This window comes from Scyliorhinus torazame, chromosome 5 (assembly GCF_047496885.1).
Source record: "Scyliorhinus torazame isolate Kashiwa2021f chromosome 5, sScyTor2.1, whole genome shotgun sequence".
NCBI classification, from domain to species: domain Eukaryota; kingdom Metazoa; phylum Chordata; class Chondrichthyes; order Carcharhiniformes; family Scyliorhinidae; genus Scyliorhinus; species Scyliorhinus torazame.
Genome location: NC_092711.1, coordinates 62,277,447 through 62,349,535, shown reverse-complemented (window position 1 = coordinate 62,349,535; position 72,089 = coordinate 62,277,447).

The window sequence follows — 72,089 nt, the reverse complement described above, 5'->3', positions numbered from 1 at the left end:
GCACTGTCAGTGCTCCCACCACACAGCCAGCACTGTCAGTGCTCCCACAACACAGCCAGCATTGTCAGTGCTTCACACACAGACAGCAATGTCAGTGCTCCCCTCACACAGCCAGCACTGTCAGTGCTCCCACCACACAGCCAGCACTGTCAGTGCTCCCCCACGCAGACCGCACTGTCAGTGCTCCCCCACACAGCCAGCACTGTCAGTGCTCCACCACACAGCCAGCACTGTCAGTTCTCCCACCACACAGACAGCACTGTCAGTGCTCCCACCACACAGCCAGCACTGTCAGTGCTCCCAACACAGCCAGCACTGTCAGTTCTCCCACCACACAGCCAGCACTGTCAGTGCTCCCAACACAGCCAGCACTGTCAGTGCTCCCCCACACAGCCAGCACTGGCAGTGCTCCCCCCCACATTCAGCACAGTCAGTGCTCCCCCCACACAGCCAGCTCTGTCAGTGCTCCCCCCAGACAGCCAGCACTGTCAGTGCTCCCCACACACATCCAGCACTGTCAGTGCTCCCACCACACAGCCAGCACATTCAGTGCTCCCACAACACAGCCAGCATTGTCAATGCTTCACACACAGACAGCAATGTCAGTGCTCCCCCCACACAGCCAGCACTGTAAGTGCTCCCACCACACAGCCAGCACTGTCAGTGCTCCCGCCACACAGCCAGCACTCTCAGTGCTCCCACCACACAGCCAGCACTATCAGTGCTCCCCCACAAAGCCAGCACTGTCAGTGCTCCCCCACACAGCCATCACTGTCAGTGCTTCCCCCCACACAGCCAGCACTGTCAGTGCTCTCACCACACAGCCAGCACTGTCAGTGCTCCCCCCACGCAGACAGCACTGTCAGTTCTCCCCCACACAGACAGCACTGTCAGTGCTCCCCCACACAGCCAGCACTGTCTGTGCTCCCCCCACACAGCCAGCACTGTCAGGGCTCCCACCACACAGCCAGCACTGTCAGTCTTCCCCCCATACAGCCAGCACTTTCAGTGCTCCCCCACAAAGCCAGCACTGTCAGTGCTTCCCCCCCACACAGGCAGCACTGTCAGTACTCCCACCACACAGCCAGCACTGTCAGTGCTCCCCCACAAAGCCAGCACTGTCAGTGCTTCCCCCCACAAAGCCAGCACTGTCAGTGCTCCCCCCACACAGCCAGCACTGTCTGTGCTCCCACCACACAGCCAGCACTGTCAGTGCTCCCCCACAGAGCCAACACTGTCAGTACTCCCCCACAGAGCCAGCACTGTCAGTGCTCTCACAACACAGACAGCACTGCCAGTGGTCCCCCACACAATCAGCACTGTCTGTGCTCCCCCCACACAGCCAGCAGTGTCAGTGCTTCCCCCACACAGCCAGCACTGTCAGTGCTCCCACCGCACAGCCAGCACTGTCAGTGCTCCCCCCACACAGACAGCACTGTAAGTGCTTCCCCACACAGACAGCACTGTCATTGCTCCCCCCACACAGCCAGCACTGTCAGTGCTCACACCATACAGCCCACACTGTCAGTGCTCCCCACAGAGCCAGCACTGTCTGTGCTCCTCCCACACAGCCAGCACTGTCAGTGCTCCCCCACACAGCCAGCACTGTCAGTGCTCCCCCCACACAGCCAGCACTGTCAGTGCTCCCACACCACAGCCAGCACGGTCACTGCTCCCCCACACAGCCAGCACTGTCAGTGCTCCCACCACACAGCAGCACAGCCAGTGCTCACACCACACAGCCAGCACTGTCAGTGCACGCCCACACAGACAGCACTGTCAGTGCTCCCACCACCCAGCCAGCATTGTCAGTGCTCCCACCACACAGCCATCACTATCAATGCTCCCACAGCACAGCCAGCACTGTCAGTGCTCCCAACACAGCCAGCACTGTCAGTGCTCCCCCACACACACAACACAGTCAGTGCTCCCCCCACACAGCCAGCACTGTCAGTGCTCCCCCAGACAGCCAGCACTGTCAGTGCTCCCCACACACATCCAGCACTGTCAGTGCTCCCACCACACAGCCAGCACATTCAGTGCTCCCACAACACAGCCAGCATTGTCAATGCTTCACACACAGACAGCAATGTCATTGCTCACCCCACGCAGCCAGCACTGTAAGTTCTCCCACCACACAGCCAGCACTGTCAGTGCTCCCGCCACACAGCCAGCACTCTCAGTGCTCCCACCACACAGCCAGCACTGTCAGTGCTCCCCCCACACAGCCAGCACTGTCAGTGCTCCCCCACACAGTCAGCACTGTCAGTGCTCCCCACAAAGCCAGCACTGTCAGTGCTCCCCCACACAGCCATCACTGTCAGTGCTTCCCCCCACACAGCCAGCACTGTCAGTGCTCTCACCACACAGCCAGCACTGTCAGTGCTCCCCCCACGCAGACAGCACTGTCAGTTCTCCCCCACACAGACAGCACTGTCTGTGCTCCCCCACACAGCCAGCACTGTCTGTGCTCCCCCCACACAGCCAGCACTGTCAGGGCTCCCACCACACAGCCAGCACTGTCAGTCCTCCCCCATACAGCCAGCACTGTCAGTGCTCCCCACAAAGCAGGCACTGTCAGTGCTTCCCCCCACAAAGCCAGCACTGTCTGTGCTTCCCCCACACAGGCAGCACTGTCAGTGCTCCCCCCACACAGCCAGCACTGTCTGTGCTCCCACCACACAGCCAGCACTGTCAGTGCTCCCCCACAGAGCCAACACTGTCAGTACTTCCCCACAGAGCCAGCACTGTCAGTGCTCTCACAACACAGACAGCACTGCCAGTGATCCCCCACACAGTCAGCACTGTCAGTGCTCCCCCCCCCACAGCCAGCAGTGTCAGTGCTTCTCCCACACAGCCAGCACTGTCAGTGCTCCCACACCACAGCCAGCACGGTCACTGCTCCCCTACACAGCCAGCACTGTCAGTGCTCCCACCACACAGCCAGCACAGCCAGTGCTCACACCACACAGCCAGCACTGTCAGTGCACGCCCACACAGACAGCACTGTCAGTGCTCCCACCACCCAGCCAGCATTGTCAGTGCTCCCACCACACAGCCAGCAATGTCAGTGCTCCCACCACACAACCATCACTGCCAGTGCTCACACCACACAGCCAGCACTGTCAGTGCTCCCCCCACACAGCCAGCACTGTCAGTGCTCCCACCACACTGCCAGCATTGTCAGTGCTCCCCACACAGCCAGCACTGTCAGTGCTTCCCACCCAGCCAGCACTGTCAGTGCTCCCCCACACAGCCAGCACTGTCAGTGCTCCCACAACACAGCCAACACTGTCAGTGCTCCCCACACAGCCAACACTGTCAGTGCTTCCCACACAGCCAGCACTGTCAGAGCTCCCCCCCACACAGCCAGCATTGTCAGTGCTCCCCACACAGCCAGCACTGTCAGTGCTCCCACCACACAGCCAGCACTGTCAGTGATCCCCCCACACAGACAGCACTGTCACTGCTCTCACCATACAGCCAGCACTGTCAGTGCTCCACCCTCACAGCCAGCACTGTCAGTGCTCCCCACACACAGCCAGCACTGTCAGTGCTCCCCACACAGCCAGCACTGTCAGTGCTCCCATTCACAGCCAGCACTGTCAATGCTCCCCCACACAGCCAGCACTGTCAGTGCTCCCTCTCCACACAGCCAGCACTGTCAGTGCTCCCCCCACACAGCCAGCACTGCCAGTGCTCCCACCACACAACCTGCACTGTCAGTGCTCCCACCACACAGCCAGCACTGTCAGTGCTCACCCACAGAGCCAACACTGTCAGTGCTCCCACCACACAGCCAGCACTGTCAGTGCTCCCCCACGCAGACAGCACTGTCAGTGCTTCCCCCACACAGCCAGCACTGTCAGGGCTCCCCCACAAAGCCATCACTGTCAGTGCTCCCCCACACAGCCAGCACTGTCAGTGCTCCCCAAACACAGCCAGCACTGTCAGTGCTCCCACACCTACAACCAGCACTGTCAGTGCTCCCACCACACAGCCAGCACTGTCAGTGCTCCCCCCACACAGACAGCACTGTCAGTGATACCCCCACTCAGCCAGCACTGTCAGTGCTCCCCACAGAGCCAGCACTGTCAGTGCTCCCACCACACAGACAGCACTGTCAGTGGTCCCCCACACAGCCATCACTGTCAGTGCTTCCCCCCACACAGCCAGCACTGTCAGTTCTCTCACCACACAGCCAGCACTGTCAGTTCTCCCACCACACAGACAGCACTGTCAGTGCTCCCACCACAGAGCCATCACTGTCAGTGCTCCCACCACACAGCCAGCATTGTCAGTGCTCCCCACACAGCCAGCACTGTCAGTGCTCCCACCACACAGCCAGCACTGTCAGTGATCCCCCCACACAGACAGCACTGTCAGTGCTCTCACCATACAGCCAGCACTGTCAGTGCTCCACCCTCACAGCCAGCACTGTCAGTGCTCCCCCCACACAGCCAGCACTGTCAGTGCTCCCCACACAGCCAGCACTGTCAGTGCTCCCCCACACAGCCAGCACTTTCAATGCTCCCCCACACAGCCAGCACTGTCAGTGCTCCCTCCCCACACAGCCAGCACTGTCAGTGCTCCCCCCACACAGCCAGCACTGCCAGTGCTCCCACCACACAGCCAGCACTGTCAGTGCTCCCACCACAGAGCCAGCACTGTCAGTGCTACCCCACACAGCCACCACTGTCAGTGCTTCCCCAGTCACAGCCAGCACTGTCAGTGCTCCCCCCACACAGCCATCACTGTCAGTGCTCCCCCACACAGCCAGCACTGTCGGTGCTCCCCAAACACAGCCAGCACTGGCAGTGCTCCCCCACACAGCCAGCACAGTCAGTGCTCCCCCCACACAGCCAGCACTGTCAGTTCTCCCCACACACATACAGCACTGTCAGTGCTCCCACCACACAGCCAGCACTGGCAGTGCTCCCCCACACAGCCAGCTCTGTCAGTGCTCCCCTCAGACAGCCAGCACTGTCAGTGCTCCCCACACACATCCAGCACTGTCAGTGCTCCCCACACACAGCCAGCACTGTCTGTGCTCCCACCACACAGCCAGCACTGTCAGTGCTCCCCCACAGAGCCAACACTGTCAGTACTCCCCCACAGAGCCAGCACTGTCAGTGCTCTCACAACACAGACAGCACTGCCAGTGATCCCCCACACAGTCAGCACTGTCAGTGCTCCCCCCCACACAGCCAGCAGTGTCAGTGCTTCCCCCACACAGCCAGCACTGTCAGTGCTCCCACACCACAGCCAGCACGGTCACTGCATCCCCACACAGCCAGCACTGTCAGTGCTCCCACCACACAGCCAGCACAGCCAGTGCTCACACCACACAGCCAGCACTGTCAGTGCACGCCCACACAGACAGCACTGTCAGTGCTCCCACCACCCAGCCAGCATTGTCAGTGCTCCCACCACACAGCCAGCAATGTCAGTGCTCCCACCACACAGCATTCACTGCCAGTGCTCACACCACACAGCCAGCACTGTCAGTGCTCCCCCCACACAGCCAGCAGTGTCAGTGCTCCCACCACACAGCCAGCATTGTCAGTGCTCCCCACACAGCCAGCACTGTCAGTGCTCCCCACCCAGCCAGCACTGTCAGTGCTCCCCCCACACAGCCAGCACTGTCAGTGCTCCCACAACACAGCCAACACTGTCAGTGCTCCCCACACAGCCAACACTGTCAGTGCTTCCCACACAGCCAGCACTGTCAGAGCTCCCCCCACACAGCCAGCATTGTCAGTGCTCCACACACAGCCAGCACTGTCAGTGCTCCCACCACACAGCCAGCACTGTCAGTGATCCCCCCACACAGACAGCACTGTCAGTGCTCTCACCATACAGCCAGCACTGTCAGTGCTCCACCCTCACAGCCAGCACTGTCAGTGCTCCCCACACACAGCCAGCACTGTCAGTGCTCCCCACACAGACAGCACTGTCAGTGCTCCCCATACAGCCAGCACTGTCAATGCTCCCCCACACAGCCAGCACTGTCAGTGCTCCCTCCCCACACAGCCAGCACTGTCAGTGCTCCCCCCACACAGCCAGCACTGTCAGTGCTCCCACCACAGAGCCAGCACTGTCAGTGCTCCCACCACACAGCCAGCACTGTCAGTGCTCACCCACAGAGCCAACACTGTCAGTGCTCCCACCACACAGCCAGCACTGTCAGTGCTCCCCCACGCAGACAGCACTGTCAGTGCTTCCCCCACACAGCCAGCACTGTCAGGGCTCCCCCACACAGCCATCACTGTCAGTGCTCCCCCACACAGCCAGCACTGTCAGTGCTCCCCAAACACAGCCAGCACTGTCAGTGCTCCCACACCTACAACCAGCACTGTCAGTGCTCCCACCACACAGCCAGCACTGTCAGTGCTCCCCCCACACAGACAGCACTGTCAGTGATACCCCCACTCACTCAGCACTGTCAGTGCTCCCCACAGAGCCAGCACTGTCAGTGCTCCCACTACACAGACAGGACTGTCAGTGCTCCCCCACACAGCCATCACTGTCAGTGCTTCCCCCCACACAGCCAGCACTGTCAGTTCTCTCACCACACAGCCAGCACTGTCAGTTCTCCCACCACACAGACAGCACTGTCAGTGCTCCCACCACACAGCCATCACTGTCAGTGCTCCCACCACACAGCCAGCATTGTCAGTGCTCCCCACACAGCCAGCACTGTCAGTGCTCCCACCACACAGCCAGCACTGTCAGTGATCCCCCCACACAGACAGCACTGTCAGTGCTCTCACCATACAGCCAGCACTGTCAGTGCTCCACCCTCACAGCCAGCACTGTCAGAGCTCCCCCCACACAGCCAGCACTGTCAGTGCTCCCCACACAGCCAGCACTGTCAGTGCTCCCCCACACAGCCAGCACTGTCAGTGCTCCCCACACAGCCAGCACTGGCAGTGCTCCCCCACACAGCCAGCACAGTCAGTGCTCCCCCCACACAGCCAGCACTGTCAGTTCTCCCCACACACATACAGCACTGTCAGTGCTCCCACCACACAGCCAGCACTGGCAGTGCGCCCCCACACAGCCAGCTCTGTCAGTGCTCCCCACAGACAGCCAGCACTGTCAGTGCTCCCCACACACATCCAGCACTGTCAGTGCTCCCCCCACACAGCCAGCACTGTCAGTGCTCCCACAACACAGCCAGCATTGTCAGTGCATCACACACAGACAGCAATGTCAGTGCTCCCCTCACACAGCCAGCCCTGTCAGTGCTCCCACCACACAGCCAGTAGTCAGTGCTCCCCCCAGACAGCCAGCACTGTCAGTGCTCCCCACACACATCCAGCACTGTCAGTGCTTCCACCACGCAGCCAGCACTGTCAGTGCTCCCACAACACAGCCAGCATTGTCAGTGCTTCACACACAGACAGCAATGTCAGTGCTCCCCTCACACAGCCAGCACTGTCTGTGCTCCCACCACACAGCCAGCACTGTCAGTGCTCCCCCCACGCAGACAGCACTGTCAGTGCTCCCCCACACAGACAGCACTGTCTGTGCTCCACCCACACAGCCAGCACTGTCAGTGCTTCCCCCCACACAGGCTGCACTGTCAGTGCTCCCACCACACAGCCAGCACTGTCAGTGCTCCCCCCACGCAGACAGCACTGTCAGTGCTCCCCACACAGGCAGCACTGTCTGTGCTCCACCCACACAGCCAGCACTGTCAGTGCTTCCCCCCACACAGGCAGCACTGTCAGTGCTCCCACCACACAGCCAGCACTGTCAGTTCTCTCACCCCACAGCCAGCACTGTCAGTGCTCCCCCACAAAGCCAGCACTGTCAGTGCTTCCCCCCACAAAGCCAGCACTGTCAGTGCTTCCCCCCACACAGGCAGCACTGTCAGTGCTCCCCCCACACAGCCAGCACTGTCTGTGCTCCTCCCACACAGCCAGCACTGTCAGTGCTCCCCCACACAGCCAGCACTGTCAGTGCTCCCACACCACAGCCAGCACGGTCACTGCTCCCCCACAGAGCCAGCACTGTCAGTGCTCCCCCCACACAGCCAGCACTGTCAGTGCTCCCACACCACAGCCAGCACGGTCACTGCTCCCCCACACAGCCAGCACTGTCAGTGCTCCCCCCACACAGCCAGCACTGTCAGTGCTCCCACACCACAGCCAGCACGGTCACTGCTCCCCCACACAGCCAGCACTGTCAGTGCTCCCACCACACAGCCAGCACAGCCAGTGCTCACACCACACAGCCAGCACTGTCAGTGCACGCCCACACAGACAGCACTGTCAGTGCTCCCACCACCCAGCCAGCATTGTCAGTGCTCCCACCACACAGCCAGCACTTTCAGTGCTCCCACCACACAGCCAGCACTGCCAGTGCTCACACCACACAGCCAGCACTGTCAGTGCTCCCCCACACAGCCAGCACTGTCAGTGCTCCCACCACACAGCCAGCATTGTCAGTGCTCCCCACACAGCCAGCACTGTCAGTGCTCCCACCACAGAGCCAGCACTGTCAGTGCTCCCCCACACACCCAGCACTGCCAGCGCTGCTCCTACACAGCCAGCACTGTCAGTGTCCTCCCCCCACACAGACAGCACTGTCAGTGCTCCACCACACAGCCAACACTGTCAGTTCTCCCCCCACACAGCCAGCACTGTCAGTGCTCCCACCACACAGCCATCACTGTCAGTGCTCCCACCGCACAGCCAGCACTGTCAGTGCTCCCCAACACAGCCAGCACTGTCAGTGCTCCCCACACAGCCAGCACTGGCAGTGGTCCCCCCCCACACAGCCAGCCCTGTCAGTGCTCCCCCCACACAGCCAGCACTGTCAGTGCTCCCCCCACACAGCCAGCACTGTCAATGCTCCCCCATACAGTCAGCACTGTCAGTGCTCCCCACAAAGCCAGCACAGTCAGTGCTCCCCCACACAGCCATCACTGTCAGTGCTCCCCTCACACAGCCAGCACTGTCAGTGCTCCCACCACACAGCCACTGTCAGTGCTCCCACCACACAGCCAGCACTGACAGTGCTCCCCCACACAGCCAGCACTGTCAGTGCTCCCCTACACAACCAACACTGTCAGTGCTCCCACCACACAGCCAGCACTGTCAGTGCTACCCCACACAGCCAGCACCGTCAGTGCTCCCCCACATAGCCAGCACTGTCAGTGCTCCCCCACGCAGCCAGCACTGTCAGTGCTCCCACCCCACAGCCAGCACTGTCAGTGCTCCCACCACACAGCAAGCACTGTCAGTGCTCCCACCACACAGCCAGCACTGTCAGTGCTCCCACCACACAGCCAGCACTGTCAGTGCTCCCAGCACTGTCAGTGCTCCCACCCCACAGCCAGCACTGTCAGTGCTCCCCAACACAGCCAGCACTGTCAGTGCTCCCACCACACAGCCAGCACTGTCAGAGCTCCCCCGACACAGCCAGCACTGTCAGTGCTCCCCCCACACAGCCAGCACTGTCAGTGCTCCCCACTCAGCCAGCACTGCCAGCGCTGCTCCTACACAGCCAGCACTGTCAGTGTCCTCCCCCCACACAGACAGCACTGTCAGTGCTCCACCACACAGCCAGCACTGTCAGTTCTCCCACCACACACTCAGCACTGTCAGTGCTCCCACCACACAGCCATCACTGTCAGTGCTCCCATCGCACAGCCAGCACTGTCAGTGCTCCCAACACAGCCAGCACTGTCAGTGCTCCCCAACACAGCCAGCACTGGCAGTGCTCCCCCACACAGCCAGCACAGTCAGTGCTCCCCCCACACAGCCAGCACTGTCAGTGCTCCCCCAGACAGCCAGCACTGTCAGTGCTCCCCACACACATCCAGCACTGTCAGTGCTCCCACCACACAGCCAGCACATTCAGTGCTCCCACAACACAGCCAGCATTGTCAGTGCTTCGCACACAGAGAGCAATGTCAGTGCTCCCCCCACACAGCCAGCACTGTAAGTGCTCCCACCACACAGCCAGCACAGTCAGTGCTCCCGCCACACAGCCAGCACTGTCAGTGCTCCCACCACACAGCCAGCACTGTCAGTGCTCCCCCCACACAGCCAGCACTGTCAGTGCTCCCCCACACAGTCAGCACTGTCAGTGCTCTCACCACACAGCCAGCATTGTCAGTGCTCCCCCCACGCAGACAGCACTGTCAGTGCTCCCCCACACAGACAGCACTGTCTGTGCTCCCCCCACACAGCCAGCACTGTCTGTGCTCCCCCCACACAGCCAGCACTGTCAGGGCTCCCACCACACAGCCAGCACTGTCAGTCCTCCCCCCATACAGCCAGCACTGTCAGTGCTCCCCCACAAAGCCAGCACTGTCAGTGCTTCCCCCCACACAGGCAGCACTGTCAGTGCTCCCATCACACAGCCAGCACTGTCAGTTCTCTCACCCCACAGCCAGCACTGTCAGTGCTCCCCCACAAAGCCAGCACTGTCAGTGCTTCCCCCCACAAAGCCAGCACTGTCAGTGCTTCCCCCCACACAGGCAGCACTGTCAGTGCTCCCCCCACATAGCCAGCACTGTCTGTGCTCCCACCACACAGCCAGCACTGTCAGTGCTCCCCAAAGAGCCAACACTGTCAGTACTCCCGCACAGAGCCAGCACTGTCAGTGCTCCCACAACACAGACAGCACTGCCAGTGGTCCCCCACACTACCAGCACTGTCAGTGCTCCCCCCACATATCCAGCAGTGTCAGTGCTTCCCCCACACAGCCAGCACTGTCAGTGCTCCCACCGCACAGCCAGCACTGTCAGTGCTCCCCCCACACAGACAGCACTCTACGTGCTCCCCACACAGACAGCACTGTCATTGCTCCCCCCACACAGCCAGCAATGTCAGTGCTCCCACCATACAGCCCACAGTGTCAGTGCTCCCCACAGAGCCAGCACTGTCTGTGCTCCTCCCACACAGCCAGCACTGTCAGTGCTCACCCACACAGCCAGCACTGTCAGTGCTCCCACACCACAGCCAGCACGGTCACTGCTCCCCCACACAGCCAGCACTGTCAGTGCTCCCCCCACACAGCCAGCACTGTCTGTGCTCCCACACCACAGCCAGCACGGTCACTGCTCCCCCACACAGCCAGCACTGTCAGTGCTCCCCCCACACAGCCAGCACTGTCAGTGCTCCCACACCACAGCCAGCACGGTCACTGCGCCCCCACACAGCCAGCACTGTCAGTGCTCCCACCACACAGCCAGCACAGCCAGTGCTCACACCACACAGCCAGCACTGTCAGTGCACGCCCACCCAGCCAGCACTGTCAGTGCTCACCCCACACAGCTAGCACTGTCAGTGCTTCCACAACACAGCCAGCACTGTCAGAGCTCCCCCCCACACAGCCAGCACTGTCAGTGCTCCCCCAAAACAGCCAGCACTGTCAGGGCTCCCACCACACAGCCAGCACTGTCAGTCCTCCCCCCATACAGCCAGCACTGTCAGTGCTCCCCCACAAAGCCAGCACTGTCAGTGCTTCCCCCCACACAGGCAGCACTATCAGTGCTCCCCCACAGAGCCGACACTGTCAGTTCTCTCACCCCACAGCCAGCACTGTCAGTGCTCCCCCACAAAGCCAGCACTGTCAGTGCTTCCCCCCACAAAGCCAGCCCTGTCAGTGCTTCCCCCCACACAGGCAGCACTGTCAGTGCTCCCCCACTCAGCCAGCACTGTCTGTGCTCCCACCACACAGCCAGCACTATCAGTGCTCCCCCACAGAGCCAACACTGTCAGTACTCCCCCACAGATCCAGCACTGTCAGTGCTCCCACAACACAGATAGCACTGCCAGTGGTCCCCCACACAGCCAGCACTGTCAGTGCTCCCCCCCACACAGCCAGCAGTGTCAGTGCGTCCCCCACACAGCCAGCACTGTCAGGGCTCCCACACACACAGCCAGCACTGTCAGTGCTCCCGCCGCACAGCCAGCACTGTCAGTGCTCCCCCCACACAGACAGCACTGTAAGTGCTCCCCCACACAGACAGCACTGTCATTGCTCCCCCCACACAGCCAGCACTGTCAGTGCTCCCACCATACAGCCCACACTGTCAGTGCTCCCACCACACAGCCAGCACTGTCAGTGCTCCCACCACACAGCCAGAACTGCCAGTGCTCACACCACACAGCCAGCACTGTCAGTGCTCCCCCCACACAGCCAGCACTGTCAGTGCTCCCACCACACAGCCAGCATTGCCAGTGCTCCCCACACAGCCAGCACTGCCAGTGCTCCCCCCACACAGCCAGCACTGTCAGTGCTCCCCACCCAGCCAGCACTGTCAGTGCTCCCCCCACACAGCCAGCACTGTCAGTGCTCCCACCCCACAGCCAGCACTGTCAGTGCTCCCCAACACAGCCAGCACTGTCAGTGCTCCCACCACACAGCCAGCACTGTCAGTGCTCCCCCCACACAGACAGCACTGTCAGTGATACCCCCACACAGCCAGCACGGTCAGTGCTCCCACAACACAGCCAGCACTGTCAGTGCTCCCACCCCACAGCCAGCACTGTCAGTGCTCCCCAACACAGCCAGCACTGTCAGTGCTCCCACCACACAGCCAGCACTGTCAGTGCTCCCCAACACAGCCAGCACTGTCAGTGCTCCCCCCACACAGCCAGCACTGTCAGTGCTCCCACCACACAGCCAGCACTGTCAGTGCTCCCACCCCACAGCCAGCACTGTCAGTGCTCCCCAACACAGCCAGCACTGTCAGTGCTCCCACCACACAGCCAGCACTGTCAGAGCTCCCCCGACACAGCCAGCACTGTCAGTGCTCCCCCCACACTGCCAGCACTGTCAGTGCTCCCCACTCAGCCAGCACTGCCAGCGCTGCTCCTACACAGCCAGCACTGTCAGTGTCCTCCCCCCACACAGACAGCACTGTCAGTGCTCCACCACACAGCCAGCACTGTCAGTTCTCCCACCACACACTCAGCACTGTCAGTGCTCCCACCACACAGCCATCACTGTCAGTGCTCCCATCGCACAGCCAGCACTGTCAGTGCTCCCAACACAGCCAGCACTGTCAGTGCTCCCCAACACAGCCAGCACTGGCAGTGCTCCCCCACACAGCCAGCACAGTCAGTGCTCCCCCCACACAGCCAGCACTGTCAGTGCTCCCCCCAGACAGACAGCACTGTCAGTGCTCCCCACACACATCCAGCACTGTCAGTGCTCCCACCACACAGCCAGCACATTCAGTGCTCCCACAACACAGCCAGCATTGTCAGTGCTTCGCACACAGAGAGCAATGTTGGTGCTCCCCCCACACAGCCAGCACTGTAAGTGCTCCCACCACACAGCCAGCACAGTCAGTGCTCCCGCCACACAGCCAGCACTGTCAGTGCTCCCACCACACAGCCAGCACTGTCAGTGCTCCCCCACACAGCCAGCACTGTCAGTGCTCCCCCACACAGTCAGCACTGTCAGTGCTCTCACCACACAGCCAGCATTGTCAGTGCTCCCCCCACGCAGACAGCACTGTCAGTGCTCCCCCACACAGACAGCACTGTCTGTGCTCCCCCCACACAGCCAGCACTGTCTGTGCTCCCCCCACACTGCCAGCACTGTCAGGGCTCCCACCACACAGCCAGCACTGTCAGTCCTCCCCCCATACAGCCAGCACTGTCAGTGCTCCCCCACAAAGCCAGCACTGTCAGTGCTTCCCCCCACACAGCCAGCACTGTCAGTTCTCTCACCGCACAGCCAGCACTGTCAGTGCTCCCCCACAAAGCCAGCACTGTCAGTGCTTCCCCCCACAAAGCCAGCACTGTCAGTGCTTCCCCCCACACAGGCAGCACTGTCAGTGCTCCCCCCACATAGCCAGCACTGTCTGTGCTCCAACCACACAGCCAGCATTGTCAGTGCTCCCCAAAGAGCCAACACTGTCAGTACTCCCGCACAGAGCCAGCACTGTCAGTGCTCCCACAACACAGACAGCACTGCCAGTGGTCCCCCACACTACCAGCACTGTCAGTGCTCCCCCCACACAACCAGCAGTGTCAGTGCTTCCCCCACACAGCCAGCACTGTCAGTGCTCCCACCGCACAGCCAGCACTGTCAGTGCTCCCCCCACACAGACAGCACTCTACGTGCTCCCCCACACAGACAGCACTGTCATTGCTCCCCACACACAGCCAGCAATGTCAGTGCTCCCACCATACAGCCCACACTGTCAGTGCTCCCCACAGAGCCAGCACTGTCTGTGCTCCTCCCACACAGCCAGCACTGTCAGTGCTCACCCACACAGCCAGCACTGTCAGTGCTCCCACACCACAGCCAGCACGGTCACTGCTCCCCCACACAGCCAGCACTGTCAGTGCTCCCCCCACACAGCCAGCACTGTCTGTGCTCCCACACCACAGCCAGCACGGTCACTGCTCCCCCACACAGCCAGCACTGTCAGTGCTCCCCCCACACAGCCAGCACTGTCAGTGCTCCCACACCACAGCCAGCACGGTCACTGCGCCCCCACACAGCCAGCACTGTCAGTGCTCCCACCACACAGCCAGCACAGCCAGTGCTCACACCACACAGCCAGCACTGTCAGTGCACGCCCACCCAGCCAGCACTGTCAGTGCTCACCCCACACAGCTAGCACTGTCAGTGCTTCCACAACACAGCCAGCACTGTCAGAGCTCCCCCCCACACAGCCAGCACTGTCAGTGCTCCCCCAAAACAGCCAGCACTGTCAGGGCTCCCACCACACAGCCAGCACTGTCAGTCCTCCCCCCATACAGCCAGCACTGTCAGTGCTCCCCCACAAAGCCAGCACTGTCAGTGCTTCCCCCCACACAGGCAGCACTATCAGTGCTCCCCCACAGAGCCAACACTGTCAGTTCTCTCACCCCACAGCCAGCACTGTCAGTGCTCCCCCACAAAGCCAGCACTGTCAGTGCTTCCCCCCACAAAGCCAGCCCTGTCAGTGCTTCCCCCCACACAGGCAGCACTGTCAGTGCTCCCCCACTCAGCCAGCACTGTCTGTGCTCCCACCACACAGCCAGCACTATCAGTGCTCCCCCACAGAGCCAACACTGTCAGTACTCCCCCACAGATCCAGCACTGTCAGTGCTCCCACAACACAGATAGCACTGCCAGTGGTCCCCCACACAGCCAGCACTGTCAGTGCTCCCCCCCACACAGCCAGCAGTGTCAGTGCTTCCCCCACACAGCCAGCACTGTCAGGGCTCCCACACACACAGCCAGCACTGTCAGTGCTCCCGCCGCACAGCCAGCACTGTCAGTGCTCCCCCCACACAGACAGCACTGTAAGTGCTCCCCCACACAGACAGCACTGTCATTGCTCCCCCCACACAGCCAGCACTGTCAGTGCTCCCACCATACAGCCCACACTGTCAGTGCTCCCACCACACAGCCAGCACTGTCAGTGCTCCCACCACACAGCCAGCACTGCCAGTGCTCACACCACACAGCCAGCACTGTCAGTGCTCCCCCCACACAGCCAGCACTGTCAGTGCTCCCACCACACAGCCAGCATTGCCAGTGCTCCCCACACAGCCAGCACTGCCAGTGCTCCCCCCACACAGCCAGCACTGTCAGTGCTCCCCACCCAGCCAGCACTGTCAGTGCTCCCCCCACACAGCCAGCACTGTCAGTGCTCCCACAAGACAGCCAGCACTGTCAGAGCTCCCCCCCACACAGCCAGCATTGTACGTGTTCCCCACACAGCCAGCACTGTCAGTGATCCCCTCACACAGACAGCACTGTCAGTGCTCTCACCATACAGCCAGCACTGTCAGTGCTCCACCCTCACAGCCAGCACTGTCAGTGCTCCCCCCACACAGCCAGCACTGTCAGTGCTCCCCACACAGCCAGCACTGTCAGTGCTCCACCACACAGCCAGCACTGTCAATGCTCCCCCACACAGCCAGCACTCTCAGTGCTCCCTCCCCACACAGCCAGCACTGTCACTGCTCCCCCACACTGCCAGCACTGCCAGTGCTCCCACCACACAGCCAGCACTGTCAGTGCTCCCACCACACAGCCAGCACTGTCAGTGCTCCCCCACAGAGCCAACACTGTCAATGCTCCCCCACACAGCCAGCACTGTCAGTGCTCCCTCCCCACACAGACAGCACTGTCAGTGCTCCCCCCACACAGCCAGCACTGCCAGTGCTCCCACCACACAGCCAGCACTGTCAGTGCTCCCACCACACAGCCAGCACTGGCAGTGCTCCCCCACAGAGCCAATGTCAGTGCTCCCACCACACAGCCAGCACTGTCAGTGCTTCCCCAGACACAGCCAGCACTGTCAGTGCTCCCCCCACACAGCCATCACTGTCAGTGCTCCCCCACACAGCCAGCACTGTCAGTGCTCCCCAAACACAGCCAGCACTGTCAGTGCTCCCCACACAGCCAGCACTGGCAGTGCTCCCCCACACAGCCAGCACAGTCAGTGCTCCCCCCACACAGCCAGCACTGTCAGTGCTCCCCCCAGACAGCCAGCACTGTCAGTGCTCCCCACACACATCCAGCACTGTCAGTGCTCCCACCACACAGCCAGCACTGTCAGTGCTCCCACAACACAGCCAGCATTGTCAGTGCTTCACACACAGACAGCAATGTCAGTGCTCCCCTCACACAGCCAGCACTGTCAGTGCTCCCACCACACAGCCAGTACTGTCAGTGCTCCCCCCAGACAGCCAGCACTGTCAGTGCTCCCCACACACATCCAGCACTGTCAGTGCTCCCACCACACAGCCAGCACTGTCAGTGCTCCCACAACACACCCAGCATTGTCAGTGCTTCACACACAGACAGCAATGTCAGTGCTCCCCTCACACAGCCAGCACAGTCAGTGCTCCCACCACACAGCCAGCACTGTCAGTGCTGCCCCCACGCAGACAGCACTGTCAGTGTCCTCCCCCCACACAGACAGCACTGTCAGTGCTCCACCACACAGCCAGCACTGTCAGTTCTCCCACCACACAGACAGCACTGTCAGTGCTCCCACCACACAGCCATCACTGTCAATGCTCCCACCGCACAGCCAGCACTGTCAGTGCTCCCAACACAGCCAGCACTGTCAGTGCTCCCCCACACAGCCAGCACTGGCAGTGCTCCCCCACACAGCCAGCACAGTCAGTGCTCCCCCCACACAGCCAGCTCTGTCAGTGCTCCCCCCAGACAGCCAGCACTGTCAGTGCTCCCCACACACATCCAGCACTGTCAGTGCTCCCACCACACAGCCAGCACATTCAGTGCTCCCACAACACAGCCAGCATTGTCAATGCTTCACACACATACAGCAATGTCAGTGCTCCCCCCACACAGCCAGCACTGTAAGTGCTCCCACCACACAGTCAGCACTGTCAGTGCACCCGCCACACAGCCAGCACTCTCAGTGCTCCCACCACACAGCCAGCACTGTCAGTGCTCCCCCACAAAGCCAGCACTGTCTGTGCTCCCCCACACAGCCATCACTGTCAGTGCTGCCCCCAACACAGCCAGCACTGTCAGTGCTCTCACCACACAGCCAGCACTGTCAGTGCTCCCCCCACGCAGACAGCACTGTCAGTTCTCCCCCACACAGACAGCACTGTCAGTGCTCCCCCACACAGCCAGCACTTTTTGTGCTCCCCCCCACACAGCCAGCACTGTCAGGGCTCCCACCACACAGCCAGCACTGTCAGTCCTCCCCCATACAGCCAGCACTGTCAGTGCTCCCCCACAAAGCCAGCACTGTCAGTGCTTCCCCCACACAGGCAGCACTGTCAGTGCTCCCACCACACAGCCAGCACTGTCAGTGCTCCCCCACAAAGCCAGCACTGTCAGTGCTTCCCCCCACAAAACCAGCACTGTCTGTGCTTCCCCCCACACAGGCAGCACTGTCAGTGCTCCCCCCACACAGCCAGCACTGTCTGTGCTCCCACCACACAGCCAACACTGTCAGTGCTCCCCCACAGAGCCAACACTGTCAGTACTCCCCCACAGAGCCAGCACTGTCAGTGCTCTCACAACACAGACAGCACTGCCAGTGGTCCCCCACACAGTCAGCACTGTCAGTGCTCCCCCCCCCACACAGCCAGCAGTGTCAGTGCTTCCCCCACACAGCCAGCACTGTCAGTGCTCCCACCGCACAGCCAGCACTGTCAGTGCTCCCCCACACAGACAGCACTGTAAGTGCTTCCCCACACAGACAGCACTGTCATTGCTCCCCCCACACAGCCAGCATTGTCAGTGCTCACACCATACAGCCCACACTGTCAGCGCTCCCCACAGAGCCAGCACTGTCAGAGCTCCCCCGACACAGCCAGCACTGTCAGTGCTCCCACCACACAGCCAGCACTGTCAGTGCTCCCCCACACAGCCAGCACTGTCAGTGCTCCCCACTCAGCCAGCACTGCCAGCGCTGCTCCTACACAGCCAGCACTGTCAGTGTCCTTCCCCCCACACAGACAGCACTGTCAGTGCTCCACCACACAGCCAGCACTGTCAGTTCTCCCACCACACAGACAGCACTGTCAGTGCTCCCCCACAAAGCCAGCACTGTCAGTGCTTCCCCCCACAAAGCCAGCACTGTCAGTGCTTCCCCCCACACAGGCAGCACTGTCAGTGCTCCCCCCACAAAGCCAGCACTGTCTGTGCTCCTCCCACACATTCAGCACTGTCAGTGCTCCCCCACACAGCCAGCACTGTCAGTGCTCCCACACCACAGCCAGCACGGTCACTGCTCCCCTACACAGCCAGCACTGTCAGTGCTCCCCCCACACAGCCAGCACTGTCAGTGCTCCCACACCACAGCCAGCACGGTCACTGCTCCCCCACACAGCCAGCACTGTCAGTGCTCCCACCACACAGCCAGCACAGCCAGTGCTCACACCACACAGCCAGCACTGTCAGTGCACGCCCACACAGACAGCACTGTCAGTGCTCCCACCACCCAGCCAGCATTGTCAGTGCTCCCACCACACAGCCAGCACTTTCAGTGCTCCCACCACACAGCCAGCACTGCCAGTGCTCACACCACACAGCCAGCACTGTCAGTGCTCCCCACACAGCCAGCACTGTCAGTGCTCCCACCACAGAGCCAGCACTGTCAGTGCTCCCCCACACACCCAGCACTGCCAGCGCTGCTCCTACACAGCCAGCACTGGCAGTGGTCCCCCCCACACAGCCAGCCCTGTCAGTGCTCCCCCACACAGCCAGCACTGTCAGTGCTCCCCCCACACAGCCAGCACTGTCAATGCTCCCCCATACAGTCAGCACTGTCAGTGCTCCCCACAAAGCCAGCACTGTCAGTGCTCCCCCACACAGCCATCACTGTCAGTGCTCCCCTCACACAGCCAGCACTGTCAGTGCTCCCACCACACAGCCAGTACTGTCAGTGCTCCCACCACACAGCCAGCACTGACAGTGCTCCCCCACACAGCCAGCACTGTCAGTGCTGCCCTACACAGCCAACACTGTCAGTGCTCCCACCACACAGCCAGCACTGTCAGTGCTACCCCACACAGCCAGCACCGTCAGTGCTCCCCCACATTGCCAGCACTGTCAGTGCTCCCCCACGCAGCCAGCACTGTCAGTGCTCCCACCCCACAGCCAGCACTGTCAGTGCTCCCACCACACAGCCAGCACTGTCAGTGCTCCCACCACACAGCCAGCACTGTCAGTGCTCCCACCACACAGCCAGCACTGTCAGTGCTCCCACCACACAGCCAGCACTGTCAGTGCTCCCCCACACAGCCAGCACTGTCAGTGCTCCCACCACACAGCCAGCACTGTCAGTGCTCCCCCCACACAGCCAGCACTGTCAGTGCTCCCCACTCAGCCAGCACTGCCAGCGCTGCTCCTACACAGCCAGCACTGTCAGTGTCCTCCCCCCACACAGACAGCACTGTCAGTTCTCCACCACACAGCCAGCATTGTCAGTTCTCCCACCACACAGACAGCACTGTCAGTGCTCCCACCACACAGCCATCACTGTCAGTGCTCCCATCGCACAGCCAGCACTGTCAGTGCTCCCAACACAGCCAGCACTGTCAGTGCTCCCCCACACAGCCAGCACTGGCAGTGCTCCCCCACACAGCCAGCACAGTCAGTGCTCCCCCCACACAGCCAGCACTGTCAGTGCTCCCCCCAGACAGCCAGCACTGTCAGTGCTCCCCACACACATCCAGCACTGTCAGTGCTCCCACCACACAGCCAGCACATTCAGTGCTCCCACAACACAGCCAGCATTGTCAGTGCTTCGCACACAGAGAGCAATGTCAGTGCTCTCCCCACACAGCCAGCACTGTAAGTGCTCCCACCACACAGCCAGCACAGTCAGTGCTCCCGCCACACAGCCAGCACTGTCAGTGCTCCCACCACACAGCCAGCACTGTCAGTGCTCCCCCCACACAGCCAGCACTGTCAGTGCTCCCCCACACAGTCAGCACTGTCAGTGCTCCCACCACACAGCCAGCACTGTCAGTGCTCCCCCACACAGCCATCACTGTCAGTGCTTCCCCCCACACAGCCAGCACTGTCAGTGCTCTCACCACACAGCCAGCATTGTCAGTGCTCCCCCCACGCAGACAGCACTGTCAGTGCTCCCCCACACAGACAGCACAGTCTGTGCTCCCCCCACACAGCCAGCACTGTCTGTGCTCCCCCCACACAGCCAGCACTGTCAGGGCTCCCACCACACAGCCAGCACTGTCAGTCCTCCCCCCATACAGCCAGCACTGTCAGTGCTCCCCCACAAAGCCAGCACTGTCAGTGCTTCCCCCCACACAGGCAGCACTGTCAGTGCTCCCACCACACAGCCAGCACTGTCAATTCTCTCACCCCACAGCCAGCACTGTCAGTGCTCCCCCACAAAGTCAGCACTGTCAGTGCTTCCCCCCACAAAGCCAGCACTGTCAGTGCTTCCCCCCACACAGGCAGCACTGTCAGTGCTCCCCCCACATAGCCAGCACTGTCTGTGCTCCCACCACACAGCCAGCACTGTCAGTGCTCCCCCAAAGAGCCAACACTGTCAGTACTCCCCCACAGAGCCAGCACTGTCAGTGCTCCCACAACACAGATAGCACTGCCAGTGGTCCCCCACACAGCCAGCACTGTCAGTGCTCCCCCCCACAGAGCCAGCAGTGTCAGTGCTTCCCCCACACAGCCAGCACTGTCAGGGCTCCCACACACACAGCCAGCACTGTCAGTGCTCCCGCCGCACAGCCAGCACTGTCAGTGCTCCCCCCACACAGACAGCACTGTAAGTGCTCCCCCACACAGACAGCACTGTCATTGCTCCCCCCACACAGCCAGCACTGTCAGTGCTCCCACCATACAGCCCACACTGTCAGTGCTCCCACCACACAGCCAGCACTGTCAGTGCTCCCACCACACAGCCAGCACTGCCAGTGCTCACACCACACAGCCAGCACTGTCAGTGCTCCCCCCACACAGCCAGCACTGTCAGTGCTCCCACCACACAGCCAGCATTGCCAGTGCTCCCCACACAGCCAGCACTGCCAGTGCTCCCCCCACACAGACAGCACTGTCAGTGCTCCCCACCCAGCCAGCACTGTCAGTGCTCCCCCCACACAGCCAGCACTGTCAGTGCTCCCACAACACAGCCAGCACTGTCAGAGCTCCCCCCCACACAGCCAGCATTGTACGTGTTCCCCACACAGCCAGCACTGTCAGTGATCCCCTCACACAGACAGCACTGTCAGTGCTCTCACCATACAGCCAGCACTGTCAGTGCTCCACCCTCACAGCCAGCACTGTCAGTGCTCCCCCCACACAGCCAGCACTGTCAGTGCTCCCCACACAGCCAGCACTGTCAGTGCTCCACCACACAGCCAGCACTGTCAATGCTCCCCCACACAGCCAGCACTCTCAGTGCTCCCTCCCCACACAGCCAGCACTGTCACTGCTCCCCCACACTGCCAGCACTGCCAGTGCTCCCACCACACAGCCAGCACTGTCAGTGCTCCCACCACACAGCCAGCACTGTCAGTGCTCCCCCACAGAGCCAACACTGTCAATGCTCCCCCACACAGCCAGCACTGTCAGTGCTCCCTCCCCACACAGCCAGCACTGTCAGTGCTCCCCCCACACAGCCAGCACTGCCAGTGCTCCCACCACACAGCCAGCACTGTCAGTGCTCCCACCACACAGCCAGCACTGGCAGTGCTCCCCCACAGAGCCAATGTCAGTGCTCCCACCACACAGCCAGCACTGTCAGTGCTTCCCCAGACACAGCCAGCACTGTCAGTGCTCCCCCCACACAGCCATCACTGTCAGTGCTCCCCCACACAGCCAGCACTGTCAGTGCTCGCCAAACACAGCCAGCACTGTCAGTGCTCCCCACACAGCCAGCACTGGCAGTGCTCCCCCACACAGCCAGCACAGTCAGTGCTCCCCCCACACAGCCAGCACTGTCAGTGCTCCCCCCAGACAGCCAGCACTGTCAGTGCTCCCCACACACATCCAGCACTGTCAGTGCTCCCACCACACAGCCAGCACTGTCAGTGCTCCCACAACACAGCCAGCATTGTCAGTGCTTCACACACAGACAGCAATGTCAGTGCTCCCCTCACACAGCCAGCACTGTCAGTGCTCCCACCACACAGCCAGTACTGTCAGTGCTCCCCCCAGACAGCCAGCACTGTCAGTGCTCCCCACACACATCCAGCACTGTCAGTGCTCCCACCACACAGCCAGCACTGTCAGTGCTCCCACAACACACCCAGAATTGTCAGTGCTTCACACACAGACAGCAATGTCAGTGCTCCCCTCACACAGCCAGCACAGTCAGTGCTCCCACCACACAGCCAGCACTGTCAGTGCTGCCCCCACGCAGACAGCACTGTCAGTGTCCTCCCCCCACACAGACAGCACTGTCAGTGCTCCACCACACAGCCAGCACTGTCAGTTCTCCCACCACACAGACAGCACTGTCAGTGCTCCCACCACACAGCCATCACTGTCAATGCTCCCACCGCACAACCAGCACTGTCAGTGCTCCCAACACAGCCAGCACTGTCAGTGCTCCCCCACACAGCCAGCACTGGCAGTGCTCCCCCACACAGCCAGCACAGTCAGTGCTCCCCCCACACAGCCAGCTCTGTCAGTGCTCCCCCCAGACAGCCAGCACTGTCAGTGCTCCCCACACACATCCAGCACTGTCAGTGCTCCCACCACACAGCCAGCACATTCAGTGCTCCCACAACACAGCCAGCATTGTCAATGCTTCACACACAGACAGCAATGTCAGTGCTCCCCCCACACAGCCAGCACTGTAAGTGCTCCCACCACACAGCCAGCACTGTCAGTGCTCCCGCCACACAGCCAGCACTCTCAGTGCTCCCACCACACAGCCAGCACTGTCAGTGCTCCCCCACAAAGCCAGCACTGTCTGTGCTCCCCCACACAGCCATCACTGTCAGTGCTTCCCCCCACACAGCCAGCACTGTCAGTGCTCTCACCACACAGCCAGCACTGTCAGTGCTCCCCCCACGCAGACAGCACTGTCAGTTCTCCCCCACACAGACAGCACTGTCAGTGCTCCCCCACACAGCCAGCACTTTTTGTGCTCCCCCCCACACAGCCAGCATTGTCAGGGCTCCCACCACACAGCCAGCACTGTCAGTCCTCCCCCATACAGCCAGCACTGTCAGTGCTCCCCCACAAAGCCAGCACTGTCAGTGCTTCCCCCCACACAGGCAGCACTGTCAGTGCTCCCACCACACAGCCAGCACTGTCAGTGCTCCCCCACAAAGCCAGCACTGTCAGTGCTTCCCCCCACAAAACCAGCACTGTCTGTGCTTCCCCCCACACAGGCAGCACTGTCAGTGCTCCCCCCACACAGCCAGCACTGTCTGTGCTCCCACCACACAGCCAACACTGTCAGTGCTCCCCCACAGAGCCAACACTGTCAGTACTCCCCCACAGAGCCAGCACTGTCAGTGCTCTCACAACACAGACAGCACTGCCAGTGGTCCCCCACACAGTCAGCACTGTCAGTGCTCCCCCCCCCACACAGCCAGCAGTGTCAGTGCTTCCCCCACACAGCCAGCACTCTCAGTGCTCCCACCGCACAGCCAGCACTGTCAGTGCTCCCCCACACAGACAGCACTGTAAGTGCTTCCCCACACAGACAGCACTGTCATTGCTCCCCCCACACAGCCAGCATTGTCAGTGCTCACACCATACAGCCCACACTGTCAGCGCTCCCCACAGAGCCAGCACTGTCAGAGCTCCCCCGACACAGCCAGCACTGTCAGTGCTCCCACCACACAGCCAGCACTGTCAGTGCTCCCCCCACACAGCCAGCACTGTCAGTGCTCCCCACTCAGCCAGCACTGCCAGCGCTGCTCCTACACAGCCAGCACTGTCAGTGTCCTCCCCCCACACAGACAGCACTGTCAGTGCTCCACCACCCAGCCAGCATTGTCAGTTCTCCCACCACACAGACAGCACTGTCAGTGCTCCCACCACACAGCCATCACTGTCAGTGCTCCCATCGCACAGCCAGCACTGTCAGTGCTCCCAACACAGCCAGCACTGTCAGTGCTCCCCCACACAGCCAGCACTGGCAGTGCTCCCCCACACAGCCAGCACAGTCAGTGCTCCCCCCACACAGCCAGCACTGTCAGTGCTCCCCCCAGACAGCCAGCACTGTCAGTGCTCCCCACACACATCCAGCACTGTCAGTGCTCCCACCACACAGCCAGCACATTCAGTGCTCCCACAACACAGCCAGCATTGTCAGTGCTTCGCACACAGAGAGCAATGTCAGTGCTCCCCCCACACAGCCAGCACTGTAAGTGCTCCCACCACACAGCCAGCACAGTCAGTGCTCCCGCCACACAGCCAGCACTGTCAGTGCTCCCACCACACAGCCAGCACTGTCAGTGCTCCCCCCACACAGCCAGCACTGTCAGTGCTCCCCCACACAGTCAGCACTGTCAGTGCTCCCACCACACAGCCAGCACTGTCAGTGCTCCCCCACACAGCCATCACTGTCAGTGCTTCCCCCCACACAGCCAGCACTGTCAGTGCTCTCACCACACAGCCAGCATTGTCAGTGCTCCCCCCACGCAGACAGCACTGTCAGTGCTCCCCACACAGACAGCACAGTCTGTGCTCCCCCCACACAGCCAGCACTGTCTGTGCTCCCCCACACAGCCAGCACTGTCAGGGCTCCCACCACACAGCCAGCACTGTCAGTCCTCCCCCCATACAGCCAGCACTGTCAGTGCTCCCCCACAAAGCCAGCACTGTCAGTGCTTCCCCCCACACAGGCAGCACTGTCAGTGCTCCCACCACACAGCCAGCACTGTCAATTCTCTCACCCCACAGCCAGCACTGTCAGTGCTCCCCCACAAAGTCAGCACTGTCAGTGCTTCCCCCCACAAAGCCAGCACTGTCAGTGCTTCCCCCCACACAGGCAGCACTGTCAGTGCTCCCCCCACATAGCCAGCACTGTCTGTGCTCCCACCACACAGCCAGCACTGTCAGTGCTCCCCCAAAGAGCCAACACTGTCAGTACTCCCCCACAGAGCCAGCACTGTCAGTGCTCCCACAACACAGACAGCACTGCCAGTGGTCCCCCACACTACCAGCACTGTCAGTGCTTCCCCCACACAGCCAGCACTGTCAGTGCTCCCACCGCACAGCCAGCACTGTCAGTGCTCCCCCCACACAGACAGCACTGTACGTGCTCCCCCACACAGACAGCACTGTTATTGCTCCCCCCACACAGACAGCACTGTCAGTGCTCCCACCATACAGCCCACACTGTCAGTGCTCCCCACAGAGCCAGCACTGTCTGTGCTCCTCCCACACAGCCAGCACTGTCAGAGCTCCCCCACACAGCCAGCACTGTCAGTGCTCCCACACCACAGCCAGCACGGTCACTGCTCCCCCACACAGCCAGCACTGTCAGTGCTCCCCCACACAGCCAGCACTGTCAGTGCTCCCACACCACAGCCAGCACGGTCACTGCTCCCCCACACAGCCAGCACTGTCAGTGCTCCCCCCACACAGCCAGCACTGTCAGTGCTCCCACACCACAGCCAGCACGGTCACTGCTCCCCCACACAGCCAGCACTGTCAGTGCCCCCGCCCACCCAGCCAGCACTGTCAGTGCTCCCCCCACACAGCTAGCACTGTCAGTGCTTCCACAACACAGCCAGCACTGTCAGAGCTCCCCCCCACACAACCAGCACTGTCAGTGCTCCCCACACAGCCAGCACTGTCAGTGCTCCCCCACACAGCCAGCACTATCAGGGCTCCCACCACACAGCCAGCACTGTCAGTTCTCCCCCCATACAGCCAGCACTGTCAGTGCTCCCCCACAAAGCCAGCACTGTCAGTGCTTCCCCCCACAAAGCCAGCACTGTCAGTGCTTCCCCCCACACAGGCAGCACTGTCAGTGCTCCCCCCACACAGCCAGCACTGTCTGTGCTCCCACCACACAGCCAGCACTATCAGTGCTCCCCCACACAGCCAGCACTGTCAGGGCTCCCACACACACAGCCAGCACTGTCAGTGCTCCCGCCGCACAGCCAGCACTGTCAGTGCTCCCCCCACACAGACAGCACTGTAAGTACTCCCCCACACAGACAGCACTGTTATTGCTCCCCCCACACAGCCAGCACTGTCAGTGCTCCCACCATACAGCCCACACTGTCAGTGCTCCCACCACACAGCCAGCACTGTCAGTGCTCACACCACACAGCCAGCACTGCCAGTGCTCACACCACACAGCCAGCACTGTCAGTGCTCCCCCCACACAGCCAGCACTGTCAGTGCTCCCACCACACAGCCAGCATTGCCAGTGCTCCCCACACAGCCAGCACTGCCAGTGCTCCCCCCACACAGCCAGCACTGTCAGTGCTCCCCACCCAGCCAGCACTTTCAGTGCTCCCCCCACACAGTCAGCACTGTCAGTGCTCCCACAACACAGCCAGCACTGTCAGAGCTCCCCCCCCACACAGCCAGCATTGTCAGTGCTCCCCACACAGCCAGCACTGTCAGTGCTCACACCACACAGCCAGCACTGTCAGTGATCCCCCCACACAGACAGCACTGTCAGTGCTCTCACCATACAGCCAGCACTGTCAGTGCTCCACCCTCACAGCCAGCACTGTCAGTGCTCCCCCCACACAGCCAGCACTGTCAGTGCTCCCCACATAGCCAGCACTGTCATTGCTCCACCACACAGCCAGCACTGTCAATGCTCCCCCACACAGCCAGCACTCTCAGTGCTCCCTCCCCACACAGCCAGCACTGTCAGTGCTCCCCCACACAGCCAGCACTGCCAGTGCTCCCACCACACAGCCAGCACTGTCAGTGCTCCCACCACACAGCCAGCACTGTCAGTGCTCCCCCACAGTGCCAACACTGTCAGTGCTCCCACCACACAGCCAGCACTGTCAGTGCTCCCCCCACGCAGACAGCACTGTCAGTGCTTCCCCCACACAGCCAGCACTGTCAGGGCTCCCCCCACACAGCCATCACTGTCAGTGCTCCCCCACGCAGCCAGCACTGTCAGTGCTCCCCAAACACAGCCAGCACTGTCAGTGCTCCCACACCTACAACCAGCACTGTCAGTGCTCCCACCACACAGCCAGCACTGTCAGTGCTCCCCCACACAGACAGCACTGTCAGTGATACCCCCACTCAGCCAGCACTGTCAGTGCTCCCCACAGAGCCAGCACTGTCAGTGCTCCCACCACACAGACAGCACTGTCAGTGCTCCCCCACACAGCCATCACTGTCAGTGCTTCCCCCCACACAGCCAGCACTGTCAGTTCTCTCACCACACAGCCAGCACTGTCAGTTCTCCCACCACACAGACAGCACTGTCAGTGCTCCCACCACACAGCCATCACTGTCAGTGGTCCCACCGCACAGCCAGCACTGTCAGAGCTCCCCCACACACAGCCAGCATTGTCAGTGCTCCCCACACAGCCAGCACTGTCAGTGCACCCACCACACAGCCAGCACTGTCAGTGATCCCCCCACACAGACAGCACTGTCAGTGCTCTCACCATACAGCCAGCACTGTCAGTGCTCCACCCTCACAGCCAGCACTGTCAGTGCTCCCCCCACACAGCCAGCACTGTCAGTGCTCCCCACACAGCCAGCACTGTCAGTGCTCCCCCACACAGCCAGCACTGTCAATGCTCCCCACCACAGCCAGCACTGTCAGTGCTCCCTCCCCACACAGCCAGCACTGTCAGTGCTCCCCCCACACAGCCAGCACTGCCAGTGCTCCCACCACACAGCCAGCACTGTCAGTGCTCCCACCACAGCCAGCACTGGCAGTGCTCCCCCACAGAGCCAATGTCAGTGCTCCCACCACACAGCCAGCACTGTCAGTGCTTCCCCAGACACAGCCAGCACTGTCAGTGCTCCCCCCACACAGCCATCACTTTCAGTGCTCCTCCACACAGCCAGCACTGTCAGTGCTCCCCAAACACAGCCAGCACTGTCAGTGCTCCCCCCACACAGCCAGCACTGTCAGTGCTCCCCCCAGACAGCCAGCACTGTCAGTGCTCCCCACACACATCCAGCACTGTCAGTGCTCCCACCACACAGCCAGCACTGTCAGTGCTCCCACAACACAGCCAGCATTGTCAGTGCTTCACACACAGACAGCAATGTCAGTGCTCCCCTCACACAATCAGCACTGTCAGTGCTCCCACCACACAGCCAGTACTGTCAGTGCTCCCCCCCAGACAGCCAGCACTGTCAGTGCTCCCCACACACATCCAGCACTGTCAGTGCTCCCACCACACAGCCAGCACTGTCAGTGCTCCCACAACACACCCAGCATTGTCAGTGCTTCACACACAGACAGCAATGTCAGTGCTCCCCTCACACAGCCAGCACTGTCAGTGCTCCCACCACACAGCCAGCACTGTCAGTGCTCCCCCCACGCAGACAGCACTGTCAGTGTCCTCCCCCCACACAGACAGCACTGTCAGTGCTGCACCACACAGCCAGCACTGTCAGTTTTTCCACCACACAGACAGCACTGTCAGTGCTCCCACCACACAGCCATCACTGTCAATGCTCCCACCGCACAGCCAGCACTGTCAGTGCTCCCAACACAGCCAGCACTGTCAGTGCTCCCCCACACAGCCAGCACTGGCAGTGCTCCCCCACACAGCCAGCACAGTCAGTGCTCCCCCCACATAGCCAGCTCTGTCAGTGCTCCCCCCAGACAGCCAGCACTTTCAGTGCTCCCCACACACATCCAGCACTGTCAGTGCTCCCACCACACAGCCAGCACATTCAGGGCTCGCCCACACAGCCAGCACTGTCAGTGCTCCCCAAACACAGCCAGCACTGTCAGTGCTCCCCGACACAGCCAGCACTGGCAGTGCTCCCCCACACAGCCAGCACAGTCAGTGCTCCCCCCACACAGCCAGCACTGTCAGTGCTCCCCCCAGACAGCCAGCACTGTCAGTGCTCCCCACACACATCCAGCGCTGTCAGTGCTCCCAACACACAGCCAGCACTGTCAGTGCTCCCACAACACAGCCAGCATTGTCAGTGTTTCACACACAGACAGCAATGTCAGTGCTCCCCTCACACAGCCAGCACTGTCAGTGCTCCCACCACACAGCCAGTACTGTCAGTGCTCCCCCCAGACAGCCAGCACTGTCAGTGCTCCCCACACACATCCAGCACTGTCAGTGCTCCCACCACACAGCCAGCACTGTCAGTGCTCCCACAACACACCCAGCATTGTCAGTGCTTCACACACAGACAGCAATGTCAGTGCTCCCCTCACACAGCCAGCACTGTCAGTGCTCCCACCACACAAACAGCACTGTCAGTGCTCCCCCCACGCAGACAGCACTGTCAGTGTCCTCCTCCCACACAGACAGCACTGTCAGTGCACCACCACACAGCCAGCACTGTAAGTTCTCCCACCACACAGACAGCACTGTCAGTGCTCTCACCACACAGCCATCACTGTCAATGCTCCCACCGCACAGCCAGCACTGTCAGTGCTCCCAACACAGCCAGCACTGTCAGTGCTCCCCCACACAGCCAGCACTGGCAGTGCTGCCCCAAACAGCCAGCACAGTCAGTGCTCCCCCCACACAGCCAGCTCTGTCAGTGCTCCCCCCAGACAGCCAGCACTGTCAGTGCTCCCCACACACATCCAGCACTGTCAGTGCTCCCACCACACAGCCAGCACATTCAGTGCTCCCACAACACAGCCAGCATTGTCAATGCTTCACACACAGACAGCAATGTCAGTGCTCCCCCCACACAGCCAGCACTGTAAGTGCTCCCACCACACAGCCAGCACTGTCAGTGCTCCCGCCACACAGCCAGCACTCTCAGTGCTCCCACCACACAGCCAGCACTGTCAGTGCTCCCCCACAAAGCCAGCACTGTCAGTGCTCTCCCACACAGCCATAACTGTCAGTGCTTCCCCCCACACAGCCAGCACTGTCAGTGCTCTCACCACACAGCCAGCACTGTCAGTGCTCCCCCCACGCAGACAGCACTGTCAGTTCTCCCCCACACAGACAGCACTGTCAGTGCTCCCCCACACAGCCAGCACTGTCTGTGCTCCCCCCACACAGCCAGCACTGTCAGGGCTCCCACCACACAGCCATCACTGTCAATGCTCCCACCTCACAGCCAGCACTGTCAGTGCTCCCAACACAGCCAGCACTGTCAGTGCTCCCCACACAGCCAGCACTGGCAGTGCTCCCCCACACAGCCAGCACAGTCAGTGCTCCCCCCACATAGCCAGCTCTGTCAGTGCTCCCCCCAGACAGCCAGCACTTTCAGTGCTCCCCACACACATCCAGCACTGTCAGTGCTCCCACCACACAGCCAGCACATTCAGGGCTCGCCCACACAGCCAGCACTGTCAGTGCTCCCCAAACACAGCCAGCACTGTCAGTGCTCCCCGACACAGCCAGCACTGGCAGTGCTCCCCCACACAGCCAGCACAGTCAGTGCTCCCCCCACACAGCCAGCACTGTCAGTGCTCCCCCCAGACAGCCAGCACTGTCAGTGCTCCCCACACACATCCAGCGCTGTCAGTGCTCCCAACACACAGCCAGCACTGTCAGTGCTCCCACAACACAGCCAGCATTGTCAGTGCTTCACACACAGACAGCAATGTCAGTGCTCCCCTCACACAGCCAGCACTGTCAGTGCTCCCACCACACAGCCAGTACTGTCAGTGCTCCCCCCAGACAGCCAGCACTGTCAGTGCTCCCCACACACATCCAGCACTGTCAGTGCTCCCACCACACAGCCAGCACTGTCAGTGCTCCCACAACACACCCAGCATTGTCAGTGCTTCACACACAGACAGCAATGTCAGTGCTCCCCTCACACAGCCAGCACTGTCAGTGCTCCCACCACACAAACAGCACTGTCAGTGCTCCCCCCACGCAGACAGCACTGTCAGTGTCCTCCTCCCACACAGACAGCACTGTCAGTGCACCACCACACAGCCAGCACTGTAAGTTCTCCCACCACACAGACAGCACTGTCAGTGCTCTCACCACACAGCCATCACTGTCAATGCTCCCACCGCACAGCCAGCACTGTCAGTGCTCCCAACACAGCCAGCACTGTCAGTGCTCCCCCACACAGCCAGCACTGGCAGTGCTGCCCCACACAGCCAGCACAGTCAGTGCTCCCCCCACACAGCCAGCTCTGTCAGTGCTCCCCCCAGACAGCCAGCACTGTCAGTGCTCCCCACACACATCCAGCACTGTCAGTGCTCCCACCACACAGCCAGCACATTCAGTGCTCCCACAACACAGCCAGCATTGTCAATGCTTCACACACAGACAGCAATGTCAGTGCTCCCCCCACACAGCCAGCACTGTAAGTGCTCCCACCACACAGCCAGCACTGTCAGTGCTCCCGCCACACAGCCAGCACTCTCAGTGCTCCCACCACACAGCCAGCACTGTCAGTGCTCCCCCACAAAGCCAGCACTGTCAGTGCTCTCCCACACAGCCATAACTGTCAGTGCTTCCCCCCACACAGCCAGCACTGTCAGTGCTCTCACCACACAGCCAGCACTGTCAGTGCTCCCCCCACGCAGACAGCACTGTCAGTTCTCCCCCACACAGACAGCACTGTCAGTGCTCCCCCACACAGCCAGCACTGTCTGTGCTCCCCCCACACAGCCAGCACTGTCAGGGCTCCCACCACACAGCCAGCACTGTCAGTCCTCCCCCCATACAGCCAGCACTGTCAGTGCTCCCCCACAAAGCCAGCACTGTCAGTGCTTCCCCCCACACAGGCAGCACTGTCAGTGCTCCCACCACACAGCCAGCACTGTCAGTGCTCCCCCACAAAGCCAGCACTGTCAGTGCTTCCCCCCACAAAGCCAGCACTGTCTGTGTTTCCCCCCACACAGGCAGCACTGTCAGTGCTCCCCCCACACAGCCAGCACTGTCTGTGCTCCCACCACACAGCCAGCACTGTCAGTGCTCGCCCACAGAGCCAACACTGTCAGTACTCCCCCACAGAGCCAGCACTGTCAGTGCTCTCACAACACAGACAGCACTGCCAGTGGTCCTCCACACAGTCAGCACTGTCAGTGCTCCCCCCCACACAGCCAGCAGTGTCAGTGCTTCCCCCACACAGCCAGCACTGTCAGTGCTCCCACCGCACAGCCAGTACTGTCAGTGCTCCCCCACACAGACAGCATTGTAAGTGCTTCCCCACACAGACAGCACTTTCATTGCTCCCCCCACACAGCCAGCACTGTCAGTGCTCACACCATACAGCCCACACAGTCAGCGCTCCCCACAGAGCCAGCACTGTCAGAGCTCCCCCGACACAGCCAGCACTGTCAGTGCTCCCACCACACAGCCAGCACTGTCAGTGCTCCCCCACACAGCCAGCACTGTCAGTGCTCCCCACTCAGCCAGCACTGCCAGCGCTGCTCCTACACAGCCAGCACTGTCAGTGTCCTCCCCCCACACAGACAGCACTGTCAGTGCTCCACCACACAGCCAGCACTGTCAGTTCTCCCACCACACAGACAGCACTGTCAGTGCTCCCACCACACAGCCATCACTGTCAGTGCTCCCATCGCACAGCCAGCACTGTCAGTGCTCCCAACACAGCCAGCACTGTCAGTGCTCCCCCACACAGCCCGCACTGGCAGTGCTCCCCCACACAGCCAGCACAGTCAGTGCTCCCCCCACACAGCCAGCACTGTCAGTGCTCCCCACACACATCCAGCACTGTCAGTGCGCCCACCACACAGCCAGCACATTCAGTGCTCCCACAACACAGCCAGCATTGTCAGTGCTTCGCACACAGAGAGCAATGTCAGTGCTCCCCCCACACAGCCAGCACAGTCAGTGCTCACACCACACAGCCAGCACAGTCAGTGCTCCCGCCACACAGCCAGCACTGTCAGTGCTCCCACCACACAGCCAGCACTGTCAGTACTACCCCCACACAGCCAGCACTGTCAGTGCTCCCCCACACAGTCAGCACTGTCAGTGCTCCCACCACACAGCCAGCACTGTCAGTGCTCCCCCACACAGCCATCACTGTCAGTGCTTCCCCCCACACAGCCAGCACTGTCAGTGCTCTCACCACACAGCCAGCATTGTCTGTGCTCCCCCCACGCAGACAGCACTGTCAGTGCTCCCCCACACAGACAGCACTGTCTGTGCTCCCCCCACACAGCCAGCACTGTCTGTGCTCCCCCCACACAGCCAGCACTGTCAGGGCTCCCACCACACAGCCAGCACTGTCAGTCCTCCCCCATACAGCCAGCACTGTCAGTGCTCCCCCACAAAGCCAGCACTGTCAGTGCTTCCCCCCACACAGGCAGCACTGTCAGTTCTCTCACCCCACAGCCAGCACTGTCAGTTCTCCCCACAAAGCCAGCACTGTCAGTGCTTCCCCCCACAAAGCCAGCACTGTCAGTGCTTCCCCCCACACAGGCAGCACTGTCAGTCCTCCCCCCACACAGCCAGCACTGTCTGTGCTCCCACCACACAGCCAGCACTGTCAGTGCTCCCCCAAAGAGCCAACACTGTCAGTACTCCCCCACAGAGCCAGCACTGTCAGAGCTCCCACAACACAGACAGCACTGCCAGTGGTCCCCCACACTACCAGCACTGTCAGTGCTCCCACCGCACAGCCAGCACTGTCAGTGCTCCCCCCACACAGACAGCACTGTCAGTGCTCCCCCCACACTACCAGCACTGTCAGTGCTCCCACCGCACAGCCAGCACTGTCAGTGCTCCCCCCACACAGCCAGCAGTGTCAGTGCTTCCCCCACACAGCCAGCACTGTCAGTGCTCCCACCGCACAGCCAGCACTGTCAGTGCTCACACCACACAGCCAGCACTGTCAGTGCTCCCCCACACAGCCAGCACTGTCAGTGCTCCCACCGCACAGCCAGCACTGTCAGTGCTCCCACCGCACAGCCAGCACTGTCATTGCTCCCCCCCACACAGCCCACACTGTCAGTGCTCCCCACAGAGCCAGCACTGTCAGTGCTCCCCCACACAGCCAGTACTGTCAGTGCTCCCACACCACAGCCAGCACGGTCACTGCTCCCCCACACAGCCAGCACTGTCAGTGCTCCCCCCACACAGCCAGCACTGTCAGTGCTCCCACCATACAGCCCACACTGTCAGTGCTCCCCACAGAGCCAGCACTGTCAGTGCTCCCCCACACAGCCAGTACTGTCAGTGCTCCCACACCACAGCCAGCACGGTCACTGCTCCCCCACACAGCCAGCACTGTCAGTGCTCCCCCCACACAGCCAGCACTGTCAGTGCTCCCCACACACAGCCAGCACTGTCAGTGCTCCCACACCACAGCCAGCACGGTCACTGCTCCCCCACACAGCCAGCACTGTCAGTGCTCCCCCCACACAGCCAGCACTGTCAGTGCTCCCACACCACAGCCAGCACGGTCACTGCTCCCCCACACAGCCAGCACTGTCAGTGCTCCCACCACACAGCCAGCACAGCCAGTGCTCACACCACACAGCCAGCACTGTCAGTGCACGCCCACCCTGCCAGCACTGTCAGTGCTCCCCCCACACAGCTAGCACTGTCAGTGCTTCCACAACACAGCCAGCACTGTCAGAGCTCCCCCCCACACAACCAGCACTGTCAGTGCTCCCTACACAGCCAGCACTGTCAGTGCTCCCCCCACACAGCCAGCACTGTCAAGGCTCCCACCACACAGCCAGCACTGTCAGTCCTCCCCCCATACAGCCAGCACTGTCAGTGCTCCCCCACAAAGCCAGCACTGTCAGTTCTCTCACCCCACAGCCAGCACTGTCAGTGCTCCCCCACAAAGCCAGCACTGTCAGTGCTTCCCCCCACAAAGCCAGCACTGTCAGTGCTTCCCCCCACACAGGCAGCACTGTCAGTGCTCCCCCACACAGCCAGCACTGTCTGTGCTCCCACCACACAGCCAGCACTATCAGTGCTCCCCCACAGAGCCAACACTGTCAGTACTCCCCCACAGAGCCAGCACTGTCAGTGCTCCCACAACACAGATAGCACTGCCAGTGGTCCCCCACACAGCCAGCACTGTCAGTGCTCCCCCCACTCAGCCAGCAGTGTCAGTGCTTCCCCCACACAGCCAGCACTGTCAGGGCTCCCACACACACAGCCAGCACTGTCAGTGCTCCCGCCGCACAGCCAGCACTGTCAGTGCTCCCCCCACACAGACAGCACTGTAAGTGCTCCCCCACACAGACAGCACTGTCATTGCTCCCCCCACACAGCCAGCACTGTCAGTGCTCCCACCATACAGCCCACACTGTCAGTGCTCCCACCACACAGCCAGCACTGTCAGTGCTCCCACCACACAGCCAGCACTGCCAGTGCTCACACCACACAGCCAGCACTGTCAGTGCTCCCCCACACAGCCAGCACTGTCAGTGCTCCCACCACACAGCCAGCATTGCCAGTGCTCCCCACACAGACAGCACTGCCAGTGCTCCCCCCACACAGCCAGCACTGTCTGTGCTCCCCACCCAGCCAGCACTGTCAGTGCTCCCCCCACACAGCCAGCACTGTCAGTGCTCCCACAACACAGCCAGCACTGTCAGAGCTCCCCCCCACACAGCCAGCATTGTCAGTGCTCCCCACACAGCCAGCACTGTCAGTGCTCCCACCACACAGCCAGCACTGTCATTGATCCCCCCACACAGACAGCACTGTCAGTGCTCTCACCATACAGCCAGCACTGTCAGTGCTCCACCCTCACAGCCAGCACTGTCAGTGCTCCCCCAACACAGCCAGGACTGTCAGTGCTCCCCACACAGCCAGCACTGTCAGTGCTCCACCACACAGCCAGCACTGTCAATGCTCCCCCACACAGCCAGCACTCTCAGTGCTCCCTCCCCACACAGCCAGCACTGTCAGTGCTCCCACCACACAGCCAGCACTGTCAGTGCTCCCCCACAGAGCCAACACTGTCAGTGCTCCCACCACACAGCCAGCACTGTCAGTGCCCCCCCCCCCCCCCACGCAGACAGCACTGTCAGTGCTTCCCCCACACAGCCAGCACTGTCAGGGAACCCCCACACAGCCATCACTGTCAGTGCTCCCCCACACAGCCAGCACTGTCAGTGCTCCCCAAACACAGCCAGCACTGTCAGTGCTCCCACACCTACAACCAGCACTGTCAGTGCTCCCACCACACAGCCAGCACTGTCAGTGCTCCCCCACACAGACAGCACTGTCAGTGATACCCCCACTCAGCCAGCACTGTCAGTGCTCCCCACAGAGCCAGCACTGTCAGTGCTCCCACCACACAGACAGCACTGTCAGTGCTCCCCCACACAGCCAGCACTGTCAGGGCTCCCACACACACAGCCAGCACTGTCAGTGCTCCCGCCGCACAGCCAGCACTGTCAGTGCTCCCCCCACACAGACAGCACTGTAAGTACTCCCCCACACAGACAGCACTGTTATTGCTCCCCCCACACAGCCAGCACTGTCAGTGCTCCCACCATACAGCCCACACTGTCAGTGCTCCCACCACACAGCCAGCACTGTCAGTGCTCACACCACACAGCCAGCACTGCCAGTGCTCACACCACACAGCCAGCACTGTCAGTGCTCCCCCACACAGCCAGCACTGTCAGTGCTCCCACCACACAGCCAGCATTGCCAGTGCTCCCCACACAGCCAGCACTGCCAGTGCTCCCCCCACACAGCCAGCACTGTCAGTGCTCCCCACCCAGCCAGCACTTTCAGTGCTCCCCCCACACAGTCAGCACTGTCAGTGCTCCCACAACACAGCCAGCACTGTCAGAGCTCCCCCCCCACACAGCCAGCATTGTCAGTGCTCCCCACACAGCCAGCACTGTCAGTGCTCACACCACACAGCCAGCACTGTCAGTGATCCCCCCACACAGACAGCACTGTCAGTGCTCTCACCATACAGCCAGCACTGTCAGTGCTCCACCCTCACAGCCAGCACTGTCAGTGCTCCCCCCACACAGCCAGCACTGTCAGTGCTCCCCACATAGCCAGCACTGTCATTGCTCCACCACACAGCCAGCACTGTCAATGCTCCCCCACACAGCCAGCACTCTCAGTGCTCCCTCCCCACACAGCCAGCACTGTCAGTGCTCCCCCACACAGCCAGCACTGCCAGTGCTCCCACCACACAGCCAGCACTGTCAGTGCTCCCACCACACAGCCAGCACTGTCAGTGCTCCCCCACAGTGCCAACACTGTCAGTGCTCCCACCACACAGCCAGCACTGTCAGTGCTCCCCCCACGCAGACAGCACTGTCAGTGCTTCCCCCACACAGCCAGCACTGTCAGGGCTCCCCCCACACAGCCATCACTGTCAGTGCTCCCCCACGCAGCCAGCACTGTCAGTGCTCCCCAAACACAGCCAGCACTGTCAGTGCTCCCACACCTACAACCAGCACTGTCAGTGCTCCCACCACACAGCCAGCACTGTCAGTGCTCCCCCACACAGACAGCACTGTCAGTGATACCCCCACTCAGCCAGCACTGTCAGTGCTCCCCACAGAGCCAGCACTGTCAGTGCTCCCACCACACAGACAGCACTGTCAGTGCTCCCCCACACAGCCATCACTGTCAGTGCTTCCCCCCACACAGCCAGCACTGTCAGTTCTCTCACCACACAGCCAGCACTGTCAGTTCTCCCACCACACAGACAGCACTGTCAGTGCTCCCACCACACAGCCATCACTGTCAGTGGTCCCACCGCACAGCCAGCACTGTCAGAGCTCCCCCACACACAGCCAGCACTGTCAGTGCTCCCCAAACACAGCCAGCACTGTCAGTGCTCCCCCCACACAGCCAGCACTGTCAGTGCTCCCCCCAGACAGCCAGCACTGTCAGTGCTCCCCACACACATCCAGCACTGTCAGTGCTCCCACCACACAGCCAGCACTGTCAGTGCTCCCACAACACAGCCAGCATTGTCAGTGCTTCACACACAGACAGCAATGTCAGTGCTCCCCTCACACAATCAGCACTGTCAGTGCTCTCACCACACAGCCAGTACTGTCAGTGCTCCCCCCCAGACAGCCAGCACTGTCAGTGCTCCCCACACACATCCAGCACTGTCAGTGCTCCCACCACACAGCCAGCACTGTCAGTGCTCCCACCACACACCCAGCATTGTCAGTGCTTCACACACAGACAGCAATGTCAGTGCTCCCCTCACACAGCCAGCACTGTCAGTGCTCCCACCACACAGCCAGCACTGTCAGTGCTCCCCCCACGCAGACAGCACTGTCAGTGTCCTCCCCCCACACAGACAGCACTGTCAGTGCTGCACCACACAGCCAGCACTGTCAGTTTTTCCACCACACAGACAGCACTGTCAGTGCTCCCACCACACAGCCATCACTGTCAATGCTCCCACCGCACAGCCAGCACTGTCAGTGCTCCCAACACAGCCAGCACTGTCAGTGCTCCCCCACACAGCCAGCACTGGCAGTGCTCCCCCACACAGCCAGCACAGTCAGTGCTCCCCCCACATAGCCAGCTCTGTCAGTGCTCCCCCCAGACAGCCAGCACTGTCAGTGCTCCCCACACACATCCAGCACTGTCAGTGCTCCCACCACACAGCCAGCACATTCAGGGCTCCCCCACACAGCCAGCACTGTCAGTGCTCCCCAAACACAGCCAGCACTGTCAGTGCTCCCCGACACAGCCAGCACTGGCAGTGCTCCCCCACACAGCCAGCACAGTCAGTGCTCCCCCCACACAGCCAGCACTGTCAGTGCTCCCCCCACACAGCCAGCACTGTCAGTGCTCCCCACACACATCCAGCGCTGTCAGTGCTCCCACCACACAGCCAGCACTGTCAGTGCTCCCACAACACAGCCAGCATTGTCAGTGCTTCACACACAGACAGCAATGTCAGTGCTCCCCTCACACAGACAGCACTGTATGTGCTCCCACCACACAGCCAGTACTGTCAGTGCTCCCCCCAGACAGCCAGCACTGTCAGTGCTCCCCACACACATCCAGCACTGTCAGTGCTCCCACCACACAGCCAGCACTGTCAGTGCTCCCACAACACACCCAGCATTGTCAGTGCTTCACACACAGACAGCAATGTCAGTGCTCCCCTCACACAGCCAGCACTGTCAGTGCTCCCACCACACAAACAGCACTGTCAGTGCTCCCCCCACGCAGACAGCACTGTCAGTGCTCCCCACACACATCCAGCACTGTCAGTGCTCCCACCACACAGCCAGCACTGTCAGTGCTCCCACAACACACCCAGCATTGTCAGTGCTTCACACACAGACAGCAATGTCAGTGCTCCCCTCACACAGCCAGCACTGTCAGTGCTCCCACCACACAAACAGCACTGTCAGTGCTCCCCCCACGCAGACAGCACTGTCAGTGTCCTCCTCCCACACAGACAGCACTGTCAGTGCTCCACCACACAGCCAGCACTGTCAGTTCTCCCACCACACAGACAGCACTGTCAGTGCTCTCACCACACAGCCATCACTGTCAATGCTCCCACCGCACAGCCAGCACTGTCAGTGCTCCCAACACAGCCAGCACTGTCAGTGCTCCCCCACACAGCCAGCACTGGCAGTGCTGCCCCACACAGCCAGCACAGTCAGTGCTCCCCCCACACAGCCAGCTCTGTCAGTGCTCCCCCCAGACAGCCAGCACTGTCAGTGCTCCCCACACACATCCAGCACTGTCAGTGCTCCCACCACACAGCCAGCACATTCAGTGCTCCCACAACACAGCCAGCATTGTCAATGCTTCACACACAGACAGCAATGTCAGTGCTCCCCCCACACAGCCAGCACTGTAAGTGCTCCCACCACACAGCCAGCACTGTCAGTGCTCCCGCCACACAGCCAGCACTCTCAGTGCTCCCACCACACAGCCAGCACTGTCAGTGCTCCCCCACAAAGCCAGCACTGTCAGTGCTCTCCCACACAGCCATAACTGTCAGTGCTTCCCCCCACACAGCCAGCACTGTCAGTGCTCTCACCACACAGCCAGCACTGTCAGTGCTCCCCCCACGCAGACAGCACTGTCAGTTCTCCCCCACACAGACAGCACTGTCAGTGCTCCCCCACACAGCCAGCACTGTCTGTGCTCCCCCCACACAGCCAGCACTGTCAGGGCTCCCACCACACAGCCAGCACTGTCAGTCCTCCCCCCATACAGCCAGCACTGTCAGTGCTCCCCCACAAAGCCAGCACTGTCAGTGCTTCCCCCCACACAGGCAGCACTGTCAGTGCTCCCACCACACAGCCAGCACTGTCAGTGCTCCCCCACAAAGCCAGCACTGTCAGTGCTTCCCCCCACAAAGCCAGCACTGTCTGTGTTTCCCCCCACACAGGCAGCACTGTCAGTGCTCCCCCCACACAGCCAGCACTGTCTGTGCTCCCACCACACAGCCAGCACTGTCAGTGCTCCCCCACAGAGCCAACACTGTCAGTACTCCCCCACAGAGCCAGCACTGTCAGTGCTCTCACAACACAGACAGCACTGCCTGTGGTCCTCCACACAGTCAGCACTGTCAGTGCTCCCCCCACACAGCCAGCAGTGTCAGTGCTTCCCCCACACAGCCAGCACTGTCAGTGCTCCCACCGCACAGCCAGTACTGTCAGTGCTCCCCCACACAGACAGCATTGTAAGTGCTTCCCCACACAGACAGCACTTTCATTGCTCCCCCCACACAGCCAGCACTGTCAGTGCTCACACCATACAGCCCACACAGTCAGCGCTCCCCACAGAGCCAGCACTGTCAGAGCTCCCCCGACACAGCCAGCACTGTCAGTGCTCCCACCACACAGCCAGCACTGTCAGTGCTCCCCCCACACAGCCAGCACTGTCAGTGCTCCCCACTCAGCCAGCACTGCCAGCGCTGCTCCTACACAGCCCGCACTGGCAGTGCTCCCCCACACAGCCAGCACAGTCAGTGCTCCCCCCACACAGCCAGCACTGTCAGTGCTCCCCACACACATCCAGCACTGTCAGTGCGCCCACCACACAGCCAGCACATTCAGTGCTCCCACAACACAGCCAGCATTGTCAGTGCTTCGCACACAGAGAGCAATGTCAGTGCTCCCCCCACACAGCCAGCACAGTCAGTGCTCCCACCACACAGCCAGCACAGTCAGTGCTCCCGCCACACAGCCAGCACTGTCAGTGCTCCCACCACACAGCCAGCACTGTCAGTACTACCCCCACACAGCCAGCACTGTCAGTGCTCCCCCACACAGTCAGCACTGTCAGTGCTCCCACCACACAGCCAGCACTGTCAGTGCTCCCCCACACAGCCATCACTGTCAGTGCTTCCCCCCACACAGCCAGCACTGTCAGTGCTCTCACCACACAGCCAGCATTGTCTGTGCTCCCCCCACGCAGACAGCACTGTCAGTGCTCCCCCACACAGACAGCACTGTCTGTGCTCCCCCCACACAGCCAGCACTGTCTGTGCTCCCCCCACACAGCCAGCACTGTCACGGCTCCCACCACACAGCCAGCACTGTCAGTCCTCCTCCATACAGCCAGCACTGTCAGTGCTCCCCCACAAAGCCAGCACTGTCAGTGCTTCCCCCCACACAGGCAGCACTGTCAGTGCTCCCACCACACAGCCAGCACTGTCAGTTCTCTCACCCCACAGCCAGCACTGTCAGTGCTCCCCACAAAGCCAGCACTGTCAGTGCTTCCCCCCACAAAGCCAGCACTGTCAGTGCTTCCCCCCACACAGGCAGCACTGTCAGTCCTCCCCCCACACAGCCAGCACTGTCTGTGCTCCCACCACACAGCCAGCACTGTCAGTGCTCCCCCAAAGAGCCAACACTGTCAGTACTCCCCCACAGAGCCAGCACTGTCAGTGCTCCCACAACACAGACAGCACTGCCAGTGGTCCCCCACACTACCAGCACTGTCAGTGCTCCCCCACACAGCCAGCAGTGTCAGTGCTTCCCCCACACAGCCAGCACTGTCAGTGCTCCCACCGCACAGCCAGCACTGTCAGTGCTCCCCCACACAGACAGCACTGTCATTGCTCCCACCGCACAGCCAGCACTGTCATTGCTCCCCCCCACAGAGCCAGCACTGTCTGTGCTCCTCCCACACAGCCAGCACTGTCAGTGCTCCCCCACACAGCCAGTACTGTCAGTGCTCCCACACCACAGCCAGCACGGTCACTGCTCCCCCACACAGCCAGCACTGTCAGTGCTCCCCCCACACAGCCAGCACTGTCAGTGATCCCCACACACAGCCAGCACTGTCAGTGCTCCCACACCACAGCCAGCACGGTCACTGCTCCCCCACACAGCCAGCACTGTCAGTGCTCCCCCCACACAGCCAGCACTGTCAGTGCTCCCACACCACAGCCAGCACGGTCACTGCTCCCCCACACAGCCAGCACTGTCAGTGCTCCCACCACACAGCCAGCACAGCCAGTGCTCACACCACACAGCCAGCACTGTCAGTGCACGCCCACCCTGCCAGCACTGTCAGTGCTCCCCCCACACAGCTAGCACTGTCAGTGCTTCCACAACACAGCCAGCACTGTCAGAGCTCCCCCCCACACAACCAGCACTGTCAGTGCTCCCTACACAGCCAGCACTGTAAGTGCTCCCCCCACACAGCCAGCACTGTCAGGGCTCCCACCACACAGCCAGCACTGTCAGTCCTCCCCCCATACAGCCAGCACTGTCAGTGCTCCCCCACAAAGCCAGCACTGTCAGTGCTTCCCCCCACACAGGCAGCACTGTCAGTGCTCCCACCACACAGCCAGCACTGTCAGTTCTCTCACCCCACAGCCAGCACTGTCAGTGCTCCCCCACAAAGCCAGCACTGTCAGTGCTTCCCCCCACAAAGCCAGCACTGTCAGTGCTTCCCCCCACACAGGCAGCACTGTCAGTGCTCCCCCCACACAGCCAGCACTGTCTGTGCTCCCACCACACAGCCAGCACTATCAGTGCTCCCCCACAGAGCCAACACTGTCAGTACTCCCCCACAGAGCCAGCACTGTCAGTGCTCCCACAACACAGATAGCACTGCCAGTGGTCCCCCACACAGCCAGCACTGTCAGTGCTCCCCCACTCAGCCAGCAGTGTCAGTGCTTCCCCCACACAGCCAGCACTGTCAGGGCTCCCACACACACAGCCAGCACTGTCAGTGCTCCCGCCGCACAGCCAGCACTGTCAGTGCTCCCCCCACACAGACAGCACTGTAAGTGCTCCCCCACACAGACAGCACTGTCATTGCTCCCCCCACACAGCCAGCACTGTCAGTGCTCCCACCATACAGCCCACACTGTCAGTGCTCCCACCACACAGCCAGCACTGTCAGTGCTCCCACCACACAGCCAGCACTGCCAGTGCTCACACCACACAGCCAGCACTGTCAGTGCTCCCCCCACACAGCCAGCACTGTCAGTGCTCCCACCACACAGCCAGCATTGCCAGTGCTCCCCACACAGACAGCACTGCCAGTGCTCCCCCCACACAGCCAGCACTGTCTGTGCTCCCCACCCAGCCAGCACTGTCAGTGCTCCCCCCACACAGCCAGCACTGTCAGTGCTCCCACAACACAGCCAGCACTGTCAGAGCTCCCCCCCACACAGCCAGCATTGTCAGTGCTCCCCACACAGCCAGCACTGTCAGTGCTCCCACCACACAGCCAGCACTGTCATTGATCCCCCCACACAGACAGCACTGTCAGTGCTCTCACCATACAGCCAGCACTGTCAGTGCTCCACCCTCACAGCCAGCACTGTCAGTGCTCCCCCAACACAGCCAGCACTGTCAGTGCTCCCCACACAGCCAGCACTGTCAGTGCTCCACCACACAGCCAGCACTGTCAATGCTCCCCCACACAGCCAGCACTCTCAGTGCTCCCTCCCCACACAGCCAGCACTGTCAGTGCTCCCACCACACAGCCAGCACTGTCAATGCTCCCCCACAGAGCCAACACTGTCAGTGCTCCCACCACACAGCCAGCACTGTCAGTGCCCCCCCCCCCCACGCAGACAGCACTGTCAGTGCTTCCCCCACACAGCCAGCACTGTCAGGGCTCCCCCACACAGCCATCACTGTCAGTGCTCCCCCACACAGCCAGCACTGTCAGTGCTCCCCAAACACAGCCAGCACTGTCAGTGCTCCCACACCTACAACCAGCACTGTCAGTGCTCCCACCACACAGCCAGCACTGTCAGTGCTCCCCCACACAGACAGCACTGTCAGTGATACCCCCACTCAGCCAGCACTGTCAGTGCTCCCCACAGAGCCAGCACTGTCAGTGCTCCCACCACACAGACAGCACTGTCAGTGCTCCCCCACACAGCCATCACTGTCAGTGCTTCCCCCCACACAGCCAGCACTGTCAGTTCTCTCACCACACAGCCAGCACTGTCAGTTCTCCCACCACACAGACAGGACTGTCAGTGCTCCCACCACACAGCCATCACTGTCAGTGCTCCAACCGCACAGCCAGCACTGTCAGAGCTCCCCCACACACAGCCAGCATTGTCAGTGCTCCCCACACAGCCAGCACTGTCAGTGCTCCCACCACACAGCCAGCACTGTCAGTGATCCCCCCACACAGACAGCACTGTCAGTGCTCTCACCATACAGCCAGCACTGTCAGTGCTCCACCCTCACAGCCAGCAATGTCAGTGCTCCCCCACACAGCCAGCACTGTCAGTGCTCCCCACACAGCCAGCACTGTCAGTGCTCCCCCACAAAGCCAGCACTGTCAATGCTCCCCACACAGCCAGCACTGTCAGTGCTCCCTCCCCACACAGCCAGCACTGTCAGTGCTCCCCCCACACAGCCAGCACTGCCAGTGCTCCCACCACACAGCCAGCACTGTCAGTGCTCCCACCACACAGCCAGCACTGTCAGTACTCCCCCACAGAGCCAATGTCAGTGCTCCCACCACACAGCCAGCACTGTCAGTGCTTCCCCAGACACAGCCAGCACTGTCAGTGCTCCCCCCACACAGCCATAACTGTCAGTGCTCCCCCACACAGCCAGCACTGTCAGTGCTCCCCAAACACAGCCAGCACTGTCAGTGCTCCCCCACACAGCCAGCACTGTCAATGCTCCCCCACACAGCCAGCACTGTCAGTGCTCCCTCCCCACACAGCCAGCACTGTCAGTGCTCCCCCCACACAGCCAGCACTGCCAGTGCTCCCACCACACAGCCAGCACTGCCAGTGCTCCCCCACACAGCCAGCATAGTCAGTGCTCCCCCCACACAGCCAGCACTGTCAGTGCTCCCCCCAGACAGGCAGCACTGTCAGTGCTCCCCACACACATCCAGCACTGTCAGTGCTCCCACCACACAGCCAGCACTGTCAGTGCTCCCACAACACATCCAGCATTGTCAGTGCTTCACACACAGACAGCAATGTCAGTGCTCCCCTCACACAGCCAGCACTGTCAGTGCTCCCACCACACAGCCAGTACTGTCAGTGCTCCCCCCAGACAGCCAGCACTGTCAGTGCTCCCCACACACATCCAGCACTGTCAGTGCTCCCGCCACACAGCCAGCACTGTCAGTGCTCCCACAACACAGCCAGCATTGTCAGTGCTTCACACACAGACAGCAATGTCAGTGTTCCCCTCACACAGCCAGCACTGTCAGTGCTCCCACCACACAGCCAGCACTCTCAGTGCTCCCCCCACGCAGACAACACTGTCAGTGTCCTCCCCCCACACAGACAGCACTGTCAGTGCTCCACCACACAGCCAGCACTGTCAGTTCTCCCACCACACAGACAGCACTGTCAGTGCTCCCACCACACAGCCATCACTGTCAATGCTCCCACCGCACAGCCAGCACTGTCAGTGCTCCCAACACAGCCAGCACTGTCAGTGCTCCCCCACACAGCCAGCACTGGCAGTGCTCCCCCACACAGTCAGCACAGTCAGTGCTCCCCCACACAGCCAGCTCTGTCAGTGCTCCCCCCAGACAGCCAGCACTGTCTGTGCTCCCCACACACATCCAGCACTGTCAGTGCTCCCACCACACAGCCAGCACATTCAGTGCTCCCACAACACAGCCAGCATTGTCAATGCTTCACACACAGACAGCAATGTCAGTGCTCCCCCACACAGCCAGCACTGTAAGTGCTCCCACCACACAGCCAGCACTGTCAGTGCTCCCGCCACACAGCCAGCACTCTCAGTGCTCCCACCACACAGCCAGCACTGTCAGTGCTCCCCCACAAAGCCAGCACTGTCAGTGCTCCCCCACACAGCCAGCACTGTCAGTGCTCTCACCACACAGCCAGCACTGTCAGTGCTCCCCCCACGCAGACAGCACTGTCAGTTCTCCCCCACACAGACAGCACTGACAGTGCTCCCCCACACAGACAGCACTGTCAGTGCTCCCCCACACAGCCAGCACTGTCTGTGCTCCCCCACACAGCCAGCACTGTCAGGGCTCCCACCACACAGCCAGCACTGTCAGTCCTCCCCCCATACAGCCAGCACTGTCAGTGCTCCCCCACAAAGCCAGCACTGTCAGTGCTTCCCCCCACACAGGCAGCACTGTCAGTGCTCCCACCACACAGCCAGCACTGTCAGTGCTCCTCCACAAAGCCAGCACTTTCAGTGCTTCCCCCCACAAAGCCAGCACTGTCTGTGCTTCCCCCCACACAGGCAGCACTGTCAGTGCTCCCCCCACACAGCCAGCACTGTCTGTGCTCCCACCACACAGCCAGCACTGTCAGTGCTCCCCCACAGAGCCAACACTGTCAGTACTCCCCCACAGAGCCAGCACTGTCAGTGCTCTCACAACACAGACAGCACTGCCAGTGGTCCCCCACACAGTCAGCACTGTCAGTGCTCCACCCCACACAGCCAGCAGTGTCAGTGCTTCCCCCACACAGCCAGCACTGTCAGTGCTCCCACCGCACAGCCAGCACTGTCAGTGCTCCCCCACACAGACAGCACTGGAAGTGCTTCCCCACACAGACAGCACTGTCATTGCTCCCCCCACACAGCCAGCACTGTCAGTGCTCACACCATACAGCCCACACTGTCAGTGCTCCCCACAGAGCCAGCACTGTCTGTGCTCCTCCCACACAGCCAGCACTGTCAGTGCTGCCCCACACAGCCAGCACTGTCAGTGCTCCCCCCACAGAGCCAGCACTGTCAGTGCTCCCACACCACAGCCAGCACGGTCACTGCTCCCCCACACAGCCAGCACTGTCAGTGCTCCCACCACACAGCCAGCACAGCCAGTGCTCACACCACACAGCCAGCACTGTCAGTGCACGCCCACACAGACAGCACTGTCAGTGCTCCCACCACCCAGCCAGCATTGTCAGTGCTCCCACCACACAGCCAGCAATGTCTGGGCTCCCACCACACAGCCAGCGCTGCCAGTGCTCACACCACACAGCCAGCACTGTCAGTGCTCCCCCCACACAGCCAGCACTGTCAGTGCTCCACCACACAGCCAGCACTGTCAGTTCTCCCACTACACAGACAGCACTGTCAGTGCACCCACCACACAGCCATCACTGTCAATGCTGCCACCGCACAGCCAGCACTGTCAGTGTTCCCAACACAGCCAGCACTGTCAGTGCTCCCCCACACAGACAGCACTGGCAGTGCTCCCCCACACAGCCAGCACAGTCAGTGCTCCCCCCACACAGCCAGCACTGTCAGGGCTCCCCCCAGACAGCCAGCACTGTCAGTGCTCCCCACACACATCCAGCACTGTCAGTGCTCCCACCACACAGCCAGCACATTCAGTGCTCCCACAACACAGCCAGCATTGTCAATGCGTCCCACACAGACAGCAATGTCAGTGCTCACCCCACACAGCCAGCACTGTAAGTGCTCCCACCACACAGCCAGCACTGTCAGTGCTCCCGCCACACAGCCAGCACTCTCAGTGCTCCCACCACAGAGCCAGCACTGTCAGTGCTCCCCCCACACAGCCAGCACTGTCAGTGCTCCCCCACACAGTCAGCACTGTCAGTGCTCCCCCACAAAGCCAGCACTGTCAGTGCTCCCCCACACAGCCATCACTGCCAGTGCTTCCCCCCACACAGCCAGCACTGTCAGTGCTCTCACCACACAGTCAGCACTGTCAGTGCTCCCCCCACGCAGACAGCACTGTCAGTTCTCCCCCACACAGACTGCACTGTCTGTGCTCCCCCACACAGCCAGCACTGTCTGTGCTCCCCCCACACAGCCAGCACTGTCAGGGCTCCCACCACACAGCCAGCACTGTCAGTCCTCCCCCCATGCAGCCAGCACTGTCAGTGCTCCCCCACAAAGCCAGCACTGTCAGTGCTTCCCCCCACACAAGCAGCACTGTCAGTGCTCCCACCACACAGCCAGCACTGTCAGTGCTCCCCCACAAAGCCAGCACTGTCAGTGCTTCCCCCCACAAAGCCAGCACTGTCTGTGGTTCCCCCCACACAGGCAGCACTGTCAGTGCTCCCCCACACAGCCAGCACTGTCTGTGCTCCCACCACACAGCCAGCACTGTCAGTGCTCCCCCACAGAGCCAACACTGTCAGTACTCCCCCACAGAGCCAGCACTGTCAGTGCTCTCACAACACAGACAGCACTGCCAGTGATCCCCCACACAGTCAGCACTGTCAGTGCTCCCCCCACACAGCCAGCAGTGTCAGTGCTTCCCCCACACAGCCAGCACTGTCAGTGCTCCCACACCACAGCCAGCACGGTCACTGCTCCCCCACACAGCCAGCACTGTCAGTGCTCCCACCACACAGCCAGCACAGCCAGTGCTCACACACTGTCAGTGCACGCCCACACAGACAGCACTGTCAGTGCTCCCCACACAGCCAGCACTGTCAGTGCTCCCCAACCAGCCAGCACTGTCAGTGCTCCCCCCACACAGCCAGCACTGTCAGTGCTCCCACAACACAGCCAACACTGTCAGTGCTCCCCACACAGCCAACACTGTCAGTGCTTCCCACACAGCCAGCACTGTCAAAACTCCCCCCCACACAGCCAGCATTGTCAGTGCTCCCCACAAAGCCAGCACTGTCAGTGCTCCCACCACACAGCCAGCACTGTCAGTGATCCCCCCACACAGACAGCACTGTCAGTGCTCTCACCATACAGCCAGCACTGTCAGTGCTCCACCCTCACAGCCAGCACTGTCAATGCTCCCCAAACACAGCCAGCACCGTCAGTGCTCCCCACACAGCCAGCACTCTCAATGCTCCCCCACACAGCCAGCACTGTCAGTGCTCCCTCCCCACACAGCCAGCACTGTCAGTGCTCCCCCACACAGCCAGCACTGCCAGTGCTCCCAACACACAGCCAACACTGTCAGTGCTCCCACCACACAGCCAGCACTGTCAGTGCTCACCCACAGAGCCAACACTGTCAGTGCTCCCACCACACAGCCGGCACTGTCAGTGCTCCCCCACGCAGACAGCACTGTCAGTGCTTCCCCCACACAGTCAGCACTGTCAGGGCTCCCCCACACAACCAGCACTGTCAGTGCTCCCACCACACAGCCAGCACTGTCAGTGCTCCCCCGACACAGACAGCACTGTCAGTGATACCCCCACTCAGCCAGCACTGTCAGTGCTCCCCACAGAGCCAGCACTGTCAGTGCTCCCACCACACAGACAGCACTGTCAGTGCTCCCCCACACAGCCATCACTGTCAGTGCTTCCCCCCACACAGCCAGCACTGTCAGTTCTCTCACCACACAGCCAGCACTGTCAGTTCTCCCACCACACAGACAGCACTGTCAGTGCTCCCACCACACAGCCATCACTGTCAGTGCTCCCACCACACAGCCAGCATTGTCAGTGCTCCCCACATAGCCAGCACTGTCAGTGCTCCCACCACACAGCCAGCACTGTCAGTGATCCCCCCACACAGACAGCACTGTCAGTGCTCTCACCATACAGCCAGCACTGTCAGTGCTCCACCCTCACAGCCAGCACTGTCAGTGCTCCCCCACACAGCCAGCACTGTCAGTGCTCCCCACACAGCCAGCACTGTCAGTGCTCCCCCACACAGCCAGCACTGTCAATGCTCCCCTCACAGCCAGCACTGTCAGTGCTCCCTCCCCACACAGCCAGCACTGTCAGTGCTCCCCCACACAGCCACCACTGCCAGTGCTCCCACCACACAGCCAGCACTGTCAGTGCTCCCACCACAGAGCCAGCACTGTCAGTGCTACCCCACACATCCAGCACTGTCAGTGCTCCCCCACACAGCCAGCACTGTCAGTGCTCCCACAACACAGCCAGCATTGTCAGTGCTTCACACACAGACAGCAATGTCAGTGCTCCCCTCACACAGCCAGCATTGTCAGTGCTCCCACCACACAGCCAGCAATGTCTGGGCTCCCACCACACAGCCAGCACTGCCAGTGCTCACACCACACAGCCAGCACTGTCAGTGCTCCCCCCACACAGCCAGCACTGTCAGTGCTCCACCACACAGCCAGCACTGTCAGTTCTCCCACTACACAGACAGCACTGTCAGTGCACCCACCACACAGCCATCACTGTCAATGCTCCCACCGCACAGCCAGCACTGTCAGTGCTCCCAACACAGCCAGCACTGTCAGTGCTCCCCCACACAGACAGCACTGGCAGTGCTCCCCCACACAGCCAGCACAGTCAGTGCTCCCCCCACACAGCCAGCACTGTCAGGGCTCCCCCCAGACAGCCAGCACTGTCAGTGCTCCCCACACACATCCAGCACTGTCAGTGCTCCCACCACACAGCCAGCACATTCAGTGCTCCCACAACACAGCCAGCATTGTCAATGCTTCCCACACAGACAGCAATGTCAGTGCTCACCCCACACAGCCAGCACTGTAAGTGCTCCCACCACACAGCCAGCACTGTCAGTGCTCCCGCCACACAGCCAGCACTCTCAGTGCTCCCACCACAGAGCCAGCACTGTCAGTGCTCCCCCCACACAGCCAGCACTGTCAGTGCTCCCCCACACAGTCAGCACTGTCAGTGCTCCCCCACAAAGCCAGCACTGTCAGTGCTCCCCCACACAGCCATCACTGCCAGTGCTTCCCCCCACACAGCCAGCACTGTCAGTGCTCTCACCACACAGTCAGCACTGTCAGTGCTCCCCCCACGCAGACAGCACTGTCAGTTCTCCCCCACACAGACTGCACTGTCTGTGCTCCCCCACACAGCCAGCACTGTCTGTGCTCCCCCCACACAGCCAGCACTGTCAGGGCTCCCACCACACAGCCAGCACTGTCAGTCCTCCCCCCATGCAGCCAGCACTGTCAGTGCTCCCCCACAAAGCCAGCACTGTCAGTGCTTCCCCCCACACAAGCAGCACTTTCAGTGCTCCCACCACACAGCCAGCACTGTCAGTGCTCCCCCACAAAGCCAGCACTGTCAGTGCTTCCCCCCACAAAGCCAGCACTGTCTGTGGTTCCCCCCACACAGGCAGCACTGTCAGTGCTCCCCCACACAGCCAGCACTGTCTGTGCTCCCACCACACAGCCAGCACTGTCAGTGCTCCCCCACAGAGCCAACACTGTCAGTACTCCCCCACAGAGCCAGCACTGTCAGTGCTCTCACAACACAGACAGCACTGCCAGTGATCCCCCACACAGTCAGCACTGTCAGTGCTCCCCCCACACAGCCAGCAGTGTCAGTGCTTCCCCCACACAGCCAGCACTGTCAGTGCTCCCACACCACAGCCAGCACGGTCACTGCTCCCCCACACAGCCAGCACTGTCAGTGCTCCCACCACACAGCCAGCACAGCCAGTGCTCACACACTGTCAGTGCACGCCCACACAGACAGCACTGTCAGTGCTCCCCACACAGCCAGCACTGTCAGTGCTCCCCACCCAGCCAGCACTGTCAGTGCTCCCCCACACAGCCAGCACTGTCAGTGCTCCCACAACACAGCCAACACTGTCAGTGCTCCCCACACAGCCAACACTGTCAGTGCTTCCCACACAGCCAGCACTGTCAAAACTCCCCCCCACACAGCCAGCATTGTCAGTGCTCCCCACACAGCCAGCACTGTCAGTGCTCCCACCACACAGCCAGCACTGTCAGTGATCCCCCCACACAGACAGCACTGTCAGTGCTCTCACCATACAACCAGCACTGTCAGTGCTCCACCCTCACAGCCAGCACTGTCAGTGCTCCCCACACACAGCCAGCACCGTCAGTGCTCCCCACACAGCCAGCACTGTCAGTGCTCCCCCATACAGCCAGCACTGTCAATGCTCCCCCACACAGCCAGCACTGTCAGTGCTCCCTCCCCACACAGCCAGCACTGTCAGTGCTCCCCCACACAGCCAGCACTGCCAGTGCTCCCACCACACAGCCAGCACTGTCAGTGCTCCCACCACACAGCCAGCACTGTCAGTGCTCACCCACAGAGCCAACACTGTCAGTGCTCCCACCACACAGCCGGCACTGTCAGTGCTCCCCCACGCAGACAGCACTGTCAGTGCTTCCCCCACACAGTCAGCACTGTCAGGGCTCCCCCACACAACCAGCACTGTCAGTGCTCACACCACACAGCCAGCACTGTCAGTGCTCCCCCGACACAGACAGCACTGTCAGTGATACCCCCACTCAGCCAGCACTGTCAGTGCTCCCCACAGAGCCAGCACTGTCAGTGCTCCCACCACACAGACAGCACTGTCAGTGCTCCCCCACACAGCCATCACTGTCAGTGCTTCCCCCCACACAGCCAGCACTGTCAGTTCTCTCACCACACAGCCAGCACTGTCAGTTCTCCCACCACACAGACAGCACTGTCAGTGCTCCCACCACACAGCCATCACTGTCAGTGCTCCCACCACACAGCCAGCATTGTCAGTGCTCCCCACATAGCCAGCACTGTCAGTGCTCCCACCACACAGCCAGCACTGTCAGTGATCCCCCCACACAGACAGCACTGTCAGTGCTCTCACCATACAGCCAGCACTGTCAGTGCTCCACCCTCACAGCCAGCACTGTCAGTGCTCCCCCACACAGCCAGCACTGTCAGTGCTCCCCACACAGCCAGCACTGTCAGTGCTCCCCCACACAGCCAGCACTGTCAATGCTCCCCTCACAGCCAGCACTGTCAGTGCTCCCTCCCCACACAGCCAGCACTGTCAGTGCTCCCCCCACACAGCCACCACTGCCAGTGCTCCCACCACACAGCCAGCACTGTCAGTGCTCCCACCACAGAGCCAGCACTGTCAGTGCTACCCCACACATCCAGCACTGTCAGTGCTCCCCCACACAGCCAGCACTGTCAGTGCTCCCACAACACAGCCAGCATTGTCAGTGCTTCACACACAGACAGCAATGTCAGTGCTCCCCTCACACAGCCAGCACTGTCAGTGCTCCCACCACACAGCCAGCACTGTCAGTGCTCCCACAACACAGCCAGCATTGTCAGTGCTTCACACACAGACAGCAATGTCAGTGCTCCCCTCACACAGCCAGCACTGTCTGTGCTCCCACAACACAGCCAGCACTGTCAGTGCTCCCCCACGCAGACAGCACTGTCAGTGCTCCCCCACACAGACAGCACTGTCTGTGCTCCACCCACACAGCCAGCACTGTCAGTGCTTCCCCCCACACAGGCAGCACTGTCAGTGCTCCCACCACACAGCCAGCACTGTCAGTTCTCTCACCCCACATGCAGCACTGTCAGTGCTCCCCCACAAAGCCAGCACTGTCAGTGCTTCCCCCCACAAAGCCAGCACTGTCAGTGCTTCCCCCCACACAGGCAGCACTGTCAGTGCTCCCCCCACACAGCCAGCACTGTCTGTGCTCCCACCACAGAGCCAGCACTGTCGGTGCTCCCCCACAGAGCCAACACTGTCAGTACTCCCCCACAGAGCCAGCACTGTTAGTGCTCCTACCATACAGCCCACACTGTCAGTGCTCCCCACAGAGCCAGCACTGTCTGTGCTCCTCCCACACAGCCAACACTGTCAGTGCTCCCCCACACAGCCAGCACTGTCAGTGCTCCCCCCACACAGCCAGCACTGTCAGTGCTCCCACACCACAGCCAGCACGGTCACTGCTCCCCCACACAGCCAGCACTGTCAGTGCTCCCACCACACAGCCAGCACAGCCAGTGCTCACACCACACAGCCATCACTGTCAGTGCACGCCCACACAGACAGCACTGCCAGTGCTCCCACCACCCAGCCAGCATTGTCAGTGCTCCCACCACACAGCCAGCACTGTCAGTGCTCCCACCACACAGCCAGCACTGCCAGTGCTCACACCACACAGCCAGCACTGTCAGTGCTCCCTCACACAGCCAGCACTGTCAGTGCTCCCACCAGACAGCCAGCATTGTCAGTGCTCCCCACACAGCCAGCACTGCCAGTGCTCCCCCCACACAGCCAGCACTGTCAGTGCTCCCCACCCAGCCAGCACTGTCAGTGCTCCCCCCACACAGCCAGCACTGTCAGTGCTCACACAACACAGCCAACACTGTCAGTGCTCCCCACACAGCCAGCACGGTCAGTGCTCCCCACACAGCCAGCACTGTCAGAGCTCCCCCCCACACAGCCAGCATTGTCAGTGCTCCCCACACAGCCAACACTGTCAGTGCTCCCACCACATAGCCAGCACTGTCAGTGATCCCCCCACACAGACAGCACTGTCAGTGCTCTCACCATACAGCCAGCACTGTCAGTGCTCCACCCTCACAGCCAGCACTGTCAGTGCTCCCCACACAGCCAGCACTGTCAGTGCTCCCCCACACAGCCAGCACTGTCAATGCTCACCCACACAGCCAGCACTGTCAGTGCTCCCTCCCCACACAGCCAGCACTGTCAGTGCTCCCCCCACACAGCCAGCACTGCCAGTGCACCCACCACACAGCCAGCACTGTCAGTGCTCCCACCATACAGCCCACACTGTCAGTGCTCCCCACAGAGCCAGCACTGTCTGAGCTCCTCCCACACAGCCAGCACTGTCAGTGCTCCCCCACACAGCCAGCACTGTCAGTGCTCCCCCCAAACAGCCAGCACTGTCAGTGCTCCACACCACAGCCAGCACGGTCACTGCTCCCCCACACAGCCAGCACTGTCAGTGCTCCCACCACACAGCCAGCACAGCCAGTGCTCACACCACACAGCCAGCACTGTCAGTGCTCCCACCACACAGCCAGCACTGCCAGTGCTCCCCCACACAGACAGCACTGTAAGTGCTCCCCCACACAGACAGCACTGTCATTGCTCCCCCCACACAGCCAGCACTGTCAGTGCTCCCACCATACAGCCCACACTGTCAGTGCTCCCACCACACAGCCAGCACTGTCAGTGCTCCCACCACACAGCCAGCACTGCCAGTGCTCACACCACACAGCCAGCACTGTCAGTGCTCCCCCCACACAGCCAGCACTGTCAGTGCTCCCACCACACAGCCAGCATTGCCAGTGCTCCCCACACAGCCAGCACTGCCAGTGCTCCCCCACACAGCCAGCACTGTCAGTGCTTCTCACCCAGCCAGCACTGTCAGTGCTCCCCCCACACAGCCAGCACTGTCAGTGCTCCCACAACACAGCCAGCACTGTCAGAGCTCCCCCCCACACAGCCAGCATTGTCAGTGCTCCCCACACAGCCAGCACTGTCAGTGCTCCCACCACACAGCCAGCACTGTCAGTGATCCCCCCACACAGACAGCACTGTCAGTGCTCTCACCATACAGCCAGCACTGTCAGTGCTCCACCCTCACAGCCAGCACTGTCAGTGCTCCCCCAACACAGCCAGCACTGTCAGTGCTCCCCACACAGCCAGCACTGTCAGTGCTCCACCACACAGCCAGCACTGTCAATGCTCCCCCACACAGCCAGCACTCTCAGTGCTCCCTCCCCACACAGCCAGCACTGTCAGTGCTCCCACCACACAGCCAGCACTGTCAGTGCTCCACCACAGAGCCAACACTGTCAGTGCTCCCACCACACAGCGAGCACTGTCAGTGCTTCCCCCACACAGCCAGCACTGTCAGGGCTCCCCCACACAGCCATCACTGTCAGTGCTCCCCCACACAGCCAGCACTGTCAGTGCTCCCCAAACACAGCCAGCACTGTCAGTGCTCCCACACCTACAACCAGCACTGTCAGTGCTCCCACCACACAGCCAGCACTGTCAGTGCTCCCCCCACACAGACAGCACTGTCAGTGATACCCCCACTCAGCCAGCACTGTCAGTGCTCCCCACAGAGCCAGCACTGTCAGTGCTCCCACCACACAGACAGCACTGTCAGTGCTCCCCCACACAGCCATCACTGTCAGTGCTTCCCCCCACACAGCCAGCACTGTCAGTTCTCTCACCACACAGCCAGCACTGTCAGTTCTCCCACCACACAGACAGGACTGTCAGTGCTCCCACCACACAGCCATCACTGTCAGTGCTCCAACCGCACAGCCAGCACTGTCAGAGCTCCCCCACACACAGCCAGCATTGTCAGTGCTCCCCATACAGCCAGCACTGTCAGTGCTCCCACCACACAGCCAGCACTGTCAGTGATCCCCCCACACAGACAGCACTGTCAGTGCTCTCACCATACAGCCAGCACTGTCAGTGCTCCACCCTCACAGCCAGCAATGTCAGTTCTCCCCCACACAGCCAGCACTGTCAGTGCTCCCCACACAGCCAGCACTGTCAGTGCTCCCCCACAAAGCCAGCACTGTCAATGCTCCCCCACACAGCCAGCACTGTCAGTGCTCCCTCCCCACACAGCCAGCACTGTCAGTGCTCCCCCCACACAGCCAGCACTGCCAGTGCTCCCACCACACAGCCAGCACTGTCAGTGCTCCCACCACACAGCCAGCACTGTCAGTGCTCCCCCACAGAGCCAATGTCAGTGCTCCCACCACACAGCCAGCACTGTCAGTGCTTCCCCAGACACAGCCAGCACTGTCAGTGCTCCCCCCACACAGCCATCACTGTCAGTGCTCCCCCACACAGCCAGCACTGTCAGTGCTCCCCAAACACAGCCAGCACTGTCAGTGCTCCCCCACACAGCCAGCACTGGCAGTGCTCCCCCACACAGCCAGCACAGTCAGTGCTCCCCCCACACAGCCAGCACTGTCAGTGCTCCCCCCAGACAGGCAGCACTGTCAGTGCTCCCCACACACATCCAGCACTGTCTGTGCTCCTCCCACACAGCCAGCACTGTCAGTGCTGCCCCACACAGCCAGCACTGTCAGTGCTTCCCCCACAGAGCCAGCACTGTCAGTGCTCCCACACCACAGCCAGCACGGTCACTGCTCCCCCACACAGCCAGCACTGTCAGTGCTCCCACCACACAGCCAGCACAGCCAGTGCTCACACCACACAGCCAGCACTGGCAGTGCACGCCCACACAGACAGCACTGTCAGTGCTCCCACCACCCAGCCAGCATTGTCAGTGCTCCCACCACACAGCCAGCAATGTCAGTGCTCCCACCACACAGCCAGCACTGCCAGTGCTCACACCACACAGCCAGCACTGTCAGTGCTCCCCCCACACAGCCAGCACTGTCAGTGCTCCACCACACAGCCAGCACTGTCAGTTCTCCCACCACACAGACAGCACTGTTAGTGCACCCACCACACAGCCATCACTGTCAATGCTCCCACCGCACAGCCAGCACTGTCAGTGCTCCCAACACAGCCAGCACTGTCAGTGCTCCCCCACACAGCCAGCACTGGCAGTGCTCCCCCACACAGCCAGCACAGTCAGTGCTCCCCCCACACAGCCAGCACTGTCAGGGCTCCCCCCAGACAGCCAGCACTGTCAGTGCTCCCCACACACATCCAGCACTGTCAGTGCTCCCACCACACAGCCAGCACATTCAGTGCTCCCACAACACAGCCAGCATTGTCAATGATTCACACACAGACAGCAATGTCAGTGCTCACCCCACACAGCCAGCACTGTAAGTGCTCCCACCACACAGCCAACACTGTCAGTGCTCCCGCCACACAGCCAGCACTCTCAGTGCTCCCACCACAGAGCCAGCACTGTCAGTGCTCCCCCCACACAGCCAGCACTGTCAGTGCTCCCCCACACAGTCAGCACTGTCAGTGCTCCCCCACAAAGCCAGCACTGTCAGTGCTCCCCCACACAGCCATCACTGTCAGTGCTTCCCCCCACACAGCCAGCACTGTCAGTGCTCTCACCACACAGCCAGCACTGTCAGTGCTCCCCCCACGCAGACAGCACTGTCAGTTCTCCCCCACACAGACAGCACTGTCTGTGCTCCCCCACACAGCCAGCACTGCCTGTGCTCCCCCCACACAGCCAGCACTGTCAGGGCTCCCACCACACAGCCAGCACTGTCAGTCCTCCCCCCATACAGCCAGCACTGTCAGTGCTCCCCCACAAAGCCAGCACTGTCAGTGCTTCCCCCCACACAAGCAGCACTGTCAGTGCTCCCAACACACAGCCAGCACTGTCAGTGCTCCCCCACAAAGCCAGCACTGTCAGTGCTTCCCCCCACAAAGCCAGCACTGTCTGTGGTTCCCCCCACACAGGCAGCACTGTCAGTGCTCCCCCCACACAGCCAGCACTGTCTGTGCTCCCACCACACAGCCAGCACTGTCAGTGCTCCCCCACAGAGCCAACACTGTCAGTACTCCCCCACAGAGCCAGCACTGTCAGTGCTCTCACAACACAGACAGCACTGCCAGTGATCCCCCACACAGTCAGCACTGTCAGTGCTCCCCCCACACAGCCAGCAGTGTCAGTGCTTCCCCCACACAGCCAGCACTGTCAGTGCTCCCACACCACAGCCAGCACGGTCACTGCTCCCCCACACAGCCAGCACTGTCAGTGCTCCCACCACACAGCCAGCACAGCCAGTGCTCACACCACACAGCCAGCACTGTCAGTGCACGCCCACACAGACAGCACTGTCAGTGCTCCACACACAGCCAGCACTGTCAGTGCTCCCCACCCAGCCAGCACTGTCAGTGCTCCCCCCACACAGCCAGCACTGTCAGTGCTCCCACAACACAGCCAACACTGTCAGTGCTCCCCACACAGCCAACACTGTCAGTGCTTCCCACACAGCCAGCACTGTCAAAGCTCCCCCCCACACAGCCAGCATTGTCAGTGCTCCCCACACAGCCAGCACTGTCAGTGCTCCCACCACACAGCCAGCACTGTCAGTGATCCCCCCACACAGACAGCACTGTCAGTGCTCTCACCATACAGCCAGCACTGTCAGTGCTCCACCCTCACAGCCAGCACTGTCAGTGCTCCCCACACACAGCCAGCACCGTCAGTGCTCCCCACACAGCCAGCACTGTCAGTGCTCCCCCACACAGCCAGCACTGTCAATGCTCCCCCACACAGCCAGCACTGTCAGTGCTCACTCCCCACACAGCCAGCACTGTCAGTGCTGCCCCCACACAGCCAGCACTGCCAGTGCTCCCACCACACAGCCAGCACTGTCAGTGCTCCCACCACACAGCCAGCCCTGTCAGTGCTCACCCACAGAGCCAACACTGTCAGTGCTCCCACCACACAGCCGGCACTGTCAGTGCTCCCCCACGCAGACAGCACTGTCAGTGCTTCCCCCACACAGCCAGCACTGTCAGGGCTCCCCCACACAGCCATCACTGTCAGTGCTCCCCCACACAGCCAGCACTGTCAGTGCTCCCCAAACACAGCCAGCACTGTCAGTGCTCCCACACCTACAACCAGCACTGTCAGTGCTCCCACCACACAGCCAGCACTGTCAGTGCTCCCCCCACACAGACAGCACTGTCAGTGATACCCCCACTCAGCCAGCACTGTCAGTGCTCCCCACAGAGCCAGCACTGTCAGTGCTCCCACCACACAGACAGCACTGTCAGTGCTCCCCCACACAGCCATCACTGTCAGTGCTTCCCCCCACACAGCCAGCACTGTCAGTTCTCTCACCACACAGCCAGCACTGTCAGTTCTCCCACCACACAGACAGCACTGTCAGTGCTTCCCCCACAGAGCCAGCACTGTCAGTGCTCCCACCACACAGCCAGCACTGTCAGTGATCCCCCCACACAGACAGCACTGTCAGTGCTCTCACCATACAGCCAGCACTGTCAGTGCTCCACCCTCACAGCCAGCACTGTCAGTGCTCCCCCCACACAGCCAGCACTGTCAGTGCTCCCCACACAGCCAGCACTGTCAGTGCTCCCCCACACAGCCAGCACTGTCAATGCTCCCCCACACAGCCAGCACTGTCAGTGCTCCCTCCCCACACAGCCAGCACTGTCAGTGCTCCCCCCACACAGCCACCACTGCCAGTGCTCCCACCACACAGCCAGTACTGTCAGTGCTCCCACCACAGAGTCAGCACTGTCAGTGCTACCCCACACATCCAGCACTGTCAGTGCTCCCCCACACAGCCAGCACTGTCAGTGCTCCCACAACACAGCCAGCATTGTCAGTGCTTCACACACAGACAGCAATGTCAGTGCTCCCCTCACACAGCCAGCACTGTCAGTGCTCCCACCACACAGCCAGCACTGTCAGTGCTCCCACAACACAGCCAGCATTGTCAGTGCTTCACACACAGACAGCAACGTCAGTGCTCCCCTCACACAGCCAGCACTGTCTGTGCTCCCACAACACAGCCAGCACTGTCAGTGCTCCCCCACGCAGACAGCACTGTCAGTGCTCCCCCACACAGACAGCACTGTCTGTGCTCCACCCACACAGCCAGCACTGTCAGTGCTTCCCCCCACACAGGCAGCACTGTCAGTGCTCCCACCACACAGCCAGCACTGTCAGTTCTCTCACCCCACATCCAGCACTGTCAGTGCTCCCCCACAAAGCCAGCACTGTCAGTGCTTCCCCCCACAAAGCCAGCACTGTCAGTGCTCCCCCCCACACAGGCAGCACTGTCAGTGCTCCCCCCACACAGCCAGCACTGTCTGTGCTCCCACCACAGAGCCAGCACTGTCTGTGCTCCCCCACAGAGCCAACACTGTCAGTACTCCCCCACAGAGCCAGCACTGTTAGTGCTCCCACCATACAGCCCACACTGTAAGTGCTCCCCACAGAGCCAGCACTGTCTGTGCTCCTCCCACACAGCCAGCACTGTCAGTGCTCCCCCACACAGCCAGCACTGTCAGTGCTCCCCCCACACAGCCAGCACTGTCAGTGCTCCCACACCACATCCAGCACGGTCACTGCTCCCCCACACAGCCAGCACTGTCAGTGCTCCCACCACACAGCCAGCACAGCCAGTGCTCACACCACACAGCCATCACTGTCAGTGCACGCCCACACAGACAGCACTGCCAGTGCTCCCACCACCCAGCCAGCATTGCCAGTGCTCCCACCACACAGCCAGCACTGTCAGTGCTCCCACCACACAGCCAGCACTGCCAGTGCTCCCACCACACAGCCAGCACTGTCAGTGCTCCCCCACACAGCCAGCACTGTCAGTGCTCCCACCACACAGCCAGCATTGTCAGTGCTCCCCACACAGCCAGCACTGCCAGTGCTCCCCCCACACAGCCAGCACTGTCAGTGCTCCCCACCCAGCCAGCACTGTCAGTGCCCCCCCCACACAGCCAGCACTGTCAGTGCTCCCACAACACAGCCAACACTGTCAGTGCTCCCCACACAGCCAGCACGGTCAGTGCTCCCCACACAGCCAGCACTGTCAGAGCTCCCCCCCACACAGCCAGCATTGTCAGTGCTCCCCACACAGCCAACACTGTCAGTGCTCCCACCACACAGCCAGCACTGTCAGTGATCCCCCCACACAGACAGCACTGTCAGTGCTCTCACCATACAGCCAGCACTGTCAGTGCTCCACCCTCACAGCCAGCACTGTCAGTGCTCCCCACACAGCCAGCACTGTCAGTGCTCCCCCACACAGCCAGCACTGTCAATGCTCCCCCACACAGCCAGCACTGTCAGTGCTCCCTCCCCACACAGCCAGCACTGTCAGTGCTCCCCCCACACAGCCAGCACTGCCAGTGCACCCACCACACAGCCAGCACTGTCAGTGCTCCCCCCACACAGCCAGCACTGTCAGTGCTCCCACCATACAGCCCACACTGTCAGTGCTCCCCACAGAGCCAGCACTGTCTGAGCTCCTCCCACACAGCCAGCACTGTCAGTGCTCCCCCACACAGCCAGCACTGTCAGTGCTCCCCCCAAACAGCCAGCACTGTCAGTGCTCCACACCACAGCCAGCACGGTCACTGCTCCCCCACACAGCCAGCACTGTCAGTGCTCCCACCACACAGCCAGCACAGCCAGTGCTCACACCACACAGCCAGCACTGTCAGTGCTCCCACCACACAGCCAGCACTGCCAGTGCTCCCCCCACACAGACAGCACTGTAAGTGCTCCCCCACACAGACAGCACTGTCATTGCTCCCCCCACACAGCCAGCACTGTCAGTGCTCCCACTATACAGCCCACACTGTCAGTGCTCCCACCACACAGCCAGCACTGTCAGTGCTCCCACCACACAGCCAGCACTGCCAGTGCTCACACCACACAGCCAGCACTGTCAGTGCTCCCCCCACACAGCCAGCACTGTCAGTGCTCCCACCACACAGCCAGCATTGCCAGTGCTCCCCACACAGCCAGCACTGCCAGTGCTCCCCCACACAGCCAGCACTGTCAGTGCTCCCCACCCAGCCAGCACTGTCAGTGCTCCCCCCACACAGCCAGCACTGTCAGTGCTCCCACAACACAGCCAGCACTGTCAGAGCTCCACCCCACACAGCCAGCATTGTCAGTGCTCCCCACACAGCCAGCACTGTCAGTGCTCCCACCACACAGCCAGCACTGTCAGTGATCCCCCCACACAGACAGCACTGTCAGTGCTCTCACCATACAGCCAGCACTGTCAGTGCTCCACCCTCACAGCCAGCACTGTCAGTGCTCCCCCAACACAGCCAGCACTGTCAGTGCTCCCCACACAGCCAGCACTGTCAGTGCTCCAACACACAGCCAGCACTGTCAATGCTCCCCCACACAGCCAGCACTCTCAGTGCTCCCTCCCCACACAGCCAGCACTGTCAGTGCTCCCCAAACACAGCCAGCACTGTCAGTGCTCCCACACCTACAACCAGCACTGTCAGTGCTCCCACCACACAGCCAGCACTGTCAGTGCTCCCCCCACACAGACAGCACTGTCAGTGATACCCCCACTCAGCCAGCACTGTCAGTGCTCCCCACAGAGCCAGCACTGTCAGTGCTCCCACCACACAGACAGCACTGTCAGTGCTCCCCCACACAGCCATCACTGTCAGTGCTTCCCCCCACACAGCCAGCACTGTCAGTTCTCTCACCACACAGCCAGCACTGTCAGTTCTCCCACCACACAGACAGGACTGTCAGTGCTCCCACCACACAGCCATCACTGTCAGTGCTCCAACCGCACAGCCAGCACTGTCAGAGCTCCCCCACACACAGCCAGCATTGTCAGTGCTCCCCACACAGCCAGCACTGTCAGTGCTCCCACCACACAGCCAGCACTGTCAGTGATCCCCCCACACAGACAGCACTGTCAGTGCTCTCACCATGCATCCAGCACTGTCAGTGCTCCACCCTCACAGCCAGCAATGTCAGTGCTCCCCCACACAGCCAGCACTGTCAGTGCTCCCCACACAGCCAGCACTGTCAGTGCTCCCCCACAAAGCCAGCACTGTCAATGCTCCCCCACACAGCCAGCACTGTCAGTGCTCCCTCCCCACACAGCCAGCACTGTCAGTGCTCCCCCCACACAGCCAGCACTGCCAGTGCTCCCACCACACAGCCAGCACTGTCAGTGCTCCCACCACACAGCCAGCACTGTCAGTGCTCCCCCACAGACCCAATGTCAGTGCTCCCACCACACAGCCAGCACTGTCAGTGCTTCCCCAGACACAGCCAGCACTGTCAGTGCTCCCCCCACACAGCCATCACTGTCAGTGCTCCCCCACACAGCCAGCACTGTCAGTGCTCCCCAAACACAGCCAGCACTGTCAGTGCTCCCCCACACAGCCAGCACTGGCAGTGCTCCCCCACACAGCCAGCACAGTCAGTGCTCCCCCACACAGCCAGCACTGTCAGTGCTCCCCCCAGACAGGCAGCACTGTCAGTGCTCCCCACACACATCCAGCACTGTCAGTGCTCCCACCACACAGCCAGCACTGTCAGTGCTCCCACAACACAGCCAGCATTGTCAGTGCTTCACACACAGACAGCAATGTCAGTGCTCCCCTCACACAGCCAGCACTGTCAGTGCTCCCACCACACAGCCAGTACTGTCAGTGCTCACCCCAGACAGCCAGCACTGTCAGTGCTCCCCACACACATCCAGCACTGTCAGTGCTCCCACCACACAGCCAGCACTGTCAGTGCTCCCACAACACAGCCAGCATTGTCAGTGCTTCACACACAGACAGCAATGTCAGTGTTCCCCTCACACAGCCAGCACTGTCAGTGCTCCCACCACACAGCCAGCACTGTCAGTGCTCCCCCCACGCAGACAGCACTGTCAGTGCTCCCCCACACAGCCAGCACTGTCAGTGCACCCCCCAAGCAGACAGCACTGTCAGTGTCCTCCCCCCACACAGACAGCACTGTCAGTGCTCCACCACACAGCCAGCACTGTCAGTTCTCCCACCACACAGACAGCACTGTCAGTGCTCCCACCACACAGCCATCACTGTCAGTGCTCCCACCGCACAGCCAGCACTGTCAGTGCTCCCAACACAGCCAGCACTGTCAGTGCTCCCCCACACAGCCAGCACTGGCAGTGCTCCCCCACACAGTCAGCACAGTCAGTGCTCCCCCACACAGCCAGCTCTGTCAGTGCTCTCCCCAGACAGCCAGCACTGTCTGTGCTCCCCACACACATCCAGCACTGTCAGTGCTCCCACCACACAGCCAGCACATTCAGTGCTCCCACAACACAGCCAGCATTGTCAATGCTTCACACACAGACAGCAATGTCAGTGCTCCCCCACACAGCCAGCACTGTAAGTGCTCCCACCACACAGCCAGCACTGTCAGTGCTCCCGCCACACAGCCAGCACTCTCAGTGCTCCCACCACACAGCCAGCACTGTCAGTGGTCCCCCACAAAGCCAGCACTGTCAGTGCTCCCCCACACAGCCAGCACTGTCAGTGCTCTCACCACACAGCCAGCAGTGTCAGTGCTCCCCCCACGCAGACAGCACTGTCAGTTCTCCCCCACACAGACAGCACTGACAGTGCTCCCCCACACAGACAGCACTGTCAGTGCTCCCCCACACAGCCAGCACTGTCTGTGCTCCCCCACACAGCCAGCACTGTCAGGGCTCCCACCACACAGCCAGCACTGTCAGTCCTCCCCCCATACAGCCAGCACTGTCAGTGCTCCCCCACAAAGCCAGCACTGTCAGTGCTTCCCCCCACACAGGCAGCACTGTCAGTGCTCCCACCACACAGCCAGCACTGTCAGTGCTCCCCCACAAAGCCAGCACTGTCAGTGCTTCCCCCCACAAAGCCAGCACTGTCTGTGCTTCCCCCCACACAGGCAGCACTGTCAGTGCTCGCCCCACACAACCAGCACTGTCTGTGCTCCCACCACACAGCCAGCACTGTCAGTGCTCCCCCACAGAGCCAACACTGTCAGTACTCCCCCACAGAGCCAGCACTGTCAGTGCTCTCACAACACAGACAGCACTGCCAGTGGTCCCCCACACAGTCAGCACTGTCAGTGCTCCCCCCACACAGCCATCAGTGTCAGTGCTTCCCCCACACAGCCAGCACTGTCAGTGCTCCCACCGCACAGCCAGCACTGTCAGTGCTCCCCCACACAGACAGCACTGGAAGTGCTTCCCCACACAGACAGCACTGTCATTGCTCCCCCCACACAGCCAGCACTGTCAGTGCTCACACCATACAGCCCACACTGTCAGTGCTCCCCACAGAGCCAGCACTGTCTGTGCTCCTCCCACACAGCCAGCACTGTCAGTGCTGCCCCACACAGCCAGCACTGTCAGTGCTCCCCCCACAGAGCCAGCACTGTCAGTGCTCCCACACCACAGCCAGCACGGTCACTGCTCCCCCACACAGACAGCACTGTCAGTGCTCCCACCACACAGCCAGCACAGCCAGTGCTCATACCACACAGCCAGCACTGTCAGTGCACGCCCACACAGACAGCACTGTCAGTGCTCCCACCACCCAGCCAGCATTGTCAGTGCTCCCACCACACAGCCAGCACTGTCAGTGCTCCACCACACAGCCAGCACTGTCAGTTCTCCCAACACACAGACAGCACTGTCAGTGCACCCACCACACAGCCATCACTGTCAATGCTCCCACCGCACTGCCAGCACTGTCAGTGCTCCCAACACAGCCAGCACTGTCAGTGCTCCCCCACACAGCCAGCACTGGCAGTGCTCCCCCACACAGCCAGCACAGTCAGTGCTCCCCCACACAGCCAGCACTGTCAGGGCTCCCCCCAGACAGCCAGCACTGTCAGTGCTCCCCACACACATCCAGCACTGTCAGTGCTCCCACCACACAGCCAGCACATTCAGTGCTCCCACAACACAGCCAGCATTGTCAATGCTTCACACACAGACAGCAATGTCAGTGCTCACCCCACACAGCCAGCACTGTAAGTGCTCCCACCACACAGCCAGCACTGTCAGTGCTCCCGCCACACAGCCAGCACTCTCAGTGCTCCCACCACAGAGCCAGCACTGTCAGTGCTCCCCCACACAGCCAGCACTGTCAGTGCTCCCCCACACAGTCAGCACTGTCAGTGCTCCCCCACAAAGCCAGCTCTGTCAGTGCTCCCCCACACAGCCATCACTGTCAGTGCTTCCCCCCACACAGCCAGCACTGTCAGTGCTCTCACCACACAGCCAGCACTGTCAGTGCTCCCCCCACGCAGACAGCACTGTCAGTTCTCCCCCACACAGACAGCCCTGTCTGTGCTCCCCCACACAGCCAGCACTGTCTGTGCTCCCCCCACACAGCCAGCACTGTCAGGGCTCCCACCACACAGCCAGCACTGTCAGCCCTCCCCCCCATACAGCCAGCACTGTCAGTGCTCCCCCACAAAGCCAGCACTGTCAGTGCTTCCCCCCACACAAGCAGCACTGTCAGTGCTCCCACCACACAGCCAGCACTGTCAGTGCTCCCCCACAAAGCCAGCACTGTCAGTGCTTCCCCCCACAAAGCCAGCACTGTCTGTGGTTCCCCCCACACAGGCAGCACTGTCAGTGCTCCCCCCACACAGCCAGCACTGTCTGTGCTCCCACCACACAGCCAGCACTGTCAGTGCTCCCCCACAGAGCCAACACTGTCAGTACTCCCCCACAGAGCCAGCACTGTCAGTGCTCTCACAACACAGACAGCACTGCCAGTGATCCCCCACACAGTCAGCACTGTCAGTGCTCCCCCCCCACACAGCCAGCAGTGTCAGTGCTTCCCCCACACAGCCAGCACTGTCAGTGCTCCCACACCACAGCCAGCACGGTCACTGCTCCCCCACACAGCCAGCACTGTCAGTGCTCCCACCACACAGCCAGCACAGCCAGTGCTCACACCACACAGCCAGCACTGTCAGTGCACGCCCACACAGACAGCACTGTCAGTGCTCCCCACACAGCCAGCACTGTCAGTGCTCCCCACCCAGCCAGCACTGTCAGTGCTCCCCCCACACAGCCAGCACTGTCAGTGCTCCCACAACACAGCCAACACTGTCAGTGCTCCCCACACAGCCAACACTGTCAGTGCTTCCCACACAGCCAGCACTGTCAAAGCTCCCCCCCACACAGTCAGCACTGTCAGTGCTCCCCCCACACAGCCATCAGTGTCAGTGCTTCCCCCACACAGCCAGCACTGTCAGTGCTCCCACCGCACAGCCAGCACTGTCAGTGCTCCCCCACACAGACAGCACTGGAAGTGCTTCCCCACACAGACAGCACTGTCATTGCTCCCCCCACACAGCCAGCACTGTCAGTGCTCACTCCATACAGCCCACACTGTCAGTGCTCCCCACAGAGCCAGCACTGTCTGTGCTCCTCCCACACAGCCAGCACTGTCAGTGCTGCCCCACACAGCCAGCACTGTCAGTGCTCCCCCCACAGAGCCAGCACTGTCAGTGCTCCCACACCACAGCCAGCACGGTCACTGCTCCCCCACACAGCCAGCACTGTCAGTGCTCCCACCACACAGCCAGCACAGCCAGTGCTCACACCACACAGCCAGCACTGTCAGTGCACGCCCACACAGACAGCACTGTCAGTGCTCCCACCACCCAGCCAGCATTGTCAGTGCTCCCACCACACAGCCAGCACTGTCAGTGCTCCACCACACAGCCAGCACTGTCAGTTCTCCCACCACACAGACAGCACTGTCAGTGCACCCACCACACAGCCATCACTGTCAATGCTCCCACCGCACAGCCAGCACTGTCAGTGCTCCCAACACAGCCAGCACTGTCAGTGCACGCCCACACAGCCAGCACTGTCAGTGCTCCCCCACCCAGCCAGCACTGGCAGTGCTCCCCCACACAGCCAGCACAGTCAGTGCTCCCCCACACAGCCAGCACTGTCAGGGCTCCACCGAGACAGCCAGCACTGTCAGTGCTCCCCACACACATCCAGCACTGTCAGTGCTCCCACCACACAGCCAGCACATTCAGTGCTCCCACAACACAGCCAGCATTGTCAATGCTTCACACACAGACTGCAATGTCAGTGCTCACCCCACACAGCCAGCACTGTAAGTGCTCCCACCACACAGCCAGCACTGTCAGTGCTCCCGCCACACCGCCAGCACTCTCAGTGCTCCCACCACAGAGCCAGCACTGTCAGTGCTCCCCCACACAGCCAGCACTGTCAGTGCTCCCCCACACAGTCAGCACTGTCAGTGCTCCCCCACAAAGCCAGCACTGTCAGTGCTCCCCCACACAGCCATCACTGTCAGTGCTTCCCCCCACACAGCCAGCACTGTCAGTGCTCTCACCACAAAGCCAGCACTGTCAGTGCTCCCCCCACGCAGACAGCACTGTCAGTTCTCCCCCACACAGACAGCCCTGTCTGTGCTCCCCCACACAGCCAGCACTGTCTGTGCTCCCCCCACACAGCCAGCACTGTCAGGGCTCCCACCACACAGCCAGCACTGTCAGTCCTCCCCCCCATACAGCCAGCACTGTCAGTGCTCCCCCACAAAGCCAGCTCTGTCAGTGCTTCCCCCCACACAAGCAGCACTGTCAGTGCTCCCACCACACAGCCAGCACTGTCAGTGCTCCCCCACAAAGCCAGCACTGTCAGTGCTTCCCCCCACAAAGCCAGCACTGTCTGTGGTTCCCCCCACACAGGCAGCACTGTCAGTGCTCCCCCCACACAGCCAGCACTGTCTGTGCTCCCACCACACAGCCAGCACTGTCAGTGCTCCCCCACAGAGCCAACACTGTCAGTACTCCCCCACAGAGCCAGCACTGTCAGTGCTCTCACAACACAGATAGCACTGCCAGTGATCCCCCACACAGTCAGCACTGTCAGTGCTCCCCCCCACACAGCCAGCAGTGTCAGTGCTTCCCCCACACAGCCAGCACTGTCAGTGCTCCCACACCACAGCCAGCACGGTCACTGCTCCCCCACACAGCCAGCACTGTCAGTGCTCCCACCACACAGCCAGCACAGCCAGTGCTCACACCACACAGCCAGCACTGTCAGTGCACGCCCACACAGACAGCACTGTCAGTGCTCCCCACACAGCCAGCACTGTCAGTGCTCCCCACCCAGCCAGCACTGTCAGTGCTCCCCCCACACAGCCAGCACTGTCAGTGCTCCCACAACACAGCCAACACTGTCAGTGCTCCCCACACAGCCAACACTGTCAGTGCTTCCCACACAGCCAGCACTGTCAAAGCTCCCCCCACACAGCCAGCATTGTCAGTGCTCCCCACACAGCCAGCACTGTCAGTGCTCCCACCACACAGCCAGCACTGTCAGTGATCCCCCCACACAGACAGCACTGTCAGTGCTCTCACCATACAGCCAGCACTGTCAGTGCTCCACCCTCACAGCCAGCACTGTCAGTGCTCCCCACACACAGCCAGCACCGTCAGTGCTCCCCACACAGCCAGCACTGTCAGTGCTCCCCCACACAGCCAGCACTGTCAATGCTCCCCCACACAGCCAGCACTGTCAGTGCTCCCTCCCCACACAGCCAGCACTGTCAGTGCTCCCCCCACACAGCCAGCACTGCCAGTGCTCCCACCACACAGCCAGCACTGTCAGTGCTCCCACCACACAGCCAGCACTGTCAGTGCTCACCCACAGAGCCAACACTGTCAGTGCTCCCACCACACAGCCAGCACTGTCGGTGCTCCCCCACGCAGACAGCACTGTCAGTGCTTCCCCCACACAGCCAGCACTGTCAGGGCTCCCCCACACAGCCATCACTGTCAGTGCTCCCCCACACAGCCAGCCCTGTCAGTGCTCCCCAAACACAGCCAGCACTGTCAGTGCTCCCACACCTACAACCAGCACTGTCAGTGCTCCCACCACACAGCCAGCACTGTCAGTGCTCCCCCCACACAGACAGCACTGTCAGTGATACCCCCACTCAGCCAGCACTGTCAGTGCTCCCCACAGAGCCAGCACTGTCAGTGCTCCCACCACACAGACAGCACTGTCAGTGCTCCCCCACACAGCCATCACTGTCAGTGCTTCCCCCCACACAGCCAGCTCTGTCAGTTCTCTCACCACACAGCCAGCACTGTCAGTTCTCCCACCACACAGACAGCACTGTCAGTGCTCCCACCACACAGCCATCACTGTCAGTGCTCCCACCACACAGCCAGCATTGTCAGTGCTCCCCACAGAGCCAGCACTGTCAGTGCTCCCACCACACAGCCAGCACTGTCAGTGATCCCCCCACACAGACAGCACTGTCAGTGCTCTCACCATACAGCCAGCACTGTCAGTGCTCCACCCTCACAGCCAGCACTGTCAGTGCTCCCCCCACACAGCCAGCACTGTCAGTGCTCCCCACACAGCCAGCACTGTCAGTGCTCCCCCACACAGCCAGCACTGTCAATGCTCCCCCACACAGCCAGCACTGTCAGTGCTCCCTCCCCACACAGCCAGCACTGTCAGTGCTCCCCCCACACAGCCACCACTGCCAGTGCTCCCACCACACAGCCAGCACTGTCAGTGCTCCCACCACAGAGCCAGCACTGTCAGTGCTACCCCACACATCCAGCACTGTCAGTGCTCCCCCACACAGCCAGCACTGTCAGTGCTCCCACAACACAGCCAGCATTGTCAGTGCTTCACACACAGACAGCAATGTCAGTGCTCCCCTCACACAGCCAGCACTGTCTGTGCTCCCACAACACAGCCAGCACTGTCAGTGCTCCCCCACGCAGACAGCACTGTCAGTGCTCCCCCACACAGACAGCACTGTCTGTGCTCCACCCACACAGCCAGCACTGTCAGTGCTTCCCCCCACACAGGCAGCACTGTCAGTGCTCCCACCACACAGCCAGCACTGTCAGTTCTCTCACCCCACATCCAGCACTGTCAGTGCTCCCCCACAAAGCCAGCACTGTCAGTGCTTCCCCCCACAAAGCCAGCACTGTCAGTGCTTCCCCCCACACAGGCAGCACTGTCAGTGCTCCCCCCACACAGCCAGCACTGTCTGTGCTCCCACCACAGAGCCAGCACTG